The sequence below is a fragment of the Antedon mediterranea genome, chromosome 10 (genome assembly GCF_964355755.1).
Source record: "Antedon mediterranea chromosome 10, ecAntMedi1.1, whole genome shotgun sequence".
Classification (NCBI taxonomy): domain Eukaryota; kingdom Metazoa; phylum Echinodermata; class Crinoidea; order Comatulida; family Antedonidae; genus Antedon; species Antedon mediterranea.
In genome coordinates, this window is record NC_092679.1 from 4,864,956 (window position 1) to 4,925,903 (window position 60,948).

General features: G+C 34.2%; 4 protein-coding genes across 4 annotated transcripts; all 4 read left to right on the forward strand.

Annotated features, from left to right (window-relative positions):
* The first annotated feature begins 2,629 nt into the window (after positions 1-2,629).
* LOC140060673 (adhesion G-protein coupled receptor D1-like) lies at positions 2,630-8,358 on the forward strand. The gene is made up of 10 exons (XM_072106983.1): positions 2,630-2,689; positions 3,244-3,432; positions 3,550-3,664; positions 4,308-4,414; positions 4,778-4,871; positions 5,069-5,298; positions 6,312-6,378; positions 6,498-6,598; positions 7,045-7,213; positions 7,434-8,358. The coding sequence occupies exons 4-10, from the start codon at positions 4,341-4,343 to the stop codon at positions 7,518-7,520; spliced, it is 822 nt and encodes a 273-aa protein (XP_071963084.1). The 5' UTR covers positions 2,630-2,689; positions 3,244-3,432; positions 3,550-3,664; positions 4,308-4,340; the 3' UTR covers positions 7,521-8,358.
* A 4,342-nt stretch (positions 8,359-12,700) lies between these two features.
* On the forward strand, positions 12,701-27,510 carry LOC140061205 (elongation factor 1-gamma-like). The gene is made up of 10 exons (XM_072107716.1): positions 12,701-12,758; positions 12,899-13,057; positions 15,138-15,201; positions 15,390-15,532; positions 20,942-21,085; positions 21,463-21,592; positions 22,119-22,305; positions 22,411-22,580; positions 22,881-23,005; positions 26,531-27,510. Exons 1-10 carry the CDS (start codon positions 12,747-12,749, stop codon positions 26,687-26,689), a joined length of 1,293 nt encoding a protein of 430 aa, XP_071963817.1. The 5' UTR covers positions 12,701-12,746; the 3' UTR covers positions 26,690-27,510.
* A 2,879-nt stretch (positions 27,511-30,389) lies between these two features.
* Positions 30,390-46,260, forward strand: LOC140059873 (uncharacterized). Its single transcript, XM_072105838.1, has 5 exons — positions 30,390-30,785; positions 31,863-31,952; positions 36,248-36,336; positions 36,596-36,800; positions 37,206-46,260. Exons 1-5 carry the CDS (start codon positions 30,749-30,751, stop codon positions 44,717-44,719), a joined length of 7,935 nt encoding a protein of 2,644 aa, XP_071961939.1. The 5' UTR covers positions 30,390-30,748; the 3' UTR covers positions 44,720-46,260.
* A 3,393-nt stretch (positions 46,261-49,653) lies between these two features.
* Positions 49,654-52,883, forward strand: LOC140060393 (uncharacterized). Its single transcript, XM_072106581.1, has 3 exons — positions 49,654-49,718; positions 50,354-50,531; positions 50,989-52,883. Exons 2-3 carry the CDS (start codon positions 50,381-50,383, stop codon positions 51,873-51,875), a joined length of 1,038 nt encoding a protein of 345 aa, XP_071962682.1. The 5' UTR covers positions 49,654-49,718; positions 50,354-50,380; the 3' UTR covers positions 51,876-52,883.
* The last annotated feature ends 8,065 nt before the right edge of the window (positions 52,884-60,948 follow it).

A 60,948-nucleotide genomic window follows, 5' to 3' on the forward strand; every position in this document is an offset into this window, starting at 1 on the left:
TTTAAATGATAAAAAAGATACAAAAATAGGACTGGACAAACTTATTGACACAACAAAATAAGAACCCATTCTTATTTGTGTTGTCCACAAATATGTTATAACCCACGGCAACCATCTTTAAAATGATTTAAAAAAGATACAATAACACATTGTAACATTAATGTAATTTGTTTTAGACATTTGTAAAGGTTCTAAAGAAAGAATTTACAGTAAGTTCCAAGAATTACAATCTTGCTAAATTATGGTTAATTGTAGATATGCTAGTAGTTAAAGATATCGCATCACCGTCGAATTCTCTTCTTGGTGTCACCGCCGGCAGCACAACAAACTCGAATGAACTTTCTACCCAACAAATAACTTTCATCTCAACTTTTGAAGAAGGAACTGTTATAGACAATCACGAACTCAATACTGACATAAAAGTAACCACAATAACAAGAAGTGACTTGACTGAAAACGCCGATGACGTTATGACCATACAAGAGACAATTCTCTCAACTGACGGTAAGTTCTTTTTCAGAAGTCCTACCCTGTCTTGTCGATGATGACATATTCTGATATAATTCATCAAGATCTGGCGCCATTATTATAACATAGTAAATCAACACGAACCTATAGGTTATCACAAATCCTACAGCAATAGCAATTCAAATTATTAGTTTTCTTTCTGTACTGTATAATTTCACATTATATTTCAGTCAATTTTGAAGCTGAATCACCAAATTTTCTTCTATTGCCTGTAGTAGTAATGATTATCTTATAACCAAACTACCTTTAAATGATAAAAAAAGATACAAAAATATGACTGAATAAAATTATTGACATAACAAAATAAGAACCCATTCTTATTTGTGGTGTTGTAGTAAACAGTCCACGAATAATCTTTAATGATTTAAAAAAATACAATAACACATTGCAACATTTATGTAATTTGTTTAGACATTTGTAAAGGTTCTAAAGAAAGAATTTACAGTAAGTTCCAAGAATTACAATCTTCCTAAATTTCGGTAACAAACTCTACGTTGATTGTAGATATGCTAGAAGTTGAAGATACCGCATCACCATCGAATTCACTTCTTGGTGTCACCGGCAGCACATCAAACTCGAATAAACTTTCTACCCAACAAATAATTTCCATCTCAAATGTTGAAGAAAGAAGAACTGTTAAAGACAACCACGAACTCAATACTGACCTAACCGTAACCACAGTAACAAGAAGTGACTCGACTGAAAACGCCGATGACGTTACGACCATACAAGAGACAATTCTCTCAACTGACGGTAAGTTCTTTTTCTGTAGTCCTACTCTGTCTTGTCGATGATGACATATTCTGATATAATTCATCAAGATCTGGCGCCATTATTATAACATAGTAAATCAACACGAACCTATAGGTTATCACAAATCCTACAGCAATAGCAATTCAAATTATTAGTTTACTTTCTGTACTGTATAATTTCACATTATATTTCAGTCAATTTTGAAGCTGAATCACCAATTTTTTCTTCTATTGCCTGTAGTAGTAATAATTATCTTATAACCCAACCACCTTTAAATGATAAAAAAAGATACGAAAATATGACTGAACAAAATTATTGACATAACAAAATAAGAACCCATTCTTATTTGTGGTGTTGTAGTAAATAGTCCACAAATAATGTTATAACCCATGGCAACCATCTTTAAAATGATTTTAAAAAGATACAATAACACATTGCAACATTTATGTAATTTATTTAGACATTTGTAAAGGTTCTAAAGAAAGAATTTACAGTAAGTTCCAAGAATTACAATCTTCCTAAATTTCGGTAACAAACTCTACGTTGATTGTAGATATGCTAGAAGTTGAAGATACCGCATCACCATCGAATTCACTTCTTGGTGTCACCGGCAGCACATCAAACTCGAATAAACTTTCTACCCAACAAATAATTTCCATCTCAAATGTTGAAGAAAGAAGAACTGTTAAAGACAACCACGAACTCAATACTGACCTAACCGTAACCACAGTAACAAGAAGTGACTCGACTGAAAACGCCGATGACGTTACGACCATACAAGAGACAATTCTCTCAACTGACGGTAAGTTCTTTTTCTGTAGTCCTACTCTGTCTTGTCGATGATGACATATTCTGATATAATTCATCAAGATCTGGCGCCATTATTATAACATAGTAAATCAACACGAACCTATAGGTTATCACAAATCCTACAGCAATAGCAATTCAAATTATTAGTTTACTTTCTGTACTGTATAATTTCACATTATATTTCAGTCAATTTTGAAGCTGAATTACCAAATTTTTCTATTATTGTTGTTTCTGAAACAACAATTGTCAAAGTTTCTACTATGGCTAAAGAGAGTGTCACAGGTCAGTAATGAAAAACTAGAAGTAAAAATAAGTACGTACTTAAATTTAACATAATTGTAATATAGGCTGTACTTTCAGTTTTCTTAATTTTCATCTACGTATTAATCAACTGCTCGTTAGACTATGATAATTGAATTGATATAGGTAGATTCACTCCAGTGTCTAGTGTACTCCATATAACCCAACTTTGTGAACCCATAGAGCTCCGAAGAACGTTTTCGAAAATAAAGGCCTAACTAATCAATTTTTTAGATGGACCATACAAACTTATTGCAAGATTGACTGAAGCAGAACAAAAAACTAAACAAAAAACTGTGTAAGTTTAATGGTAAATGATTGAACGTTAAAGGTATTTATATTTGTTCAGACTTAACCGGAAACTGAGGAAATTCGAATTGAGCCTTTCACGGACCCACGGCAGTCAGCCCCCTACTCTTTGCGAATACCAAGTTCTTTAACATACACTATGTACACGGAAACAACGACTTTCCGTCCCATCCGAAGGGCGCGTAAATGAGAGAAAATTATCTTGGTGGATACAGTTATGATGGTACAAATATGCTCGGGCACCCATACCTATCACATGCGTCCGATAGTATCATTACACAATTACTCTAGATCTCCGGTACATACATCACCCGCCGCGAGGCGGTCTCCCATCTTCCAGAATGCAACCCTTGACCTGACGAGAGAACCGGTTCTTCAACGCGGTATTATTGAATTATTATTATATACATTATAATAAAAGACAACCCGTTTTGTTCTTTTACTATCACTACCTAGATCTTCAAGTACTGTCGATATTTTCATAATGTGAACTTACTTAAAAATATTTCTATTATTCTATTATATATAAAATTCTATTTTCAGAGAAGGAGAATTTCTCCCAAGCGCCTCTGACATTGTGGAAGTTATCGTTTACAACAAAAATAACAAGTCTATCAGTACGGAATGCGAGATAGTGTTCAATAATATTACGTTGAAGAATTTAGCTACAGAAAACGAAACGGATATTTTACATTTACCAGTTTGCCATTTTACACATGGAAGACCAAATTCGTATGTAAACTTATTTTTGTTTATTTTATTATAATACGTCATAGTAGGGCAAAACATCTGTTTAGATTAGTACTATATTTCTTTTAAGGTAAAGGTGACGATTATTATTAATTTTAGGACATGGTCAACAGAGGGATGTTTAACGGTGTACCATTACGATTATGTCATCAGTGGTGTGACGTGTATATGCAATCATCTGACGTCATTTGTGGTTCTCTTGAAACCAAACTATGTGAGATTAAAACTTTACTCAGTCAAATATTTGTTTATGTTGCTATACCAATGTAATATTATAACGAATCACAAAAAAACCCCAGAAAAATACATTAAAACACAATTAGTAATAATAGAAAAAGACAAAATAAATACAGTACTACGGTTTCTTGCACAAATAATAAAAAGCGAAAACAGAATGTTAATTTGTATATAATTTATATAAATATTTGTTGGTGGATTCAAACATGTACTACAAATGGAGAGAGGCATTATATACCAATAGATAAAAGATTTGGTTCTCTCTCCTTCATCTTTTTTTTGTAATGTATTAACTATATGGAAAATTGTCTGAAATAAAAGCTGAATTGAATTGAATTGTTAATGATAAATCTTATGTCTTTTGTAAAACCTGGTGAAACAAATAGAATCGTTAGTATATAGTGATATGAATGGTGTAGTATTTTATAATAACAATTAGTAAATTAAACATATGCAAATAGCCATATTTTGTTAAAATTAACAGATGATGTCACTGAGAAAATATTAATAAGCTATTATTCTTTTAGTGGCCTTACTTGACAAAAAACGTCTTTTTTTGCAAAGGTTAGAATACAAATACACTTCATTAGTGCCCTAATCATTTTGTTTTGGTTATTTAGAAAAATTCACAAAATGAGAAGAGAGCAATATCTATGCTTACAAACATCACAATTGGAATGTCCAGTGTTTTTCTCATAATAACGCTTATTACGATAATCAGCATAAGGTAAGCTAATTGGTAATTGCGTCGCTGTTGTTGAAAGTAAAGCGCGGCATTTTTATCCATAGGCCTATAAACCAACAAAAGGTTTATACTAGGTCCCACTTTTCATAAAATTATTTTGAATTCTGTGTCTGTTTATCGTGTTAATATTAATTCTGAATTCAGTCACTACTTCGATTCGATTCCTATAATCAACTTCAACTTAATTTGAATTGTGAACGAGTTTGTTTCCCTTTGCCTGTGTTCGTCGAATAAACAAACTACACACGACAGAGTTAATTCAAATGCATAATGTCATTTAATATTTTAATATTGGTCGTTTTAGTTTGTTTAATACACATACTTTGTTATATGTTTTTATTTCAGAGAACTGAGAAATTCCGACAGATATAGGTTGTTACGTCATCTGGTAATTGCTTTACTTTTGGTGCATTTTTTCTTTCCTTTCTTAAATCTAAAAGTAAGTTCTGCTTTTTTTCTTATTTAAGTCGTTTTGAAATGTTTATAGAAACTCTATGCTGATTCATTTATGATGTTACATTTTTTTATCATTAGAGATTATCATTAACACGATACTCTATAACAAATTTATTTACAGTCTAAAAACTAGTGCACATGCAATGCACAGACAAATAGTGACATTTTGTTTCCTAATAGATTCGTAATCAAGTTGCGTGTACTTTCCTTGCTGGATGTCTTCACTACAGCTTGATGGTAGCGTTCTTTTGGATGTTGATTATGTCAACAGATATATACATAAAGATTAAACACTCATTTATGGATCATGAAAAACGATTTGTTTACTGTCGTTACATCGCTTGGATTGCACCCGGTATTGTTGTTCTCATAACTGCGTGCGCAACAAGAGAAAACTACGCATCTGATGGGTAAATCCTTTTTACACAATTGATCTGAGCGTACACGCGTACCGCGAGTGAACGCGCGCGTACAAAAAATGTACAATTATCAGCATTTTGACGCACGTTTAATTCACCGACCACCATAACCCATCAGCAACAATAATGAAGGAGAATCATTCATTACCTCCGCCAAGGAGGTTATGTTTTCACCCCTGTATGTTTGTGTGTGTGTTTGTGTGTTTGTGTGTTTGTGTGTGTGTCTGTGAACAGCCTGGAGGCCACAGTTTTTATCCGATTCTAACCAAATTTGGACACAATGATCTATGGCCAAAAAGCTCAGACGAGTTCGAATTTGAGGGGGAAAGGTCATAGGTCAAGGTCACAACTAACAAAAAACTATTTTACTGCCTAGAGACCACAGTTTTGATCCGATTCTCACCAAACTTAGCCACAATGATCAATGACACATCATATAATTGTGGTTAAATTTTGAAGGGTCAGGGTCAAAGATCAAGGTCCACAAAAAAAAAAAAAAATAAATAAAAAAAAAAACCCTCAGTGTGACTTGAACCAGCGATCTCAACTGTGAGAGGCTGGACACATAACCATTACACCACACTGTCATCCACAACTTTGCAGTGTGCAGTTAACATATTTACACTTAGAACTAATAAAAAAAAATGTAAAAAAAATATATTCAGGGGGAATTTTATGTAGGGGAATTTTACAGTAGGCGGAGGTTTGTACTCTCGGAGTACCCTCTAGTTTTTAATGTTTCAATTTTTGTAATACAATATTTTCAGACTTTTGTCTGCTTTTTCTAAATTTGTAATACATAAATAAATTAGACCGACAACAATTGACCGGAACCTGGAATGTTCGAATTGTATGACAAGTTTGTTCCATAAACATGAATCGCATTTGTTTAGTTGTAAAACAATTGCATATTCGATGCTTAATGTAATTTATGAGTTTCTAATTGAATGCAACAGTATTTTTTAATTAAATAAACTTTCTATATATTTTTAAAAACTCATTAGATGTTGGTTGGACACTGACTCGGGTGCAATATGGACTTTTATTTCTTGTGTCTGTATTACTATCATGGTAAATATTGTTCAATGTATATTACTCAGTATCGGTGATATGAGAGGTGAAGAATTTGGAAATTACATATTCACCATAACATACGCTATCAATGTGCTGTTTTACATTTTATTTTGTAGATCGTTCTTGTTCAGATGACTGTTGTTGGGGTTTTAATTTACAAGAAGTCCAAGCTACCAAATCAGAGTAAAAATGACATTGACACTCTTAAACGGCTGAGGTAATTTTAAAATACACTCAAAAGATATTCAATTGAGCTACGATATTTTCCTTTTGATTTTACTTTTTGGGACTTTGCCACTTTCAAAACTCAAAAGAAATGTATTACCATTTTAAAGACACATCGTTCTTTTCCAGTTTGTTTTATTCTCATAAAATATTTGTAAATTAAAAAGATGTTCTTTTTTATTGTTGTTTTGAAAGAAATAAATGTTAAATTGAATTGAATTGAATATATGTAGCCTACGCACTTTTGTTGGCGCAGCTTAAATAGAATACCGTTTTATTATAAGAATAACTACATGTCGAGCAGCATTGATTTGACAATTAAATATAATACCGGTAGCCTACGTACTTTTGTTGACGCAGTTTAAGTAGAATACTGTTTTATTATGAGCAGCATTGATTTGACATTTTCTTAATGTACACCTATTTTAAATTAAACAGAACCATGATAGGAGGTTTGCTGACCGTTACTCCAGTCGTTGGAATTCCTTGGATGTTTGGTATAATTATAATTTTTGATGATTCTGAGACAATGCAATACATATTCGTTATTTTGAATAGCACGCAGGGATTCTTTATTTGGCTGACACAGTGCTTTTTTAGCAATGAGGTAATTAACCTGCGCGTACAAACCATGATAATCAGTATTACTAGTTTCACATATGGCGTTCCATACGTATAACAAATGAGCCCAGAACGCTTTATTTTTTTTCCTATCCAATTAAGGCAGAAATCATGAATACTTAATTACCTTTTGTTTTGTGAAACAATTAACACGATTGTCACATGTGTACTATAAGCAAATGTGTTTTATTTCACTTATATTTCAGGTAAGACGTGCAGTGAAGAAGAGTTTGAACAACAAAATAGGACCTATCTTTGATAACACCAGTTCTAATACTATTAACACACGTTAGACGTGGAGCACTGTGGCGCAATGGTTAGACCATTAGACTTGCAATCAAGAGGTTGTCGGTTCAAGCCCCGGCTCGGTGACTGCAGTGTTGAGTCCTTGTTCCTCCCTAACCGGTATGTAAAAAGTACTGGGAAGGTAAATCAGACTCGACTCGTGTGTAGTGGAGTCTGGCCCAAACGCTAAAGAAATGGAGATGGGCACCACGGCCGTTAGCATTAGCTTAGGTTTCGACTTTACCTTACCTAAACGTCCATCGAAATGAAAGAAGTGGAGGACCATATATATTTATTAACTAAGAACTAATTTAATGTTGTATTTTACGTTATAAGCACATACTGTACATTAAATGATACTTTTTAAAGCATTAGGTCTACTTGGTTAGCACTGTTATTTATCAATTTGTAATTGAGATAACTTAACGTATGCCAACAGAAAATAAGTAGAGTATTTATTTATTTTTATTTTTGTATTTAAAAACATATTTATTCATGTATAGATGTAGCACCTGTTTTACATTTTGTCCCCCTGCGTGGTTCAACCAACATGTTTTATTTATTGTTGTTTCTATGGCAGTTTGAATAGTCTCCCGGAGAGGACAAATAGCCACAGTTTGAATAGTCTCCCGGAGAGGACAAATAGCCACATAGCCATTAAGGCTAGTGGCAAATAAAGCAAATACATTTAAAGATATTATTATTGTATGAGATGATTATCGTTGTGGAGAGCCTCTCAAATGTTATTTTTGTTACAACATTTAGGTAATCCTGCCTCATTGATAAATGATATGATAAATATGATATGTATTTAAAGAATATTACCTAAATATTTTACTGAATAAATAGTAGCAATTACAGAAAATCTTTCATTTTTTGTTATTCAGTGTATTGTTTACATATAAGGACATCTTATTCATTTCAAGACATTAAAACAAATATTTGGTAAACGAATTCCAAACAATCGAAAGGTAAATGAAGAGATATCACAAATAAATACATTGAATTCATTCGTTATTAAATCATTACGGCCGTATCAGGGAAACTGAAAATCATTATTTATATGTCTATGTCTTTTCAATGGAGTCAATGGTGACCAATTCAATCTTTAAAGTCATTTAGTAGAGGAAACTCAGATTTACAGGCTTAGGCCAAAGTAGTAATGAAATATGAAGTGTAAAATCTTTTATTACGACCGTACTAAAATTAAACATGGATTAAGGAATAGAAGGATTTACATCGACGGTGACATCAAACGATATCCCAACGCGCTTACATACAAAAGCACTTCTGCGTGCCAATCATGGAGTTATTAATTTTATAACTCCATGTGCCAATTATGGAACTGCTGACTCTTGTAGTTAAAGTAATCGTATTACTTTAGCAGTCCCATGACCAATTTCATATTTTTACATTGTATATTATGTTTTGTTGGTCAAATAAATAAATGAAATTAAATTAAACAAACACGCTCGTTGAACTTCCGTGTCTCTAACCGCGGCCCTTTATAGAACGCTGAGAATCAACTGTTACATTTTTTTTAGAACAAAACGAAGCCATGTAGAAATCGTATGCGCAGTCTGATTGTTCTATTGGCATGTCTGCGTCGATGATTAGTTGACAACAACAATATATTTCTTTTCCAAACGCGAAAGGATTATTTCGTACACGAATTTTTATTCAATAGGCCTACGAATATTCCATTTCGATTAATATATTTAATTTTATAAAAACTTCACTGTGCTTTGACAAGAATATGTGTTGTAATATATGGTCCCAGAGCATATAAAAGAGTTACGACATTGAAGATTAGAAGCCATTAAAAGTCTCTTTTGTATATGGCTTTCTGTGTGTTTTTTTAGAGCCATAATTATATATATGGCTCTGTTTTTTTTACACAAACTGCGCCGCCAACGTTATTAACATTCAGAGACTCGTTCATCATTTCATTTGTAATAATTTGCCTTTATTATTTAAATATTGTTCATACCCTTTTCAGTATATTAACAAATATATCCACAAAACTTTATTATTTTATTTAGTCATCATAGCATGGATTATGAATTGAAAATATTACATAATTGTTATTAATACGACGTAGTTATGGGATGTTTTGTTCCAAAACCAATCAATCGAACTTTATAATGTACTAGCGCACGCGCGCGCAATATTCTTTGCCGCAACTACTTCTGTACGCTGTGCACATCGATATTTCATCGTAAAATGTGCAATTACATTTAGAAAACTACAACCATTTGTCAATAAACATAGGCCTACACATCATACAACGTACATGTCTAGCCTTACAAATTTTTCAAAACTTTCTATTATTTAAAAGTCGAAGATAGCCAGGTCTCGGGTCCATTCTATTGAATTGTCGCCACAGATTGATATCTTCATCAGTACTTCTATGAATGGATGATTAGGTGGGAACACGAACGCTAGTTGATCATACCCAGTACCGTTTGATCATACGATTAATCGGGAAACCACCTCACGACATTTTTTTAAATATAAGAAGTTGAAAGTATTTTGTTGCTCCTATACTTTACATGCATTAAGGGAGACAAGTTGTCTGTGTTATCGGGCGTTCCGCAGGGCTCGATCCTGGGCCCGCTTTTGTTTAATTTATTTATCAACGATCTTCCTTTAAAATTTAATCATTCCGAGTCTCTTTTATTTGCTGACGATCTGAAATTGTTTAAAGTGATTACCACTCCACAGGATGCTTTTTCACTTCAGGAGGATCTGGATGGTCTCGTGGAATGGACGGAGAAGTGGGGGATAAAACTTAATGCTAATAAATGCAAATATTTATCAATAACACTTAAAAAAAGGCCTGTGCTCTTCAATTATAATCTGAGTGGACATGATCTTGAGATGGTTTATGTATGGAAAGATTTAGGTATTTTTATTGATAGTAAATTAAATTTTTGTTCACATATTAATCATGTGTTGTCAAAAGCTAATAGAATGATGGGCTTAATATGGAGAAATTGTAGGTTTATGAACGACGGCAGGGCACTTTTATCTTTATACAAATCTATTATACGTCCTCACCTTGAATATTGTTCCGCAATTTTCAATTCAATTTCTCCATGTCAGGCCCGTCGAATCGACACTGTTCAACGGAAGTTTGTTCGATTCCTGTCTTATAACTGTGTTAATTTTGCCTTTTCCATTGATTCTGTCAGCAATCGTCGAACGATATCTGATATGGTTTTTTTATATCATATTTTAAATTCTAAATATGACTGTTCATTAATTTCACTATTTAGTTTAAATGTTCCTGGTCGTACACGAAATAGACATTTATTGCATATTCCTTTTAGCCGTGTCGACTGTACTAAGAGGGGACTTTTTCATAGACTACCTTATACATTTAATAATCTAAATAGCAATCATATCGATATTTTTAATGATAGACTTGGTTATTTTAAGAGGACGATGATGTGTTCACTTCTTGAACAGTCTGCATAACCTGTTTTAATTGAAATTTTTTATGGCATGCCAATCTATGTTTTATATATATATATATATATTTTATCTGTATTTTATTGTTAACCGTTTTTGATGTTGTATTGTTTTATGTTTCAAACCTGTTAGTGGCGGTATTTATCGCTGTTGGTTTTGATTGAATAAAATAAAATAAATAAAATAAAAGTTTGACACAAATTGATCTGCATATCACGTGACTATAATCCAATTTCGTAACTCTTTATATATATGGCTCTGGGATAGACTAATTGACTGAGCTATAGGCTAGGAATTAACAGTTTTGACTTCCTAGTTTGGAGAGGGCGCTGCTCCATGCTGTGTGAAATGGCGTCGCCCAGTTTGACCTTTTAACCCTGTACTTCCGATACTGTGTTTTGAATGCAAATTGAAGAACAGGAGATTCTTGAGTTATAAGTTCTTTGGCTTAAAGCTTGGTTCCCACTAGAACGTAACGCAAGGACGTAAACGCAACGCAAGCGTTTTAACCAATGACAAGCGAAGTTATAGACAGTTAGCAATCACAAGCGAATAAGCCATCGCTTGTGATTGGTCAATTCACTTGCGTTGCGTTACGTCCTTGCGTTGCGTCGCTAGTGGGAACCACGCTTAACCAGTACATTACGTTAAGCCGGTCTGGGCGCATTACATATCCTCGCTGGAACACTGAACGTCTACGTAGATCCTTTCTCCCATCTGCTATGAGGCATTTTAATGTAATGTGGAAAAGATAAACGCAATAAGTATTTTAGCTGTATTTTTAACTCAATTTGTATTTTTTGTGCCCTTTTTTAACTTTTTATATGACAACTTGTTCTCAGTTTTATGTGATTTTATTCTTTTTTACTATTTAGTGCGACAATGTTTTTAGACTTTCAGCCAAAGTTTCAAGCCATTCATGAGTTTGACAATAAAGTTTATTGAATTGAATTGAATTGAATTGAGACATTACATAGAATTATGATAATCTATTTTGCAATTTTAAACTATTTTATAATACATATTTATTAACAAACTAGTGTAGGCCTACAATCTACATTCACTTTTACAGACAATTATTAATTTACTAACATGCTAAATTAGTTCACAAAAAAGGCCTAACACAGCAACACCAAAAATCAACGAATCGTTACTCAACACGGCCTATTCTTTACCATTGCCGCGTAGGCCTACTACTCTACGCCCGGTAAATTAAGTATTGTTTTTATGATATAGATTAGTATAAAATACATGTTATTAATAGGATAAAATGTTAAATTTCATTAACATTTATTTGTTTTACCAGAAACAAGTTAAATATATGAATATTATAAAACTATCCTTCGTGAAAACGCGCAAACACCAACACGCCCGGTCACGCTATCGTAGCGCCCGGCCGGTTGATAAAGCGAACTGTTTATACGGCAGTTTTTACTAAATAAATTGCCTAAAACGAACAATTAAATATCCAAACAGCATTTAACATGATGTTGGCATGTAGTTTTGATAACATTTTTTATCATGAAAATACTACCGGTGGGTCCAGCCTTTGATTAGTGAAACCGTCACAACAAGTTGTATACATAGATACATCCTCACTTATGGCGGCGCCCTACCACATGGACAATATTACTGTTACATGGAAAATCGCGGATTACTCATTCTTGTGATTATATTCTTTGCTAATTATCATATCCGTTAACTTTACACTTTGACCTGAATCGTGGACCCGGTGTGTTTGACCTCTTTTAACATTAACCATGGCTGCTGGTGTAAGTACCGTTTCTTAATTGATGAAAATCAATGTTTTAAATTTTAATCCGTTGAAATACCTAGATATCATATAGCTGAAAATAAAATATAACATTTAATTAATATATTGTATACTTTATTTTGTATTTATATTTGCCAGACGCTGTACACCTACCCCGAAAACTTCAGGGCTTACAAAATCCAGATTGCTGCAAAATACAGTGGTGCTGACGTAAAGGTTGTGCAAGATCCTCCAGCCTTCAAACTTGGAGAAACTAATAAATCTCCTGACTTTTTAAAAAAATTTCCTCTTGGAAAGGTAAATTGAATGTCTCTGTGTATCTAAATGTAGGATATAAAGTATAATGAATGTGAAAGTATTTTAATATAATATAAATAATATACTCTAGGCTAGGCCTCCTACTTTTTACTAGCTAGGCTAGGCTAGGCCTACTAGACCTAGCTAGTTAGGCCCCTAATAAATTATCACAACTTAAAAAAAAAATGTTTTATTGAACAAAGTGGATTCCAGCAGATTGATCAGAATCAACGCAATTAATTGGTCATGCATGCACATTTTTATAACTTCATGCCATGTACAACTACAAAGTTTCGCGCTAGTTCCATTTCGCACCTGTCATTTATTCAACTCAAAATTTGTTTTTAGTAACTTTATCGTGATTACCACACTTTAGAATTAGGCCTCAAAAATACTTTTACGATGGAGATCACACAAAAAGTAACAAATAAATCCTTTAAATTGATGAATTTATGCACTTGTCAATTGTATGACACACTATACGACCCCCGGGAGAGGTGCGTCATGGGTGCGTCATTTACAAATAATTACTGTCGCAGGGGTGCGTCAAAAAACCTAGATGGTACGTCACATCAATGAACAAGGTGTGTAAATGTCAGTCACTTTACCACCCATCATATCATAAACAACATGGTCACAGTGCGTCAAAATGGGTGCGTCATGGTCACCTAAAGGTAAGTCGCATTTTTGACGCACCGGTGCGTCATGGTATTCAAAGGTATGACGCACATCGGACAAATGACGCACCTCTCCCGGGGGTCGTATAGTGGGTCATACAATTGACAAGTGCATTACAGACGTGTTTCTCGCATATCGGTTTGTGAATTTCACGTTCAATGCTGTTGTTTCTATGGAGCGCCAAAAGAGCAATCATAATAGAGAGCTGAAAACTCAATATAATGCGTATATTTAATGCATTTATTGGTGAAAATTGCGTTCACTTTTAATATATTTTGTCAATGTCGATGCAACAAAACCCTAGGCCTAAATCAGCATCACTACCTAGCCTACTAGGCCTCTAACTAAGACTAAGAGGAATATTATTTAGATCATTGAGGTATAAACCTACAGTACATGTAATATGATGATGAATTTTCATTCTTTAACGAAAACTGCGAAAACCATGTACAGTATTAAGAATAACATTTTGTATTGACATTGACAAAATATATTAAAATTGAACGTAATTTTCACCAATAAATGCATTAAATATACGCATTGAGTTTTCAGCCCTCTATAAGGATTGCTCTTTTGGCGCTCCATAGAAACAACAACATTGAACATGGCGTATTCGAAATTCACGAACCGATGTGCGAGAAACACGTCTGTAAATTCACTGTAAATTCATCAATTTAAAGGATTTATTTGTTACTTTTTGTGTGATCTCCTTCGTAAAAGTATTTTTGAGGCCTAATTCTAAGGTGTGGTACTCACGATAAAGTTACTAAACAAATGTCGAGTCTAAATAAATGACAGGTGCGAATTGGAACTAGCGCTTAAAGTTTAACACCAATTTTTCCGACTGGTTGGCTGACTTGTAGTCTAGTGGTTTTGTATGTTCAATTCTCGATCAATTTTTTCCATTTTTTTGTATTCAAAAAAATGTCTTTTATTCACCATCGTCTTTATACATCATTGTCTTTACCAACCATTGCCTAGAGGGATGTTTTTTTTAGGTTTTAATTCTCAGTGTTAGTTTCTATCGGAATCTATTCAATGGTCAGTTGAGTTCCGGTGCCGGAATCCTAACCACAGCGTTTATTGAAAACCTCATTTTGTACTAGCAGCTGTGTGTTAAAATAAATACATAGGCTAGAGAGGCTAGGTAGTTAGGACTAACTAGCATATAGGCTTTTAGATAGAAAGAGTTTGTCAGCATGCCCAGAGCTATTGTTTTAGCCCCAGCCTTTAACTTATTTCACTATAGGCCTAGCTAGTCTTGATAAACTTGTTGCATCCATCGTTTTGCGCATGTGTATATGTTTTTGAACGTGCGCAGAATGTCAAATGATTTTCCGATGTAACTACAGGCCAACCTAGAAAACTTAATAAAAAGCAAATTTACTTTTGACAAAATTAGGTTCCAGCCTTTGAGGGAAACAATGGCACTCTACTCACAGAAGCCAATGCAATAGCTTTCTATGGTAAGTACAGGCTGGTATAAAGTAACATTTATATAACCTACAGTCGCGTGCGTGCAACGCGACTCGATAGCTCACTATGTCAGTAAATACTCAAATTTGCACAATTGGCCTTGTTGAAATAAAAAAGAATAAGGAAAGTCACAGTAACCTGTTAATTGGTTTGTAACTAAATTTCTCACCTTGTGCAGTTGCTAATGAGACGTTAAGAGGCAGCAATGTACAAGACCAAGCGCAGGTACAGATGTTTGTGAACTTGGCTGACAATGAGATCTTGCCCTCTGCATGTAACTGGGTTTTCCCAACCCTTGGCATCATGCAGTTCAACAAACAGGTTAGTAAATTTCTTTATTTCAAACATTTTTAAAGTGGTCCAACATTTTAACGTTAAATTCTTCCTTTTGTTGTTTTTTTATGCCAATAAATGATGACTTGTTTCGGGACGTAATCCTGATTATTATTGATGAACGAATTACTGATATTGGCATTTCAACTCCTATATTTTTCCGGTAATCCTTGTGTTTCATGATTTGATTGACAGGAGTTCTTTAGGATAGATAGTTCTTTAATCTGGCTGCCGTTAATCCTTCTCATTCATTTTCCATGTCTACTGCCACTTCACAATGTAACAATCCTTTTACAATTTAAATCCATTTAAAGACCCCTTCCCTGCAATTTTGGACGTTTTTTAGAAAATAATACATATATATCACTTTAAAAATATTAAACCATGTCATTCCTTGTCTTAAATGTACGTTTTATGGTAAATTATGATAAAAAGTGAGAAACTATGCACTACCTAAGTAGCTCGCGGCGATCGACCTCTCGTGGACGGTCTTAGGCCTAGCCTAGCTAGGCTTAGTTTTGTAGGCCTAGCTGGTAAACATTGGTAACGTACGAACATCATACGCTAGCTATATACCTAGTCTGACTGTGTATAGTTGCTGCATTAATTGTCTTTCTATTTTTGCCAGACTCAGTTGATACAAATTGGGGAAAACCCGGTATTTTTGCTGAAAAGTTAAGAGTCTTCCATTTGTTTTGGCCTCACGATCGATCGAAAATTGGGCGAATTACAGGTGAAAAACAAAAATATCAATCCGCGCGCAATGCATTTTGGGATTTATAGTGGGCCGCTATAATTATTAGAATCGACTTATTTTTCACATTTTTAACCGTTTAAAGACGAAAAAAGTTATCGCGATAGGACCATATAGTATTATTTTTACATTAAATGTGACCCGATCTCGCAAAACCCTCTCTTTGTCGGCAATTCAAAATTCACGTAATCAGTCAAAATACGTCCAATTCGACTACCCTGGCAGATTACATGTTTTTGCATTTTCGAAATATTTCACTATTTAAGAATACGTATACCTGATTTAAACTCCCGAAATTTATTTAAAATTATGAAAAAAGAAAGTTTTAAAAACATGTATTTTCCTCAAGCCTAACAATTTATTCACGATCTACGCTAAAATTTTGCGTAAATTCAGTTGAAAGTTGCCGAGTTTGACGACATTTTGATCACCAGTTCGCTGCACAATGTTGAAAGGTCACACATCAAAATAAAGCTCATCCATTTGACATTCCAAATATGGAAGTTTTAGGGCGGAGTTTAAAAAAGGAACCAATGAAATCTTTGATTTACTATGACATAATTTCAGAAAATTCGGTTCTTCGAAGTTTCTGGAACAGCGAACTGCGTGTGTTGCTATGGCGCATCATCGCAATAACAAACGTTATTGGTCAACGCGCTAGATGTTATACGCTCTACGCGCGGAAATAAAAAGTTGTTTACATTTTGTGAGGTTATTTTCATTTTACACACAGCATGTCGTAAATTGGAATAAAAACGATTTTAATATTCAAAGTAAAGTGTTCGGCGTGTTCTGCAATAGCTGTAGCCTGTATTTGTTTATTCCATAGTAAAATAGACAAGTCAAAAACAATTCACGTCATAAATTCAATTGTATTTTCTATATTTTTTTGGGCTAGGCCTTAATTTTATTATGGTTGTAGGCCTACTACTACTGGGCCTAGCATTATTGTCAATAATAGTTTTCTTTATACATTTTATATATCCAATCGGCTCTTAATTATTTATTTAATTTATTGTCCAGTCCATTCATATTAAATGTTTTTTTTAATCATTGGATTCAAGTCCAAAGATTACAGCGAATCTTCCACGTTATCAAAAAAATAAATGTATTAAATAGTCAATACAATGTTTGTAGCTAGCAAGTTGTGACTCTGCAAGGCGCCAAACTTGTCTAGGGGTCATTCCATCTCAGTTCACCCAAAAAAAATGGAATTTTAAACCCTACCTCTTCCAATTTTGATGAAATTTGGTATATGGGTGATTCATAGCAATTAAAGCCAACATTTCAAATTTTAACTTTATCGGACCAACGGTTTTCGAGATATCGCAATTTCAATTTTCGGTTTTTACGCAAAAAAGCGCGCGGCCGCCACGTTTCAAAGAGCTGTATCTCGGGAACTATAGGTTCGATTTTAAAAACAAAGGTATTTTTGTAAAGGGGAGACCATAAGGAACCTAAATATACTAATTGTGTTTGTTTTATGTTAATTTTAAGTTGAATAAAACTTTGACATATATTTTGACCTTGAAATTGACCCCGTGGAACACGCCCGATTTGTTGGTGACTATCACGAAAAATGTAGCCCTACGTGTCAACTACAACATATAAAAAAATTGGAGGGGTTTTTTTCTTTGTTTCCATGAAATTACAATTTGAAGTTGACATACCTCTTCCTTTTAGTGTATTTTTGGTGTTGTTATACTTATACACAGTGTGAACACTAACTGTTAAGGTGTCTTATTGTTACGCTTTCTCATCAGGCCCACTTAAACAGTAGATGTATTTTGATATGAGAAATACTGGGTAACTCACATACTTTTCAAATCAATTTTGACACATAGTTTAGTGTCCTTACTATGTTATTATGCACATTAACATATGCATAATAAGTGATTGCAGAGAACATACAACAGTTACTGTATATGCCTTTTTAAAGGTTGTCATCCCCTATATAAAAACAAAACTACCAACCATGAAAAAAGTTCATTATTTCACAGATGGATGTGGCGGCCAATACAAAAACAAATATTACTTTATTAACCTTTGCCACTACCAGGAAGATTTTGGTTTAGACGCCGAGTGGAATTTTTTCGCTACATCACATGGCAAGAGTGCGTGTGATGGCATAGGTGGAACAGTTAAGAGGCTTGTCACTAAGAGAAGCTTACAGCGTTTGACTGAATGTCATATTATCACATCTCTCAGTATGTTCGACTACTGTGTAATTTTTTATTTCTATTTTATGTCTTTAGGCAATGTGGCCAAGGATTATCAATAGTGAATTAGTCACTGTCCTATCAGATAGGTGGTAATCCCCCTGATACAGGGGCTATTGTGTGAACCAGTTCACCGGGGTAACCCCCTACTCTTTTTCGAATAATGAACTGGGTCCTTTAAAGTACACACATGTTATAACTGTGTACACTGGACTATGGTTTATAGTCCTTATCCGAGAAGACTTGAAGAGAGGAGCGAGTCGGCCTCGAACCCTTGCCGATGTTGTTGTCTTTTAGGTACGGTAAACGGCGCCCCTGCCTTAACCGCTCGGCCATATGACTCGCTCATATGGACATTCCAGGCATCAACTTTTTTCATGTGGGAATAGATGAGGTATCTACTGTAGAAAAAGAAATAAAGCCGAGATTCAACCTCGCCCAGACCATCAAGGGTACATTACAATATCATCGCTTTGTTCCCGTTTCTCTGGCACAGATGCAGGTCTACAAACTTAGTACCCAGATAAACCCTCCGGATGTGGTAGTGATTCAAGAATCTTTCAGTGATGAAAATGAAATTGTTGCTGATACACAACCCACCATTATTAGACTTCAGAATTTTGTGTGCTGTAGTTATGATGGTGTCCCATGGATTGGTTTGGTGGTGGATGTCTCACTCTCAGAAGAGTTTGGGGATTTTCAAATTAAATTTATGCATCCTCATGGGTCAGCGAAAACCTTTTATTGGCCGTCCAAAGAAGACTGTTGTTGGATTCCTGAATCAAATGTACATTGTATTATAGCCTCTCCGTTTATAAAATCCTCTCCGTTTATAAAATCCTCTTCGACTAGGAATTACAGTATTTCCCAAAATGATCGTCACAACATTTCTAAATACTGTTTGAATTGTCCAGATGACAAGGAGTAAAGGCCAGACATAGACAATTGTAACATTATAATAATATTTAGTTTGTAAATAAAATTAATTTTGGAATACATCAAATTGACATTGAAGTAATGCATGGACAGACACCAAAAATACACTAAAAGGAAGAGGTATGTCAACTTCAAATTGTAATTTCATGGAAACAAAGAAAAAAACCCCTCCAATTTTTGTATATGTTGTAGTTGACACGTAGGGCTACATTTTTCATGATAGTCACCAACAAAACGGGCGTGTTCCACGGGGTCAATTTCAAGGTCAAAATATATGTCAAAGTTTTATTCAACTTAAAATTAACATAAAACACACACAATTAGTATATTTAGATTCCTTATGGTCTCCCCTTTACAAAAATACCTTTGCTTTTAAAATCGAACCTATAGTTCCCGAGATACAGCTCTTTGAAACGTGGCGGACGCGCCCTTTTTTGCGTAAAAACCGAAAATTGAAATTGCGATATCTTGAAAACCGTTGGTCCGATAAAGTTAAAATTTGAAATTTTGGCTTTAATTGCTATGAATCACCCATATACCAAATTTCATCAAAATTGGAAGAGGTAGGGTTTAACTCATTGGGTGATCTGAGATGGAATGACCCCTAGGCTAGTTTACTACTAACGCCGGCCCAGTGTCGATGCACCGCTGCCATACACGGCAACCCATCAGTAAAGGCGATGAGGCGAAAATCTGAATAGGCCTAGGCCTAGGCCTGCTTGGTTTTTCGCTGTTGATATCGTAAACACCTACGAAACCAGTTAAAATAAGCTTGACGTTATAATGCTGCTTTTCAATAGTGCAAAATAGTTAATTCGAGTGACTAAATAGGTTAAAACGGGGTCTGAAATCAGTCAAATTGACTATGATGTGCACGCTGCTATTATCGCACACACTTCCTGGTATGACGTCATTGTGCCTTAGACCAAAATACCGCGTTGCTACGGAGTGAGTTTTCAGCGCGTATCAAAAAGAATTTCATTGCAAACTTCAAACGCGATTTTCTCGTAAACTAATTGAATGATTTGTAAGTTTTTAAAATGTAATAACTTTTTAAATATTTACTCAATTTTTATGAAATTAACACCACTACAAAGCTTATGATTAAAATAATCCAAATATGTAAAAAAATACAAAATGAATATTTCCGACAAAAGTAAGGTTTTGCCAGATCGGGTCACAAATATAGTTTGTGATCTTAAATTAGATCTAAAAAACGTAGGGAAGGGGGCTTTAATATTAGAGAGCTTTCTATTTGCGATGACCGCTCTGCGTCATGTAATTGCTGTGATATTGTGTCCTCGCTCCCACCTCAACACAATTTTCATAATTTCTAGGTCCCGACGACGAACGACAACTCATCCATTGTCATTGACCTGACCTAGTTGGTCAAATTAAAAACTCACTATTGAACGGAGAATAAAAATTGCAGTACCTAAAAAGTTGTATTTGTTACTAAGATTTTTATAAAATAATTTTTTTTTAAAGAACACAGAGCGTGCCAAAGAGGAGCTTAAGAATGTGATGTTCTACCTTAATGAATACTTGACAACAAGGACATTCCTTGTAGGAGAACGTGTCACATTAGCTGATATTGCTGTTGCCTGCAATCTGTTGATGCTCTACCAGAAAGTAAGACTTAATTCTTATCGCTAGTGAAAAATGTACCAACAAAATACATTGCAAATACATAACTAAAAATATTACATTTTTAAAGAATTCATTCACATTTCTATCTTTTGCCAATAAATGATGACTTACTTCGGGACGTAATCCTGATTATAATTGATGAACGAATTACTGATATTGGCATTTGGATAATTTTCTTGGGTTCTAGACCAAAACAAGCTTTATGTTAGCCCTGATTATAATTCTATAATTCTTTAAAAAGATCATTAAATATTTAAGTAACTTGTTTTATCGAATAAATTCGTAAAATTATCTATTTTGATCAAATAACCAGAAAACTGCAATACAAATATTGTATGAACTTCTTCATATCATGGCAGGTGTTTGATCCCAGTTTCCGTCAGCCATATGGTAATGTTACCCGTTGGTTTGTCACAGTAGTCAACCAACCTGAAATTGTTGCGGTCATCGGCAAAGTAAGCCTTTGTGAAAAAATGGCTCAATTTGACGGTGAGTAATAAATAAGATTTATATGTTAGAAAGAGGAGCCTTCAGACATGATTTTATACAAAAGGTTTTGTTTAAAATAAAAAAAAGAAAGCCAGCAGATGATGACTTGTTTCGGGACGTAATACTGACACATTTTGATGAATGAACGTCTGATGCTGGCATTTTTTTTTAAATATTTCATTTTAATGTAACATATTAGTTATCCACTTTGACAAAAAATTGGATAAGAAAAAATTGTAATTACCAGAAAAAATGTAATTTAAAGCAAAAAATGGTCAAATTGGCTACCAGCTAATGGGTTTTTGGTTGAATTTAACCATATATTTTGTAATTTTATAAGTGAAAACATTATTTTTTTAAATTTTTTCTTCTATGGAAGTATTTTACACTTTTTGTCCATTTTTAATCCTAGTTGGTTTTTTTTTCTGAAAATTATATAGCATGCTACATAAAAATAAACAGGACTAGGGATTTTTTTTTATGTTCAATATTATTTGGTACTAATTATTATGGCATTTGAATACAGCAAAGAAGTTTGCTGAAATATCTGGAGGGGGAAAGAAAGCAGACCAAAAAAAAGAAAGAAAAGACAAGAAGCAAGAGAAGCCACCAAAGGAAAAGAAGGCAAAGAAAGAAGAACCAGAAGATGATGATTCGGACATTGTTCCTCCAAAAGCAGACAAGAAAGATCCTTTTGCACACCTACCTAAAAGGTATCTGTAGCAACCTACCTATTCAGTTGACATGCTTTTGAAAACACACATTCATTTGTATCAAGTATTTAAAAAAATATGTGTATTTATTTTTTTAACTTTTAGCACGCTTGTGTTTGATGAATGGAAAAAAATGTTCAGTAATAATGACGCTTCAGTTTACATGCGATGGTTTTGGGAAAATGCAGAATTTGAAGGCTATTCCATTTGGCATGGTGATTACGATTATAACTCTGAACTTAAAATGACATTTATGGCTTCAAATTTGGTTACAGGTAAGTGACCATGAATGAGGGAAACTTTTAAACATGGAGTCTACTCCCTTGATAAATTCAGCTTAAATTGTTGAGATAAGCTTTTAATCAAATGAAGAAATAGTTCTTGAAAATGTTGTGAAGTTGCATCCTTACCATGCTAGCGTGAAGTGAAGGATGTCTATTTTGCTGGTAAAACAAATCATACATGCCATTTTTAGACGGTGGTTGTACAGTGTACAATGCAGTTAGTGTTCTAATCACGCTTCCCCAATCTTACGGAACTTGTAAATAGATATTGATTATTGTTTATATTTACAGGCATGTTTCAACGAGTTGATAAATTGGCAAAGAATGCTTTTGCTTCTGTTTGTGTAACTGGCGAAAACAATAATTGTCAAATATCGGGTGTCTGGATGTTCAGGGGTCAAGAATTGGCATTCAATGTAAGACCTCTTTTTAATTTTTTTTTTTTTATTTATTCATTTAGCATCCATTTAATACATTTAAAATACATAACAAAGAAAAGACATAAGAAAGACATAATAAAAAATCACATATAAAATGTTACATATTGTTGTTTTAAACCCATTTCATTGTATAATTGACCCAGGAGCTGACTAATTTTAATAGAATGTTGAATTAAATTTAGTTGTACATTACAATGTTTAGATTAGACATGGTCGTCATATGGCAACATTGCCTCTATATCAATTATCAGCATATGCAGCCTGCCTGGAAAAAGTTTTTTATCACAAACAATATAAAATAATAAATAGTTTTCGTTTGTGATTTATATGCTTCTTATTCACTCACGAAAACATTGCAACACACCACAAACGAACTACGTCGGCGGAATGTCCATTCAGCATGTTTGTTATTGTGCGATATTTTCATCTATACACATGCGCAGTTTGTTTGTTCGTAATTACAATTACTGCGCATGTCTATTCATAAAATAAATTCTCCTTTGTCAGCCACGTGTACATTTACAGATAACGCGATTTACAACTACTCGTCTGTACAATAAATAAGCCTCCTAACGGAAAACTCGTTTTAATTTATTCGAGTGACGCTAAATAAATGTCATTGATAGCAAGTAACGCTACATCGCTGTCACTTATTATAGGCTGGCGGCGGCGAAGCCTAACTAAGCGGATGAAACTTGAGTTTTTAAGGGAAAATTATTTTCGCAAGTTTTGTGAATGATATATTTTTTTTTTTCGCAAATTTACAACTCCAATCGCAATTTGCGAAATCGCGAATGGGTAGCGTGAGCATAGACATAGGTCGGTGTATGTCAATATAGGTCGGTGTATGTCAACATAGGTCGGTGTATGTCAACATAGGTCGGTGTATGTCAACATAGGTCGGTGTATGTCAACATAGGTCGGTGTATGTCAACATAGGTCGGTGTATGTCAACATAGGTCGGTGTATGTCAACATAGGTTGGTGATGTCAACATAGGTACCTACCAAAGCACTACAATGCTGTTACGTTTTAAGTACGATGCCATTAAGATGCCACTAAGATCTACCACTGCCACAATTGACCAAAAATTGAATGTGGAAAGTATGGTAGTATGGATATTATACATACTGTATATTGCCTGCTTAGAGGTAAAATATAAAATTTGACATCCCCTAATGAAGAAATAAAATTCTCGAGCATAATATCATTCCCGAGTGGATGTCAAAAATTAATCATATATTTTACCAATATAAAAGGCAATATCTGTTATCGTATACTGTAGCCAACAACAAGTAAAATATTTACTGGGTCGGGTAGCTGGGCCTCCTTTATGTAATAAGCCTCCTGCCTATAGTTAGGCGTTGCATTTACCCTACCATGCGAAGAATAATATATAGATAATTAATGATTCCTTGGCAATAAAATATTCACTTAGGCCTAGGTTGTTTAAATAATAACAGAAGAATTTCCATCAATAAGCTTAAATTAATAATAATATTATTATCAGGTAGGCCGAATCTATATATAAATTTACGTAAGGGCAAAATTCGGTAAATCGCGCGTTACTTCTAGAATGTTTACTCGATGGTATATAAAGTTGGTTCGTACTGTCGGTACTGATTTTAACCACCTGATATAACCCTGTTTACTAATTAAATTGAGTTAGATCATTAGTTATTGACAATTAAAACAAATTTAGGTTCAACGATTTGCCCCAAATAGGGGTGTTTTCCGATCGTGGTATACACTGTCTAATGAAACTTTCTTGAAAAATACCCGCACACAATAATACGAGGATGCTTCGCATTTTCCTATCTCTTCCTACGTTGTTGTTAATAGCTGAAAACCGGTTGAACAGCTCGAGTACAGCATCATAATGTTGAAGACAGACCGATTTTCTTTAAAAAATACTATTTTGATATGTTTAATATACAGTATATACTGTAAATGTGTATACAAATGTATTGATTTGTGATGAATGGAACATTCAAAATTATTTGGTTTAACCATAGAGGTATATGCTTACCTCCATGGTTTAACACAAGTAGGTAAATTTATGGGCCCTTGGAGAATAAACATAGAATAGTACTGCAATGCTGTACAATACTGTAAATAGGTATGAACCACTTTTGATCCTCATTTGAATCGAAAATTTCTACTGTGAGGGTTGATACTGTTAGATATAATATAAACAAATGTACAAATAAACTTTATTACTGTGAGTGTGGGTAGGCCCTACTTTTTGATTATAAACACATAATATACAAATAAATAAACTTAATTACTGACAGTTGCTTTTCAACGTTTGTATTAATTAATAATTAAAATATATATAAACGTTGTAGTGGTGTATCGTTACATGTACTTTTCTATTTCAATCTACTATGACAGTGAGAGTTTTAACAAAGTATTAAATCGCAAATGTTTTACTGTATAGTGGTATATTATTATTAACAAAATATTACATTACTGATGGATAATAAGAATATATTTTAAAATTGTTCTTCTTTGTGCCTATCCTCTTCACCATCCCTCAACCCTAATGTTGCATATAAAATACAAATTGGATTTGTTTAAATGAGTCCAAATAATAAAATTGGACTCATTTTGTGACAAGTTTCTCTCTCGGAAGTAATTCCCAGGGTGCTAATTTTGGTTGAGTACAAAAATCATTGTGTCTATTTATTTGTTTCTGTAAACGACAATGTATTATAGTCCTGCGGTACGTACAATGTGAAATCTCCATTTTTTCCTCGGTGGAATTACTGTGTATTCGAGAACCATCTGTGGGCACGACCTAGATCTAGTAAATAATAATTTGTCTTCTTTGAGCGGAATCACCAGATGTTCAGTGCGCCACGCATACCAGGTTATATATACTGTGAGTATTGACCAATCACAAATGGACTTTTGTCACATCTATAGAGGGTGAATAACAAATGAGGGCGCTATGTATGCATATTTTAAACAGTTTTAGTTGATTAATTTCTTCAAGCAAAGTTATATGGCGCAGCGGGTAAAACGTATTGTGATGATGTGGAAAAATCGTAGCGACTTCAAGTCTCTGTAGATGACTTGTTTATTTATCGCCAAACGCGAGTGTTGCCACACGAAAATTACGCAGTTAATATCATCGTACTTGAGAATTACTGGATTTTATTTGTTTGACAGGGACACCATAATCGCGTGAAAATTACTCTTGTCAATTTTATTGTACTCGAAGAAATATACGATTTACGATCCTTGCAACAGTAGTTATGTGATGCAGTTTCAACCAATCGCGTTCACATATTTACATAGGCTATGTAATATATATATATATATATATATTTTGAACATTAGTATTTAATGAAGAGTTTTATATAATTAATAAAAAAATAAAAACATGGTAATAAATCTATAGATAGTAGTTCAATAAAAGTGTAGTAGAATTAATTTGAAAGTTATTTAGATAAACAACAATAAAGAAATAGTTATAAGATTTTCTGTTAACTTGCAGTTAAATGACAACTGGAATATAGACTCTCCTTCATACACATGGAAGAAACTGGATATGACTCAGCAAGCCAACAAGGATATGGTTACTGAATATTTCTCAAGTGATAGAGGTGATATGGTTGGTGGCAAAATTATAAAAGACATAAAAATCTTAAAGTAAATTGAGCAAATGTTGCTAAATTCAAAAACTAATATTTAAATAATATCAATTATTTCTAAACAGAACCCAAAGTTAAAATGTGTTTCTCCACTTCAAGCATACACCAAAACAAAAATACTGAAAATGTTTTTTTCTGAAATATCAGTCTCAATTAATGACCACCTAGAAAAACTCGCCATAAAGCTCTGCCCATACTATCAAACTTTATGTGGCAAAAAATGTGATGTGCCCATATATGGACACGATGATGTCATATCACTACCATATTTGGGCACAACACACTTGCCAAATTAGTTTAATAGTTTAGAAAGAGCTTAAAGCTCTGTGTACACTATCAAACTAGTTTGACGAAAAAAGTGTGATGTGGCCAAATATAGTAGTGATATGCCCAAATATGGTAGTGATATGACATCATCATGGCCATATATGGGCACATCACATGTTTTTGTCACATTAGGTTTGATGGTGTAGACAGAGCTTAAGAAGATGTTATTGTTCTATACGTATTTAACTTCAAACATCACATTCTGGCATAATATCAGTACTATCCATTGTGATGTGCACATATATCAACCAAGTCATTTATGCATGATAACAAGACTATACTCTGGCATGGTTGACCATTATTACCAAATATGGTTGCATCATTATGGATATGAATGTCTGTATTTTGGATTATTAGCCATACAGTACATAGTGAGATCAACGTCTTGACGTCCTCCATTTTATATTTGCTACAGACCAATGACCCCATTTTTTTGGGCAGAAACAATGTCAGCATAATTATTGAGTGGATAATAAATATCTGCACATAATATGAATTGTTGAGTTTTTGTATTATTGAATATATTATATATCCAAAGGTAAATAACTGAAAAATATGACAATGCTGTGGGTATCAGTGGCTGGATCTCAATGAAGAGACAAAATAAAATAAGCACTGAAAAAAAGTGACAATGCTGTGGGTATCAGTGGCTGGATCTCAATGGAGATACAAAATAAAATAAGCACTGAAAAATGACAATGCTGTAGGTATCCGTGGCTGGATCTCAATGAAGATACAAGATAAAATAACTGAAAAATGACAATGCTGTGGGTATCAGTGGCTGGATCTCAATGAAGATACAAAAAAAAAGCTAAAAGCTAAATCAAAACGATAAAGTAAAACAGCCAGAAAAGTTAGCAGAGCTTTCGGGCAACACTACTGTAGCCCTTCATCAGTGCAAGTGTAGTTAATATATATATATATTTTTTTGTTATTACACCTTATTTATAGAGGGTGACCCTAAACAGCAGATGCTGACAATAAAGGGGCTCTCTTGATGAGTGACAGTGGCTGTGTGTATACTAGTACACCGGAGTAACCCCCTACTAGGTTCTTTAAAGTGCACATGCGGCAGATATGTACACTAGACCTACGGTTTATAGTCCTTGCCGAGAAGACTTGTTCTACCATACTATAGTTCCATGGTTCTACCACCAGAACCATGGAGCGAGTTAAACTCGAACCCTTGCCGATGTTTATATGGCAAGGTATTACAGTTCCACTGTCCTAACCGCTTAATTGCATTGGGTAACCTTTTAAATTTGGTGTTTAGCTTGACCGGTGTGATTGGATATGGGGTGCCCTTTTGTTTGTTTGCATTAACACTTACAGTACAGTAAACCGCGAGAGGATACCCTACTTATTTGTTTATCTGCGCTCTTTAAACGCCAGGTGCGGGCATAACATTTCTATTGATCATACATTCCAATAATTATCGATATATAGTTTCCCCTATGTTTCATAATTGTTGAGATTTTATTTGTCTTACACGAGCTTGTTGAAAATAAGCACTTTTTTATCAGTGGGGGATAGTTCAAATTACACAGTTAAATCTCTATTCTTTTGTAAATAGAGAGGCATTTTAAAAAGCTATGAAAAATAAACGGTGTGGTAAAAAATGTTATCAGATGACTAAATATAGGTAATATAACTTGAATTTTACATTTCTGGTATTTTTATTCAACTTTAGATTTTTATTTTCATGCTATAGCAAAAATTATCCACCTTATATCCACCATCTTTTTTCACCTTCTATGGAGTCGCCAGACATGTTATTACATTAGGTTAAACTACCTAACTACTGAAAAAGTGTCTTTCTGGTTTTTATGGCAGAATTTTGCCAATTTTGTATTTGACTATATTAAGGAAAATTCATGTTTTTTCGTCTTGATTTCTGTTACAAATATTTGATTTATGTACAATTAACCAGATATTATATTTAAAATTCATGCCTGTACCAGAGCTTTAACGTGCACACAAGCCATGTTGCCAACACGTGGCCAACGGCTTAACATCTAATAGACGGATGCTATGCGCTATTCAACCCACCAGTGCGAACACACCGAGAGCGACGATGGGATTTGAACCGTGGACCAAAAGAAACCTACTTGGCACAGTTTTTCCAACTGCACGCTATATGCTGGTCTCGGCCATGATTTAACCATGTTTGGGCCAACTTACGAGTCGCGCTAAACTGTTTCAAGTCGACTTTACCTGACCGACACTGTTAATCTACTTATTCGGGATTGACCAATAACAATGCCAGAATTAAGTAAAACAATTTACTGTTTGTAATTGTATAATGTATGTTGTCCACTTTAGTGCTTGAAACGTATCAACAATATAATTATTGTCCCCCGTGAAAAAAAAAAAGTTTCAAATTTTCTTGTTGAATATGCCATTTTGATGTTCCATCTGCCATTTTGATGTTCCATCTAAATTATAATAGTTATTATAGTATTCACTTTGACCAAAATCGAAAAAAAAATTGTTGGAAAACTGTAATTAAAGCAAAAAATAGTCAAATATGGCTGCCATATGGATATTTGGTTGAATTTTACCGTTTCTTTTGTATTTTTGTTGAGTGAAAACATTTTTTTTTCTGCGGAAATGAACTTTATTAAACTATTCAAGATCGGATTTGATTAATCTTCGTGTTTTTGGGGACATTTCATCTTTAAAGATATATTGTTCACCTAACAATAATTTTTTTAAATGTTGTTGAATATGCCATTTTAATGTCACATAATTGTCATCCACTTTGATCAAAAACTGGACCGAAATTATTTTCAAAAATGTAATTTAAAGCAAAAAATACCATTGAAAGAATTATTTTGTTTATTTTTGTCTACAGTGAATAACATTATTAAAACTACAAATAAACTATTCAAAGTCTGATTTTATTAATCTTTATTTTGTATGTTTTTGGGGACACAATACATCTTTAATGACTAAAAAACTGTTCTGATGAGCCGGGAACTATTACAGTATCATATTAAAATTATTAAATTATATAAATCTGAACGACTGCAATAGGTCGGGATCAGAGAGGTCAAAATGCGTAATTAACTTTTTTCAATTAAGATTTTATAGTTGTTGATTATAGGGTAATGAATATTTGATGAATACAAGTCGTTTATATTTCTCGTGTTTTTATTACTGTAGCTCAACCACCATTGTGATCACCTTGTTAGGAGCCTTTTGTGTTACATTGTCAAACTTGTTACTCATATACAATAAAAACACAACTCAACTCGGTGAACTCCAAACCTGAATGAAGGGATGTTCTCTTGAAAAGGTTCAATGGACCGAATTCCATATCTCCTTTGATTTGTGTTTAGAAACCAATGCTCCATTCAGCAAAAGCGGCCATGTAAATCGACACCCTATTTTTATGTAAATTTTCACAAGAATAACTAAGAATGAGGGAAACTGAATAGGTGCGATTATTTGGACTTTCAAAAATTATAACTGATGTTCAGCAGCACGGCTTCGTGACAAAGTATGCACGGCTTCGTGACAAGTGTCATATTGTATGTCACATTTTAAAAGGCAGAAAACAATGAGTTAGATCTACTGATGTTCGATGGAATATTTAAAAAATCCATTTGATTTTGCATTAAATATGCGTACAATATTAATACCGGGTTGAGATGAAACGCTTTCAAAAGTGATCATTCTGCGACAATCTCAGATTTTTATCAGATAGTCAACAAATCAGTTTTTTAGTCAATATGGGAAATTCGTGCTGTGTTGGACACCAACGGAAAGGTAAGAATTCATTTTTATAATTATAAAAAACAATAGTAAATATTTAGGATTCATTTAATCATATGTTTTGTTGTCGTTCTTTTAAATAACATAATATATAAGTTAATAAATTAGTACGTGTTTCTTTGCACGTCTACCAGGACGGAAGTTCTTTAATTACAATGAAATTCATATTTACACGTTTATGTAATTTTAAAAAAATCGATTGTCGATATTTTAGGTAATGCCATATTATGTGTACACGCGCACAACCTTGGGTAAACCATAGGTATTCACTATAATATCTGAATGGGTAAATCAGGTAGGCGTAAAACCCACGTTTTTAGAATCCAAATTCCCTTCGTTGCCTTTTTTTATGCAACAGTATTGTATTTATTTAGTCACTCCTTTTTAGTTATTTTTTACCAGGATTTCCTCTTTCGGTATGTTGTTTTTTTTTCTGTGATGTGTGGCACTTTCATGCAAGCAATGTGAACGTGGATTATACATTTTTTTTTGCGCAATATAGGCCTAAACAACTTTCGTTAACCTGTTCTCTAGTAAGTTGCCAACACTTTCACATAACATCACAAATTTGTTTTAGCACAATTCTTTAAGCATGGAGTTAGCTTAAAGCTAAGGTTATGACTAATGTGTTCTTTGATGGTCTATGAGAGACGCTTTTGTTCCGGTTCTATAAAGGGTGTACCTGTCAAGGGTGTAAACGTTTCCGATTGTTACAAAGACAATACGGTACCTTTATGATGATGGCATAACTAATGTCGGAATAGTAATTAGAATCACTTGTATTAGTAAAATATATTAGGGACGTCTATTTAGCCGATTGAAGACGTCGTGGTTGACGACACTCCTTGGGTGTGGGTCATGGAGGACGTCGTGGTTGACATCACTCCTTGGGTGGGTCATGGAGGACGTCGTCGTTGACGTCACTCCTATGGGGTGGAACATGGAGGACGTCGCGTGGTTGACGTTACTCCTGGGGTGGATCATGGCGGAGTTAATTTGGTGGATGGCAAAAACAAAATCTTTCCTTCGATTGGACCATCTTTCACTGATGTTTTTTGTTTACTTTTCTAGAGCATCAAAAGAAGCTTTTAGAAGCTGGTAAGAATGACAAGGACATCGGGAAAGGAGGAGGCAGTGATAACCCTGTTTACTTTGAAGATGGTAGGTATCTTTAATACACTTCAGTTGCTCGATCATGAGAGTAAAATGTATCCGCATGCGTGTCACCGTTTGTATTTCTTGATGATGGCGTTGCTGATTGTTGCTTGACAACATTTATTTTATTAGATTTATTATATAGATGGTTAACTTACGGTTTCCACTTCGACATCCCTAATAGGGTTTGATATGTGAAACAAAAAATTAAAAGAAATTTATTTCACTTGGGTATGGGGGTGTCAACATTTACCTACCCCATCCCCTAAGTGAGCTCGCGTGAGGGGTGGGGAACGGTTATTTTTTGGGGGTCAATGGTCAGTGACCTCAAATATCGTGTTTGGTCTCAAATGAAAGTAAATTTAGTTTCAAATACAAGAGTGGCATTTATTTGGTCTTGCTTCTGTAAAATGTTAATTTATACTGAGAGACAGCAGCACTGTTTATGCGACTTAAATCTATTCATCTTTATAATGGGCCTACTGTATGTTATGTAGAAACATGTTATCATTATGAATTATACTACAATACTGTCCTCGGAAATGTTACAAAAGTGCTAGTACATTAGTGCATGTACAAATAGCAGATGGTCTAGTGGTCATCAGATTCTACCTGTTCCATAAGATAATCAAATATATAATTGATGAATACAAATCTTGCAAGAGGCAACCCATCCATGCCCTAGATGTTTTTGAAGTTGAAGTAGACACCACTACCTACCAGAATCAAGTGACATTTTTTCACAGATTGGCATACTATTTGGCGTAAGTCAAGTGAACACACTGCAGTTCGCGATTGGTCAAATCACTTGCGTGCGCTTACGCCCTTGAGTGCGTCCGAGTGTGAACCAAGCTTTACTGTGACATAAGCTTTCAATCGTGACAACAATAATCTAATTTCGAAGAATGCACATTTTTTCGGAATGACGTATTGCGACGTATTGATATGTTATTTGTAGGCCTACTTTTATTTTAAAAGTACAGTTACTAGAATGATATAGGCCTACAATAATACAAAGCCTATAAAATGCTTGCCATTTTTTTGATATTTGTACTTTTAGATCTCGAATATTTGAACAAGCGGTAACTGTCACTATTTCTAGATTTACAATACATAACCAAACAATTGTATAAGTTTGATGACGCACTTGCGGTATATATTGTACATTCTTTAACGCGCCATTTATTATTTGTCCTATTCAATTTTTTAACTGATGTTGAGTTTTACAGCAGTAATTATCCACTATATCGTGCATTCTATTTTTTATTGATGAGTTTCTTTTAGTAAAACTTATTTCATAGCCTACGTAGTGCCAAATCGTATTTTGAACTATAGGACAAACAACCGGGCTAAACAAACATACCAATACACAACATAGTACAGTGTATTTCATAACCATTGTATCCCAATGCAAGCATAGCTTGCAATTAGTAGTCGCACTTACCGGACGTGAGGTACCGCTAGACCAACATAGGTTAACCCTAAAATTGACAAATGCAAACCATATAGATTATCAGTACTTTATCATTAAACACTCACACAAAGTCAAAGTGCAACCGATTTATATGTGTTTATAGTTGGTGTAAGTGTATTGAAAGACTAGTTGTGTCATGTTCAGACATAAGAAAACTTTAATATCTCCAAAAATTCCAAAATTACAAAACTTGTATAGATTCGCATAGAGCAGTAACGAGATATTGGACGGAGGGTAAGTTTAGTTTGTGCTATCAGCAGTATTAATATAAATTATATAATTATATTAATTTTGTAAAGTTTATATTATTCACTAAATCTGGTAAGTTACTGAACATTGGTGGTTAAATTTAAACCAGTGACATGAGCTTTGACAGTAAATTCACATCCAAACATACAGTGTTAGGCCTATTATACTTACTTGACACTTATACTAGAGACAAGTTTAGTTTGTGCTATCAACAGTAATAATATACATTATATAATTATATTATTTTTGTAAAGTTTATATCTTTCACTAAATCTGGTAAGTTACTGAACATTGGTGGTTAAAATTTAAACCAGTGACACGAGCTTTGACAGTAAATTCACATCCAAACATACAGTGTTAGGCCTATTATACTTACTTGACACTTATACTAGAGACAAGTTTAGTTTGTGCTATCAACAGTAATAATATACATTATATAATTATATTATGTTTGTAAAGTTTATATCATTCACTAAATCTGGTAAGTTACTGAACATTGGTGGTTAAAATTTAAACCAGTGACATGAGCTTTGACAGTAAATTCACATCCAAACATACAGTGTTAGGCCTATTATACTTACTTGACACTTTATACTAGAGACTAGTATACATTTGAAGTTATATAGTCCAGATAAAGTGGTATAACGCCTGCGATATGATTTGACATTTGCATTAACTGCATGAGTGATAACGTATTAGCTTATTTTGAATAGTGCTACCTGTTATGAAAAGTGTATAGAATAGTTGACAATTTGACATAACACCAGGATTTAATATTATTATTATTGTATAGATTAACCTTCAATAATATTAGGTTAGGTGAGTTTAGAAAGTGACATGCAACAAACCTCTCCCGAACGGTGGCAAAGTATGGAACAAATGTTTAGTAATGTTTGTAAACAGTTAATTATTCTTGTAATAAACTGTAACATTTATTCTTATTCTTGTTATTTAGAAAGGTTCTTTAAACTATGGAATGTTCACATCTGAAGAAACCCACATCTCTTCCTAACTTTTTGTCAAACTCACAAAATGTTTTGAAATACGGTCTATCAAAAATAAGTGTCTTTGTCATTACAGTGTTGCATTAGTCAGAAATTTCATTAAGAACAGTTAAATCATTACCAACAAAACAATTGTGTGTTATATTGTTGATTTTAACGGTCCATTAAGGATTTAGGCCCGTCGATAAGTTATGAAGGTGTGGTTACATGGCTGAACTAATTTGGTAGAAGTTCAGTTCGGTTGCTTAACCATAATCGTCATAACCATGATACCATAGGCTATACTGATTTGAGACCAATTATATCGATTATCGATCCACCAAATCGATCAACAAGAGATATTGGATTGATAATCTCATCTCTTAAAATTCTCCCATCTTTCCACGGTTCATGTTTCTACGTACACCTACACCATTTATTTATTGTTTGTCGTCAGATTTTCCTACATTCTTTCTTGCTTGTCCAGGTCGCCCGTTAAGCGCTATATTAGGCCTTTACACTGTAATTTACCAAATGCACTGCTAATTTTTTATTTTAACAACCAGAATTTTTTTCCCCAGAATGTTCTTTTGGTTCTAACTTACTCGGTGGTTAGGAAAACTTTGTACTCACAATAAGAAATGTTACGTTTCTTTTCTGTTAAAGTTTCGGTTTGTTCCTAAAATAATTTTATTGTGGGCTTTTATAAATTATATATTAAATAAAAAAGTACTACAGTATCATTAAATCGATGCAATTATATATGCCTATAAATCCTTATATCTAATAAAAAGACAAATACAACACTATTTTGTTATATATCAACATGTTCAGTCAGAGAACGTCTCGAAAGATTAGGCATTAGTTCTGTATAACACCATTATTAAACACGTACTTTTAATAATACTCTATTGTAACGATCAAGACAAGGATTTCAAGATAATTTCTGTAATACGATAATCATATTCTGTCTCGATACACGCCGAAGGGCATATCGGTTGAGTTAATAATTTCAATTACTTTCGAAAAACGAAACAAGGATTTGTGCCTTATAATCGTTCACCTGGAAATATTCAATTCATCTGTATATTTTTGCATTATTGTTGGTCTTTTAGGTAAACTCCTTTCTTCTTTCATAAATATTTACTCGCATACCGATTCGTTCAAACACCGTTGTTATCAATGCCTCAAACGGCTTTATTACTGTATTTATTATACTTGACCTCTAAAGAATCAAATGGTTGTAATCTATTTTTGATACCACTGAATTGTAACTAAACAGTACACGACAGATTACGTCGTAGAAAATGTTAACATTAATGTTATATTATTGATGAATGAAGAATATTTAATATTTTATATTCAACAAGGTATATTTATTATATATCAAAGAAATTATACAACCAACGAAAGGCTGAAATGAGTACAATTTACAGATATAAACACAATTATTGTACATTATATAAACATTAAAACAAACATGTAGCATGGTTGTTCTCATAGTTAATATATAACTTCAATTGTATTATATAAATGGGGACATGAAGTGACTGCTCGATATTGAATTAAAGAACTTGTCAATGTTTATTTTACAGAAAATGAGGCATATGCTTGGTTTTTAAGACGCTCACATCCCGGTAACAACGCAGAATTATTGAAAAACGCAATAACTATTAAGAAAAGGGTAAGTATACACCACAACTGTTCTTATTTTTTCTTCTGCATGCCTACCTCTCTTTACCGGTTGATTCCCAGAAAGATGCACAATTACGTAAGGACGTACGCGCAACGCAAGTCATTTTACCAATCACAAATGGTCTAATGCGAACTAAGCTTAAGTTAAAATGATAAATTCTTATAACGAAGTTACATTTGTATAGGCCTAGTCATGGAGAAAGATATAGTTATACATTCAAATTAAAGTCTTTGTTTTTACTTCACAGGATTCTTCGGCTGTTTTAACAAATGTTTCAAATCGTGGTACAACTAGCCACGAAGACGAACTCGTAGAAAAACATGTACTTTTAAATGAAGATCGAAGAAATTCGTCGCTTGGAGTACACATTGCAGGCAGCATAGAAAAAGGAATATTCGTCAAGCACGTTGTAGAGGGCAGTATTGCTGAAAATTCTCAAGTTATATTCCAAGGCAAGTATGAGGTTTCTGTGATAAAATAAAACTTAAGAAATAACACGATTGCGCTTCTGTATTCCAAAGTATGATGTACATTTCATGTACTTTTTTAGAGACATTGTTTTATAACAATTCATTATGATGTTCAGTTTATTGAACACTTTCCAGGCAATTCGTTTGGAAATTGCTGTCGAAAAGCTAATGGTTCCCACCAGGTCACGACGCAACGCAAATTATTTGACCAATCACTATGATAATTGTCAAGTTGCGCGCGCGTACATCCTTGTGTTGCGTCCTTTAGTGGAAACCAAGTACTGTAACAGATCATCCGAACTGTCCCAATGTTATTGATTAAATTATAGGGCCTACAAGCTTTAATATTACAGACAGTTATTAAATAACATTTTTTTGTTTTTATAGGTGATCAAATATTGAGTGCTACAATACATTTTGAGGAAATATCCTACCCAGATGCCCTCAGTATTCTACAACTATCGGCAAAATACAAATTTGAACTTCATCTACAAGGTTCACCAACACCACCAGCAACTGAATTCAATCAGCCACAAGCGTTTGAAACTATCCCAGAGCGTCCACTGGAGACGCCTATGATACCAGAACTGTTTGTAAATGCTGAAAGCCCATCAGAGTTACCTGAAGGAAATACGCTAAGACAGGCTAGCTCTTTACCGACTATCTATGAGCCTCAGTCTAAATTGAATAAACTTGTGCCTTTTGAAAGGACAACTTCATTACCAAAGTCTGTGGCAATAACTCACCATAAGCCTGCCAGTTCAATAGATAGTGGTGCTGTTTTTAATGACAATGACGCAGAAATTCAACTCGTGACATCTTCAATAAACTCAATAGTAGATTCTGATTCAGATGACGTCATTGACTTTTCAGAGCCAATAAATGCACTTAACCCTGACCTCACGCATTCACGTAACGAGTCCGATACACCAGGATCTATACAAAGCCTTTCAATTTTTGATTACAGAACTCCGTCGGTGTTAAGTAACGAATCAAGTGAAATAATATTACCTACAGAAAGTACATCTTCACTTGGATCAAATACTGAAATTAATTCTTTAACACCGACTGATCATTCAGCTACAGAAGAAGATATTGATACAATTGACGAATTACCTTTTGAACTCAGAGAACGAATATCTATTCCACGTAGCCAGAGAAGCTCAATCAATTCGTATATACCCGCTGATCTTGGTGATTTTGTTAGCGAATTCGAATTGGAAATGAGTTTGATTAGTTCAAATAACAGTGAAAATGAAGTGTTTTTTTCCAAATATAATGAAAGTCGTGAAGAAGTCGACGAAGATGCTGCAACCTTAAATTCTATAAAACTTGTTGATGAACAAAGCATTGATAAGAAAACAAACAATAGTGAAGATATAGGAGATCTTGCAGCTGCCATCCTCGATTGTAAATCCACTAATAATACAGATAAAGAAGACAAGAAACGTTACTCTTCCACTCCTATTTCGAAAGATACAGGAGTGAACAACGATAATGTTGTAAATAGTGGAAATGTATTATCAAATACTTCGAATAGCAATAAAGAAAAATATGCTTCCGACGATATGTTAGCTGATACAAACATAAGATCTTCTTTATTTGATGAAGTTAATGGTAATAACAAAGACAACATTGGACATGACAGTTCTGAAATCAAACACCCGGTGGACAAACCAAAAGCAAGGGTAACGTTTTCTCTAGACAGAAATACAGAGAAACATTATCCGAAAAAGAAATCTGGATTTGGATTTCATTTACCAAAGCTTGGTCGAAAACATTCGCCAAAGGATAAAATTAGAAAACAGACAGAAGAAACTGCAATGGCGGATAAAGCGACAGAGAATGTGGCGAGTGTAAGTGATGTCTTTGATGTTAAGACTTCTGGACTTGAGAATTTCAGTGAGGGCGTTGATACGCCAGATACAATTGTAACAAGTACAGTACAAACGGAGGCCAATGCGCCAACCACCGTTGTCAATACTGCAGAAGGAGAGGTTGTTGTAACTTTGCGTTCAAAAAAGAAAGATAGTTCTCTCACCAGAAAAGTAAGCAGTCTTCTTCGGAATTCGTTTGGAAGTCGACTCTCAAAAGCAGAGATTAATTCAGATAGCAGCTCTGACGAAGATGTCAATCCAGATGTTAAAATTGAAAATGAACCTGTTGAAGTAAAGAAAACTCATTCCTTAAACTTTTTAAAAAGAATGTCTAAAAATCTGGACGTGGAAGCTAGTGAAAGTATTCCTGTAAATAATAAGCAAGCGAAAGAAAGAAAGAAAGTAACTGTTGATAAACTTGACAGCAATATTCAAGAAAAAGATGTGGCAAGTGAACCCCATGGTGCGCATGTACTGGGGATGTCAGTTGACGACAACGAAGAAATGCAACAAAAGCTCGAATCTTTAAAAATAACAAAGTCTGGTAGTCTTGGTAGAGCACTGAATGTTTTTAAACCAAAACGTCAGACACGATTTGCTGCCGATATGTTTGATACTGACGAGGATTCTAAATCGTTACCTGGAACTCTACGAAAAAGCACAGGTGAGTTCCAAGCATTAGAAGCTGCCATATTGTCTGGTTCCATTGACGATATTCTATCACCGATTACAAATTTAGAAACCTATGAAGAAAATGAAAAGGCTGCCGTTGACGAAAACGTGGAATTAGACTTTAAAGAGAAACACGAACCAAGCGAACAGAATAAGTTTATTGACACAAATGAAACTGCGACGAGTGAACAAATATCATCTGAAAACACGTCTAATAGTAACATTGATACAGCCTTAGAAAATGATTTCGTACTTGCCATAGAAGACTCACAGGATTATAATACGGTCAACAAAACTGAGGATGAAATTGTTCATGATCTGGCCGTACACGCCATTGAATCAGCTATTGCTGAAACTAAAATTGATCATAAGAATAGAAGTTTTGAGTTAGGAGCGAAGGAAGAAATTACGGCTATGAAAGAACAGCACAGTATGTCAAGGATGGATTTCTTTGGAGTATCATACAGTGACCCTTCAAATGACCCAGTATCACCAAAGTCGGATGTCAATTCGAATGATCTGGAAGTTACAAGTGACTTTGAATTCGGTATACAAGCTGCAGGTGACAGTAAAGTTAAGCACAAAGAGGAAAGTAGGAATGATAACAGTAACACTAACAATAGTAATGACGGTTCTAGCAATAGCAGTAACGATGGTAACAGTGGTAGCAATAACGATAATAACCATGGTAGCAGTAACCATGGTAGCAGTAACGATAGTAACAGTGGTAGCAGTAACGATAGTAACAGTGGTAGCAGTAACGATGGAAACAGTAATAATAATAATAACAACAACAACAATAACAGCAAAGAAAAAGCGTCCAATGAAAACACGAACGACGAAGAGAAAGAAGAAGTCAAACCTCACAAAATTAAAAATAAGGATACCAACGTATTTAATTTAAATAATAATGCAAATGAGAATGAAAATACAACAGATGATACCAATGCTAGTGGTGCAACAAAACAGTCAAAGGGTAAAGACAAACAAAAGAAAGCGAAAAACAAACGAAAACCTGACGAAGGGAAATTGCCAATTCCAAGTAATCTTACATCTTCTAGTCCAGTTGATGATCAACCAGCAATTGTTTTGAAACAAGATGTAAAAAAACAGAAGAGAGGTGGATTTGGAAAGTTATTTGGAAGAAAAAAAAATAAACGCCCTCCTCCAATAGGCGAGAATGAAGAAGTACATCAGTTTACGTCTGAAGAAGCTGTTAGTTCATTTGAGGACACGGCAACCGGTGATGCATCTTCATCGGCGAGTGGCACTGATAGCATAGATTCTAGTTCAACTAAAATAGATGGGCAAAACAACGGTGGTAAATCAAATGGTAAAAAGAGAAGAGCTCCGAAACCACCAATAACGGAAGAAACACCGACTCCAACAACACCGGAGAAAAATGAAGATTCGCCATCTAAAGACAGACATATCTATTATAAACAACGATCATTGGATATGCCTGATAATGGCCAGCAAACACCAACAAAAACCTGCACCAAAACGTATACGCCACCAATACAGAAGAAAATATTAATGAAGAAATCATCAGCACCATTGCCACATGAAAGTGACATGACCAACTCGCATTCATTACCAAATCTAAGCAATATAAGCTGTTCTTCAGATCAGGGTGTATTTGATATGTCAGCTTCGATCCACAGTAATGAGGATAGATCTCTATCTGGCAGTGGATCGAATCTGTCGCAGCTTTCGGTTGAGGTAAAGAAACTTCCGCTTCCAAAAGGAGCGGCACCACCAAAACCAAAACGCCGCCAATCTTCAGATATTCATGACGATAATACAGCGGATGTGAGTGAAACTGATGTTATTACAACACCAATGTCGGACGTTTTCAGTGACAATGATTCGCTACTTTCGGAGATATCACGGTCACTTAGCTCGCCTGAAATGATGAGGTCTGACGTATTTGATAATGATGATACCAAAACAAATGACACAACATATCAAAAGGATAAGGAAACACCAAAAATAGATAAGAAAAGTGATGTTCCACCTGAGAAGAAGGATAACGATGGAGATACACGCGTTGAAGAAAGGAAGAAACAGACGATAAAACATGAAAACGACAAAACCGTTAAGTTAAATACCCCTCAAGTTAATACAAAGATAATTTCTCCAACTATAGAAGAGGAAAGTCAACCCGGACTTCAGACGTTTTTGCGTACAGGCCAGGCAACTAACGATGCCTTGAAATTTAAACAATCTACTGAAGTGAAAACATTGATGCAGAAGCTGTTAACGAGAGAGGATAAAGAATTAACTGAAAAGAAATCTGAAACCACTGAAAGCAAGTCCGTGAAAAAGAAGAAAGAAATAAAGTTGCAAAGAACATATGCCTTGGACAATGTAACCACACCATCGCCTTCAGAAACTGAGAAGAAATTAACGTTGGACAAGGACACGCCGCCTTCAAAAATACTTGGTACTTTACGGAGTTCTAGTCAGGAGATTGATATTGAAACTGATGCAGAACCTATTGAAGACAGCAAGCCTATAGTTAGTCCGACTGGTTCGAGGCTGAAGAAAAGGCTTTCTGCATCTCAACTTATATCTTTAGATGGAGATAGTAAACAACCTCGATCTAAGCCAAAAAGTCGTACGGTATCATTTGATGACACAACGGAAGTAATCCCGGATAACGGCTATATAGAAGAGCCTGAACGACCCGGAGAGCAAACAGATGAGAAAGTAGAAACAGTTACCAATACTAAAGCACAAGTTACATCTCATGAGCCCATGCAATTTCAAGAAACTCAGAAACCGAAAACAGATACAAAAGAGGATGATGCCAAACAAAACACTACAACAACTTTCAGATCGAAGAGGCCCGTAAGTCTGTATGATAAATATGCAGCAACACCACGAATAAAGAAATCAAATAGCAGTGTCGGTGCAGAAATTGTCTCACAAACGACGCAGGAAGAGTCGAAAGAAGAACTTAGTGAACTAGCATCGTTAAGTGTAGTGAAGTCATACGCCAGTATGTTTGGTCAATCGAAAGCAACATCGAAGTGGAAAAAAACTGCTGGTGTCGGATATTACAAAGATGTACAAAGCAAACCAGAATCTGAAGATCATGGTTTGAAGCACACTGATGAACTGGCACATGTTAAACTTAAATCTACAAATGTTTTACAGGCATTGATCAAAGAAGATATTCCTGACACTAAACCGACTGAAGTCACCTTACCATTATTGAAGCTGGACAAACAAAAACTTGAAACTCTTGAACCAAAGAAAACTCAAGCGACAGCAGTGAAAAAGACGGAAGTTAAAGAACCAGCCAAGACTACGACACAGCCATCATGGATGGATGCAGTGAAAGCAGCAAAGGCTGCACGTAAAGAAAAGGAGAAAGAAGGAAGACCTCAACCAGTTAAATGGAGCGACAGTGACATTCCAGACTTTTCCAGTCTTATCAATATTAGAAAGAACAAAGTACGATCAACCTATGGCGTACCAGATGAGGAGAATAACACAACAGTTTTCGACTCCACTGTCGACAAAAATACTACTGTACCAGTATCTAATGCAGAGAACGTTGATGTTATGGGACTGTTGGCTAGTAGAAAGAAAACCCGCCTTTCTACTTATGAAGAAACAGATGATGTTAAAAATCCGGAACAATTTATAAAACCAAAAAAGTCGTCGATAACTGAAGCAAGTCCGTCAAAGATAGATGTCAAAAATGATCATAGCAAAGAAGATAAATCAGAACCTATCGAAGAGGTATGTATTAAGGAAATCGATCAGAAAATAGAAAGCATAGCCAGTGCATCTAGTAGTGATACCGATAAGGACACTAACAATTGTTCTGATATCGCCTCTAGTCCCGTTTCGGACGACAGTTGTCCACAAACAAGACCAACACGCAGCTTGACAAACAGTACTATTTTAACAACAAGTGAAAAGAAAACTATAGATAATGTCAAACAAGAACTCACAGACTCAGCGAAACCGATGAGAAAACGATCAGATACAACTGGTGATGAAACCCCGTCTGTTTTTGCTGTAATTAAAAACAGACTGAATGAAATAAGCCTTAGTAATAGTGATGACAGGGAGGAAAAACTTAGGAAGATTCGTGAACGAACACAATTAATATTAGCTGGATTCAATTCGAAAAAAGATAAAGACCAACAAGAGAAGTCGTCAGCAGACGACTCCGTCATTAAGAGAGAAACGCTTTCACAAGAACAGAAACAACGGAGAAAGACTATACAATCAGTACCTATGTCTATACAATCTGAACTGCAGATGAGAGATATAAATGTCAGTAGTACAGCCAGTGAAGATACACTGGAACCTGACAGTGAATCGCAGCAAGAATTTCAATTAAAAGAAATTACTCCGGAAAAGAAGGTGAATCGTAAGAAAATGTTGAAATCGTATGCTCAGCAAAAAATACTACAAATCGAGACTTCAGGAAATGACGCTTCAGATGAGGATGACTCTGTTGTTGAAGTTGAAAGGTCAACTAAATCCTCAACACCACAACGATCATCGTCAATTAAGGCGCGCGATAGAAACAGCGCGCGCAGTATAACTTCAAACGATTATTATAGAGTTGCTGAATCAAGAAGTAGTGGGTATAACTCTTTCTCTGATATCGGAAGCCCAACTTATACTAGTAGTTCGATAGAATACGAAGAAGAAAAACGCGATAGTACAATACGAAGAATAAAATCAATGACACACGATGAGCTTCAAAACTTTGTGTTGAAACAACAAAGAGAAATGCAAGAACTGCGAAGAGAAATTAAAGAATCGGCAAAAAAGAAACCAGAACCGGAAATTTCAAATTCGATTGAAGCATCAAGTTCTAAATCTGAAACGAGGTCTAGGGAATCATCTGTATCACAGCAACCTCAAATGCCTATGATGTTTATTCCACCGGGAATGTTTATGATGCCGGGAATGTTTCAACAACCAGGAATAGCAAATCAAATGACGCAACAACAACCAATCATGCCACAACCGCATTCAACCATGATGCATCAACCAACTACCATAACACAACCACACGCAATGCCTACAGGTTCTATGCAACCAGCAACTGGAATGCCATCGCAACCAGGTCTTGGTATGATGCCGCAGATGGTATCAGGGATGGTACAGCAACCACAGCTTCAGGGAATGGCAGATCCTGCGATGATGCCTCTTCTATACCAACAGCAGCAAATGATGCAGTATCTTTTGCAGACCAATCAAACTGGTGGTGTTCCAGCTGCTACTAGTAAACAGACGATTCAGGGAGTAGGCGGCTATTTACAGAATGAACAGACTGCTACTGAACCCGTTCCTAATACTACATTTAAACACGTTTAGAAAATGTCGATGTGTCTAACTACACTGTGTGTTTAACACTTTAATGTGAAGCAAATAATGTTGAAATATCTTATATTTCCATGGAGTTTGTGATCGAAGTAAAGAACTTGTGTATTTGTAATACCGAATGTTTATAGGATTATAAATCCTTCATTATTTCAGTAAAATTACCCCGGCGTCAAATATTGGTTTATGCTTTACACAGGGTAAAATAGTCTACCTCATTAAGCAATAATTATTTAAACTTTTGATTTTGACGATTTTATTTACTAAAGGCCTGTTCACACCAGACGTGTGCGCCACCGGTAAAACTATTATGATGCCCGTATGTTTCTCATCTAAACGTGCGAGTAAGGTTTTTTTCTGTAATATTCAGATATGAAATCTTTTATAAAAGTTGGAAGCTGTATTTTTGTATTAAATATGTGATTTAACCAAATATTATTAATAATCAGATTATTTTTTTGTAATGAATAATGCTGAAATAGGCATAGATGTATGGACATCAATAGAGGTATATTATAATCAGTTTTCAAAATGATAAAGGAATAATTTCGAATGAGTCAAATTATTCTACTACCGTATATATTCGATTGAACTCAGATGACCTTTAGTTATATCTATATATTTTCACGTTATAGAAAACGTTTTTTTTTTACGTTTATGAAAAATCATAGTTATCAATATAATATCTATGGTATTTACGTATTGGCAACGTTTTGGAAACCGGATATTTTTTATATTATTATTATTATTAGGCTAAGCTTGTCATTGAAAAAAAAACCCATGAGAATTTAAATTATATATTTGTTTTATATATGTATATTATTTGAATATTATTTAATTGTCTGAACTGACACAGTAATTCAAGTCAAGAAAAGTCTTTCTATGCCGCTTAATACCGTAGTCTCACGCGTAACATCAACAGAAAGATAAATTATTCATTATTTTCGTTAGGAGACAGTACAGTCCGTAATAACCCCTTTCAGCATTATAATTACCCTTTGAAATAAATAGTGTAGCATTATATAATAATAATACAGGAAACTATGTATATTTTGTATAGAATGTAAATGCTTTTTATGCATTTATTTTTAGATAGTAAAAATAATATACAGTACGTTAAATTTCAAACCAATATCGATAAAGTACATAATTATATTGATATATATTTTTGGTAATTGCTTTTGCTAGCAAGGTTGTATTTTCATAATGTAATAATGTATAATTAAAAAGCCATGAATTATACCACTCTTCGCTGAATATTGAATTAGTTCGGGTGCATTGAAAGGCTGAATTTATTTTAGTATTTATTTATTTATTTTGTTTATATTTTATTCTACAGCTCACTATGTTGGTTGGTCGGTTGGTCGGTCGGTAAACACTAACTCAGATTTGAGCACGCGACTATGGTCTTAAATCTTTGTTCTTCACTCATATCACATTGTGATATTTATTTATCACCTTTTGAAACTTAAAATTAGGCCTACCTTAATTTCTGAGGAATAATGTCAGAGTATCCATTTTGTTGGAGACATCTGATAGGTAGGAAAGATAATGTAAATTCTCGTTATTAAATTTAAAAACAATGTTCGCTTTTAATTGAGGGTTTGAACGTGTTCAGTGTAAGTGTCGCGTTTGGTCTGATTGGTTGAACGCGGTTTGTCTGAGTGTTTCAACGTGTTCGGTGTGAGTGTTTGAACGCGTTCTGTCCGAGTGTTTAACGCGTTTGGTCTGAATGTTTTAACGCGTTTCTTCCGAGTGTTTAACGCGTTTGGTCTGTTTGTTTGAACGCGTTTGGTCTGAGTGTTTAACGTGTTTTATCTGAGTGTCTGAACGCGTTTGGTCTGAGTGTTTTAACGCATTTGGTCCGAGTTTTCAACGTGTTTGGTCTGATTGTTTGAACGCGTTTGGTCTGAGTGTTTAACGCGTTTGGGTTGTGTGTTTAAACACGTGCGTTATGTCATTGACATTTTGTTCTCGTTTTTCGTCCTTGATAGATCAATATTAGTTTTTTAATATCATCCATAAAATGATAATGGATATTAAAATTGTAACTAGATTATACACATCACATTTTATAGTCCTACTAGTTATAATGAAATCTTGTTTTATAATGGTTTTAGAGTAATTATAAGTGCGCATTCTTGCGTTTTGTCTGAATATTTAAACGCATACGTCGTGTCATCATCATAATTTTCCAGTATAAAGCGATAATATATTTTGAAATGACAACGATACTAAATACTGTATTACTGGTTTGCATATTACAGTTTACCCTTAGACACAATAGCAGAATTAATTAATTTCACAGTAGACCTACCTGCGTCTGTGCAGGTGTACAGGGACCTTTTTGTGACGAGCGAAGAAGCATCAAATGATGCGAACATGTTATGTTCATATAGGCCTAGAACATAACGATAAACATGCATTTGAGAAGTAAGTTAATATACTCCGTCTCTGAATGACACAACATACGTTCAATGCTATGTCTGCTGCTGACAGACGGTATGTAAGAATTTAATGACTTTTTGGAACATAGGCCAAATATTTCAGTTGTTTGATATAATGTAAACGAACGTTAAAACATAAATTGAATATATCACATACATATGTATGTTTCACATTCAAGACGTATTTTCTTCCTACATCAACTAAATTATAAAAAAAAACACTCATATTTTGTCACTGATAAAATATACTTTGAATTTGTTCACTGAGCGGCGACAAAAATATGACGTATAATAACCTAATGCATTTTGAATTTTAAAATGTCATTCTAAAGTGTAACCTATTAAGATTTTTGAAATGCTATAGCAGTATTATTCATAATTGCACATTAGGAATTCGCTGTTTCTGGTTGCACACATAAAACACCTTCGATCCTCCTTAGAGCATTAATCTTTTCGTATTGATGGAGGAAGCGTAAAAGATTATACATCTTGCCTAATGCAATTTCACCATTTAAGCATCGTAATTTTAAAACACATTTGTTGGGTTTTTCACCTTGGAATTTTTAAAAAAACATTGCCAGTACTGTATTGTTACTTCATAATCGATTCTTTACTGTACCGTATTCTCTATCGTTAAACATCTTCAATTTCGTAGAGATATGAATAGGCCTATGCAAATTTATTTTCTCCATAGTAACACTCTACCTTAGTAATTATATTATTATATATACATGATGATTTTAATTTCATATTGTCATATATTACTCTTTGGAGGTCATACGGTCATGTTTGTATGGCTCTTCAATTTAAATTTAATTAATTATTTATTCATACAATTTGTTCTTACTGGTTATAGGCCTAATAACCAGACTATAATTACTATATGCAATAATCTTTAGAAATTGATTATTCAATCAAGCAAATAGACATGTTACGCGTCTCCTCTTAATTAACACGTCTAGATATAAACACGTACGTATTTTACTAACATATAATGTTACGCGTGTTCCCTTAATTAACGCGTCTAGATATAAACACGTACGTATTTTACTAACATGTCATGTTACCCGTGTCCCCTTAATTAACGCATCTAGATATAAACACGTACGTATTTTACTAAGATATAATGTTACGCGTGTCCCCTTAATTAACGCGTATAGATATAAACACGTACGTATTTTACTAACATGTCATGTTACGCGTGTCCCCTTAATTAACGCGTCTAGATATAAACACGTACGTATTTTACTAACATATAATGTTACGCGTGTCCCCTTAATTAACGCGTCTAGATATAAACACGTACGTATTTTACTAACATGTCATGTTACTCGTGTCCCCTCAATTAACGCGTGTAGATATAAACACGTACGTATTTTACTAGCATGTCATGTTACGCGTGTCACCTTAAATAACGCGTCTAGATATAAACACGTACATATTTTACTAACATGTCATGTTACTCGTGTCCCCTCAATTAACGCGTGTAGATATAAAAACGTACGTATTTTACTAGCATGTCATGTTACGCGTGTCCCCTTAATTAACGCGTCTAGATATAAACACGTACGTATTTTACTAACATAATGTTACGCGTGTCCCCTTAATTAACGCGTCTAGATATAAACACGTACGTATTTTACTAACATGTCATGTTACTCGTGTCCCCTCAATTAACGCGTGTAGATATAAACATGTACGTATTTTACTAGCATGTCATGTTACGCGTGTGACCTTAAATAACGCGTCTAGATATAAACACGTACATATTTTACTAACATGTCATGTTACCCGTGTCCCCTTAATTAACGCGTCTAGATATAAACACGTACGTGTTTTACTAGCATGTCATGTTACGCGTGTCACCTTAAATAACGCGTCTAGATATAATAAACACGTACGTATTTTACTAAAATGTAATGTTACGCGTGTCTCCTTAATTAACGCGTCTAGATATAAAAACGTACGTATTTTATTAACATTTCACATGTTACGCGTGGCCCTATAATTAACGCGTCTATAGATATAAACAAATACGTATTTACTAACATGACATGTTACGCGTGTCCCCTTAATTAACGCGTCTATAGATATAAACAAATACGTATTTTACTAACATTTCACGTGTTACGCGTTTCCCTATAATTTTAACAAAAATACGTACGCATTTTTCTAACATGTTACATATTACGCGTGTACCCTTAAACGAGTCTAAATGTAACCGCGTAGGCCTACATATTTTATAACGTGTCACATGGTGTGTGTGTGTGTGTCTCTCTTTGATTTACACGTCTAGTTATATAATGAGTGCGTTCGTTTATCAAGATTTTATAAGCATTATACGTCGTTTGAATTTGTTTTAGTCGTTCAATTTATAAAATTGCCTCTTTAAATGTTTATTGCACTGCAAGTCATTCTCCGTAGAAACATTGATGATCACGTGGGGGAAATTATGCATTAATAAGTGTAAGCCGTTATGCATAACGTCATTTTAAGACAAGTACTCCACAAACACGATGCGGAGAGAGACGTCGCATAGTTGATTGGTGAGTTAGATGGTTATAGCTGTTTCTGTTTTATATTTTAATTTTTTATATATGAACAAATTGTACATACGCGTATTGTATATTTTTGCTATTTATGTACATCATATTCTTATGAATAAGTAAATGTTGATGTTATTATTGGTGTCCAGAAAATAAATTTCTCTATGAGATCAATATCATTTTTACTGATAGTAATATTTTATTACTTAATTATAATAAAAAACTTTATATCGAAAGTTGTTAAACGTTGATATTTTAATATTTATTCGTGTAAATTTAGTGTTATTCAACGTTTTTAATTGTATTGAATAAGCAGTAAGTGAAATATATTATTCAACGGATTAACTTCTCACCTGATGTAGAATGTAGAATAATAACCTATGCTCTGCATTGTCCGTCTTACTACCCTATGCCATTTTATAGCAAACATTATCTTGAAATGTTTACCAATATCCGAATATGTATGCATAAAGTCGTGGATGTATAATATGCGGGCATTCCAGTTATCAATCAATCATCATCCTAATCAAGGAAGACCTATGGACTGTAACAAATGTGTATAGTCAATATTAAATTGTGAATGTATATTGATATTTATCAAATGTTTACTTCAAGTGATATTTATTTAATGTTAGGTCTAGCTGTTAGAAAAAGTGAAGACGATGGCAGCCGCACTCGGTGCAGTCAAATCGTTGTCATCAATCACACCAGATGAGGGCAACCAGCTGTTAGAGTTCGACTCAGCGATTGTCATGATACAGTCACGGCTGCCTGTGCTACTAGCATTACTTGCTATACTACGAGATACGTTTGGTAAATATTAAATCGAGAATATACAATACTGACACTATACCACTACCTTGGTGCATCCTGGTCACTTAGTTAGCAAAACTAGGCTATAATGGAAAGTGGACTTAGTTTAGGAACTTTGTAATCTGTGAGATTGAGCGTTGTCTAAAGCTCTGTCTACAGGCTATCAAACTGTATGTGACAACAAAATGTGATGTGGCCATATGGACATGATGTCATATCACTACCATATTTGGGCATATCACTATACCATATTTAGGCACACTTTAAAAAAAAAAGAGTTTACAAGCGAGAGAATTCGGATGATTTATCGCGTACTCATATTACACGTCCTTGCGTTGCGCCAAATCGCGTCGTATTAGTTTAGTTTAGTTTAAATGGGTAATGATAACGTCATTGCGTTGCGCAATGGGAACCAAGCTTTTATGAAAGAGTGACTGTATTTCTTTGTTTTTCATAGGTGACTCTGGTACCAAATGCTACCCACCCGAATACGTCAGTAACACAGAGAGTGTGAAGTATATCAACGCATACTGTACTTACAGAGAGAACGACGATCTCATCGGCTATCACGAATTCGTACCCTTCTCGTTCACTTTACAGGCTGTTTTAATACAGATTCCTATACTTATATGGATCGCTTGTGGCGGTAGAAAAATATCAATGGTGGCTATGTGGTTTGCTAAATGTTGTAGAGAGATTTGTTCAGAAGCCGAATTCCCGATCAAGTCTGACACCGTCGCCGATGAAGACGACGGCGGGGCAAATAGCAATGATCGTAGAAACTGGCCTAAAGTACATTCAATCATGCAATGTTACATAAACGAATGGTCCGTGTCTCGTACATATGTTTTAGCGTATTTTTTATGTAAGGTCCTACTTTGCTGCGCGACGTGCGCGTCTCTGACTTACCACTACCTGTTACTACGAGTCACCATTGAGCCTTATTTTCTTAACAACGAATTTTCTTGTGACGTAGAAGACTTGAATACAACTATAAACTGTATCAAACCGTACGAAATATTCAACCAGATTTTGATTATCATTGATCTTGTTCTGTGCCTTGCCCTACCACTGGCCGTGATCATTTTAAGAGAATCTCGGTTGCTTTTAACCATGTTCTGCGGATGGCAAAAGAGCATCTCAGATTTTATACCTTTCTTAGAGATTCCAAAAGGAGCATTAAGATTTAATAATACAAATATACTGGCAATGTACTACAAAGAAAATATTGGCTTAGACGAGAAATACGTTCAGAAGATATTAGTACCGTGGAAAACGTCAGTGGCAAAGACTAATGAAGTTTGTTTGAACGAACTTTGTACTACTGAGAAAACGTGTTTTTGATAATCACCATGCCATTGGCTGGTCCCGGCTCAAGTTTTAACAACTGGTCAACTGTACCTCAATAGTACTTTAAGTAAAACGCAATAATATTCCACCTGACGTGCATTACCGCAATCACATAAAATGAAAAAGAAGCACTATAATAACATATGACGTCCATTGGCGGTTTAAATATCGACATGACCGCGCTGAGCATAATATTTACGGATGAATTTTGATAGTTGTGTATGTTAAAGATGTATTGTCCCTTGAAACACAAAAAACGAAGGTCAAGATATTCTAAATTTAAATTGGCCATATCAAAGTAATACTAAAGTTATTCACTTTAAGTCGAAAATTCGAGCCAAAAAACAAACATTTTACGTAATTAACAGCTAAATTAATTTGATTACACTGTCTGGAAAATCGTCGCAAGCGAAAGTAAACAAAGATTTCAAACCATGAGTATACATTATGCATGATGCTAATTAGGATTGTTTACAACTCGTCACGGTTGAGAAGGTGTTTTCACACAGATCGCGAGGAAGTTTTATGATTATGCATACAGAGTAGCTAAATAAGCGCGTTGCATTATGAGATACGTTTTGACTGGAAGTCAAATTATTTTTTGAACCAAAAAACGTCTGTATTTTAGTTAGATGATTTTTTTTTCGACTAATTTTTGGTGAAAGTTAATAACTATTATGATACTTCAAAATGACCCACTTTTTTTTCGATTTTTTTTTTTTAATTTGACAAAGGGACAATACATCTTTAATATAACCTCATCTAATAATGTGTGGTATTTGTATATAGTATTTCGATTAAGCAACACATGTATTCGATACCTATTTAATGAAGACATGTTTTGCAAATACATTTTCATTCTAATAAACCAGTATATGTGAATATTTATTGGGTTGAGACTGCCTCAGGTTAGTCCAGTGTGATCTAGACGTATTTACAGGGCCTTTATATCAAGTTCTAGTTGTATTAAGTAATCCGAATAAATATAAAGCACAAAATTAATCAGATGACGTTTTAATGTGTTATCATTCAGTGTGAAATTGGTTTAAATAGTACTGTTATCTCGGCCATCCAGGGTAGGCCTGGAGTACAACAATTGATGTGCGACACAATACACAATACGGTAGTAATAAATACAATACTTTAAAAATAACAGATTCGTTCGTTTCAATTACGATCATGAATACATTTGGCATAATATTGTAGCGTCTCACATTCTGTGCGCGCTAGGGCTTAACTTAAAAATAATTATATATTCTAATAGAAATCCAAAGAAATACCACTGAATATATGTAACAATTAAATTGATATAAATAGATCTATACATTTTGTTTAGATACCGTATCGGCATTTTTGACTGTAAAATAGAAAAATATCATGAAATGCACTTTTTCAATATGTTCACACGGTGGACTGTTTTGAGGAAGTAAAATAAATGCTTATTCTGCCACCGTATTTAGCAGTTGCTGCGACTAAAAATTGTTTCGTGACATTTTACAACAGAAAATAATATAATATTGTATTTCACGGTCTCCTCTCAAAGTTAATTGAGTGTTTTACGGTAAGTTTTAAGCCATCTATACAGGATAGTGTATTGTGCCTATTTATATATATTTTGTTAGAGGTTCGAAAGAAAGCTCTATTGATCAAGAACTCATTTTGTTAGTATAGGCAAACACTTTGTATAGTTTTTAAAATTGATATTTGTTATTATTATATTTTATAATCTTTAATTAGTATAGGCAAACACTTTGTATAGTTTTTAGTATAGGCAAACACTTTGTATAGTTTTTAGTATAGGCAAACACTTTGTATAGTTTTTAGTATAGGCAAACACTTTGTATAGTTTTTAGTATAGGCAAACACTTTGTATAGTTTTTAGTATAGGCAAACACTTTGTATAGTTTTTAGTATAGGCAAACACTTTGTATAGTTTTTAGTATAGGCAAACACTTTGTATAGTTTTTAGTATAGGCAAACACTTTGTATAGTTTTTAGTATAGGCAAACACTTTGTATAGTTTTTAGTATAGGCAAACACTTTGTATAGTTTTTAGTATAGGCAAACACTTTGTATAGTTTTTAGTATAGGCAAACACTTTGTATAGCTTTTAGTATAGGCAAACACTTTGTATAGTTTTTAGTATAGGCAAACACTTTGTATAGTTTTTAGTATAGGCAAACACTTTGTATAGTTTTTAGTATAGGCAAACACTTTGTATAGTTTTTAGTATAGGCAAACACTTTGTATAGTTTTTAGTATAGGCAAACACTTTGTATAGTTTTTAGTATAGGCAAACACTTTGTATAGTTTTTAAAATTGATTTTTTTTATATCTTTACTTTGTAACCTATATTAATACTTTTTTAAAAATCCAATTGAAAATGTTTAGTAACTGAATCAAATATATTATTTGTTTATTATTATGTTGCTAATTATGGATTTTTTTTTACAAACTTAGACCTAATTGCATTTCAAATACGGACGATGTCAGACACAATTGCTGAAATCACATCGTTGTCTTCGCTTATTGCATATGAAGGACACCGACTTCTACGGTTTGACTCGGTGATTCTTATGTTACAAACACGGCTGCCTTTACTACTGGCTGCATTGGCTTTGATACGTGACACGTTTGGTAAATATAACTAAATATCTATAACATTCTCGCACTACCGTATACTGCATGCTTATTGTTTTTCAGTTCTTCGTGTACATAATTCTATGAAAATGATTTTATTTGTGTCCCTTTCTTTTCTTAGGTGAAATGTCGATTACGAATTGTTACGCACCCGATTTCACTGGAACAGAGAATAAAGCCTTTGTTAACGCATATTGCAAGTACAGGGAAAACCTAGGGCTACTCGGATACCACGAATTCATACCGTTCACCTTCACCCTCCAAACTGTTTTGATACAGGTTCCCGTACTTACCTGGATTTTTCTTGGTGGTAGAAAAATGTCAATGGTGGCTGAGTGGTTTTCCAAATGCTGTAAAGAAGTTTGCTCAAAAGAAAAAAAATGCCCAGCATCGACAAGTAAAAATGACAAGCCTACTCGAGAACCTCATTCAATAATGCAAAGTTACATAAAAAGATGGTCTAAATCATGCACGTATGTTATAACTTATTTCGTCTATAAGTTTTTCCTTTGCATTGTAACAGGTTTGTCTCTGTATTATCATTGTCATATGGTCAAAGTCACAATTGAGCCAAATTTCTTCAACCACGAATTTGAATGTTACGTAGAAACCGTAAATAAGACGGTTACCTGCGTCAAACCGTACGAAATATTCAACCAGATATTAATTATCATTAACATTGTGATATGCCTTGCAATACCACTTTTTCTAATAATTGTTCATGAATGTAATGTGCTTTTTAAAATGTCCCGTGAAAATCAGAACATTTCGAATTTCTTACCTTGCCTTGCCTTGCCAAATAAACCAAAATTGTTTAATAATACGAAAATACTCTTAATGTACTACGAAAGAAATATCGATCTGGATGAGAAATACGTTCAGAAGATAATAGGGTATAAACAAATTAATGGGCAGGAAGAAACTAATGGGCAGGAAGGAACTACTGGGCAGGACGAAACGAAAGGGCAGGACGAAACGAAAGGGCAGGACGAAACGAAAGGACAGGACGAAACTAAAGGACAGGACGAAACTAATGGACAGGACGAAACGAAAGGGCAGGACGAAACTAATGGGCAGGACGAAATGACAGGGCAGGACGGAACTAATGGGCAGAAAGAAAATGAACGTCTACTTTCTTTTTGTTGTACGATCAATACATAACCCAACTACCTTGTGGTTTCCGCTGGTCAAACACTATTTTTTGTTGTATAATCTTACTCATTTTAACTTGGATCTTGATTGTAATTGACAAAACTCCAGCATAATCATGAAGCTAAGTTTACTGTAAAACATGGGTAGTTGCTAAAAGCAAGCGACATCCGTCTTGTAATTAGTGTTGAATGTTAGAATGATTTCTATTACCGTATTTATCCTGATTCATTATAAGTATAAGCAGTTGTAGTGATTATTTACACACGTCATTCGGTTTTAGAATTAGATTAAGTGTATTACATAGAATTAGACAAATATATAAACTTTTCAAACAGGACAGGCGTGAATAAGAACATTTTTACTTGACGTCTCTGAGGCAGAAATCATGAATAATTCATGAGATTAATTAGGCAAAAGTTAGAAAATGATAGAGGCACTATAATAATAATAATAATAACAATAATAATAATAACACTAACAATAATAATAATAATAATAATAATAATAATAATAATAATAATAATAATAATAATAAGATTTTTATAGCGCACATACCACTCCAGAGTGCTCAAGGCGCATTTAAAAATAAAAAGAAATAAATCATACAAATTCCTGACAAATAAAATGCAATTTCTTTGGAGGGTCCCCATCCGTTGTCGTTCTGTCGCGGTCCCGGACCCCTACCTAGGTGACCAAACAAAGGAGCAGGATACACATTTGCCTTGCCACAGACGACCGGGTGCTCAGAGACAACAACCAAGACAGAGGCACCCCAAAGATAATGCTGGCCAGGAAAAGGTATACAAAACAATTCTAAGCCTAAAAAACTTTAAGAAACCTCATGATTTCCATATGCCTTAATGAATAAATGTGTTTTTAATAATTGTTTAAAAGTATCAGTTTTGCAAAATCTTATAGAGCTCGGTAGAGCATTCCACAGACGAGGAGCAGTAACGGAGAATGCTCTGTCACCCCATGAGTGGTGAGACTTAGGCTGATGTAGAAGCAGCGAGTCACTAGAACGCAGATTACGTCCGGGAACATACAGCCTAAGCATGTCAGAAATATATTCAGGAGCCATGCCATTTATAGACTTAAAAACAAAGAGTAATATTTTAAAAACAATGCGGTACCTAACAGGGAGCCAATGAAATATTTCCAAAGTATTTGATATGTGTCCATAGCTGTATTTTGAATCAGTTGGAGCCTGTGGAGTTGTTTTTGTGGTAGCCCGTATAGCAAAGAGTTTCCCATATCCAGTCGTGAAGTGACAAAAGCATGAACAAGTTGTTAGCTGCTGTCTCATTTATAAACTTGCGGATCCTTCGAATGTTTCGCAAGTGAAAAGACGACGCAGAAATAGTTTTTGAGATATGAGAAATCATAGTCATACCCACATCCATTTCAACCCCAACCCCCTATTATAATAAATAGCTTCCCGTTTATTTTAGAACTGTAGTAGGTGTGTTATAAAACAAATAATGAATATGTTGTATTCGTTGAATGGAGAGAATAATTTAACTCGGCTCAAATGACATATTCTCACCATTTAAGTCATAAACATTCATTGTTTGTATAATAAGTTTAAATATTGCCGTGAATCAAATATATATTTCTTTGAATTATTCATTGCTGACATTATGTTATATTATTGACGATGTCACACAATGTAATCATTTTTCCATTTTATACTACTATTTTAAGCCAAGAGGTTGGATCAGATATAGATCTGCTTGTATAGCCTAGAGAATATTGGTGAAGGGTGTTTAAGGATGAGATGGTTTTGATTTGGATTATTGTAAGGGATTAACGGAGATTTCTTGATTGTAGGCTGTTATTAAATTGTTGCAAAAAATACCGTAATGGTTTAATTTGTTTGGTTTTTATTGCACGTGTTACGTTTAAGCCTATACATCATTAGAATGTTTTCACCGTGCATATTGTGTGGAGCCACCTTGAAATACCTTGAATAAATCCCTTTTATGCCTAAACATGGCACGCTGCACAGTTGATGCCAATAGTAATAACCGCCACTTTCGGTTAAAAAAATCGTACTGAAAATGACGGGCGCACGATGAAGATACGATTAAGATAACTTTACGAATTATTGCGACAGGTAAGACGTTTGCTACGATATATTACGACTGTACTTTGATTTCATTACGGCTTCAATACGATTTTGTCAAGAAGCTTGATCATCTGTGAATGTTAACAACCATTGCCAAATCGTTTCTGGACCGAATTGTTCAAAAACTTTTTCGAAAACATTGACGTAAACAAACTTTAATTGGAAATAATGTGAATTCAATAGGTGTGCGTTTTCCCCATGGCCTTATATGTACTTATTCATCGACAGCATTATGACTTGCCGTAGTGATTATCAACATTGTAATATTTCAAAACCAGCTTCCAATGTTTGAACAATTGAGTAATGCATACGGATTAGGTATAAAGACCATGGAGTATTTTAGGTTTAGTAATAATTCACCCGATAATTCACATACATTGTTGATCTTTCCGAATTCATTTACATTTGTTATTTGGGATTCTCGTCGTCATAGGACTGTGATTGTGCTCGTTAGGCTACTCTCTGTTATACATAATTCATTTATAGAATGATGGAATGAATAACGATATAAAAACGTTTATTGCTGGTGATTTCAATCATTTTGTTATAATAAAGTGGCAAGATCTAAATGTATGGAAATAAATTAGACCCTAATGGGTGGTCATATAGATTCACTAGACATGTTACAACTAACTGGGGAGAGGGGGAGAAAGAGAAAATAATAATCTTCTTCTATTTGGACCAATGACCCTGCAGGGATTGGTATCTAATCTTTTTTCACCAAGCTAATTAACTTCTCTCCACTTGTTGATATGATATCGAAAGCTACGTAAAATTCCAGTGTTGTATAATTCAACATAACACGTAGGCCAGTAACGTTATCTCGATCGGAGACATTCAAGTGGAATTTGTTTGCGATGAACTAGTCTGTTTCCACAAAATACAGAGAATTCCCTGATTAAAAAGACCTGGATGATATTCAAAGTTTAATAATTAATTTTATGCATTATAATTGTCCTTGTGTTATCTATGTCTATGTTTATATCTATGTTTAGTTCGACATAAACGACATTCTTTCCAATACTCTAGTTTATAGTGGTTCCTAAGGAAAGTGAGAGCAGACATTTGTTATAGTCTTTAGGCCTACTAGTTACTAGCACGATGGTCAGCGGCGCATTTGAAACAATTACCGCATTCTCATCAATTACTCCAGTTTCAGGAGAGCATCTTTTAGAGTTTGATTCAGCCATTCTTAGGCTGCAGACACGACTGCCTCTACTTCTAGCGTTATTGGCTTTACTACGGACTACATTTGGTAAATATGACAATTACATTATATCAGGGCTATAATTATGCTATGTTACCTGTTACATACGTTTTTAGTTCATTGTTTTTAAAATGGAGAAATGTTTTTCCTGACCAAATGCAGACCTCCAGACTCTCCCGATTTCATGTCATCTGCTGCTCTATCCCGCTAAAATACAATTTCTTCCGATATTTTGGTTAAACAGAGAAAATATCTCAATAATGTATAAACATTAATTTATAATTTTGCTCATTTTTCGAAAAAAAAATGCCTGTACTATCCTCTAGATAGATAAGAGATTTGAAAAAAATACTATAGGTGGTCTACCGGTCCATAAGATGGTTATAATAAAATTCATGCGTTGATTACGAAATACAGAGATTTTTCGCATTTTGGCACGCCATGACATACCTATGTTTATAGATGCAAATATCTAACATGAGGAGTCGTGATTAATTCTGAGTGTTTGATATACATACATCATAAGTAGGGTTAAACAGTTTACATTCTTCACTGGATTTCATGACAAAAGTTCATAAAAAAGTTATCCGTTATTTTTCCAGTACTCTTTTAAGCTTGGTTCACACTATATGACGCAATGTAAGGAGGGAGACGCACCGTATCGGCGCCGCGCGCAACAGTGATAATTAAACTTCTCGTAAGATGAGAATGCGAAATTGACAGAAGATAATTCTATTACGCTCTGCGTCGTCCAGGCGTTAAACGTTTTGCTGCGCCATTTTGGATGTTTTTTAAGTGAGTGACATTAATAAAAGGCACAATAAACATTGCGAATTCAGCCCGGAGATTGAGATTTCATACATAACTTCAGATTTTTTATTATTTTTTTTTTATTATTGATCATCATACGTGTATAGTTATAATACATAATATAATACTCTAACCAAATAGATATTGATGTGAACCAAATAGATATTGATGTGAACCAAATAGATATTGATGTGAACCAAATAGATATTGATGTGAACCAACTAGATATTGATGTGAACCAAATAGATATTGATATGAACCAAATAGATATTGATATGAACCATATAGATATTGTTGTGACCAAATAGATATTGATGTGACCAAATAGATATTGATGTGATGCAAATATCTAACATGAGGAGTCGTGATTAATTCTGAGTGTTTGATATACATACGTCATAAGTAGGGTTAAACAGTTTACATTCTTCACTGGATTTCATGACGTACAAAAAACAACAAACATCATATTATTACAAGACTTCCTTTATATCACTTAGGTGGCACGGGCATATCATGTTACGCACCTGATCTTAACGCCGAGAGTGTAAACTTTATCAATGGATATTGCCGGTACAACGAAAACCAAGGTGCATTAGCTGGATTTCACGAATTCATACCATTTACATTCATCCTTCAAACTATTTTACTGCAAGTCCCCGCACATGTCTGGATTTCCATTGGTGGCAAAAAAGTGTCAATGGTGGCTAAGTGTTTCGTCAAATGCTGTAAAGATAGCTGCTCAGAAGCTAAATGCCTCCCAAATCCTGACAGAAATTGGAATGGAGATAGTTGCTCTTTAAAAGATCTATCACACCCTACCACCAGCGCTGAAGTACAAGATTGTAGTAACTGGCCTAAATTCCATGAGGTAATGCAATATTATATAGACCAGTGGTCTAAATCGTCGAAATATTTAAACCGTTATCGCAACTGTAAATTAGGACTTTATGCTGTGACAATAATTATAATGGTTTGTTATTTTACTGTTACATTTGTGACAGTCGGATCAGATTTTTTTAACTACGAATTCGAATGCTATGTAGAAGCGTTAAATTTTACGTCTATCTGCGTTAAACCTTATGAAATATTTAACGAGATTTTACTTATTACTAATATAGGAATATGTCTTT

Bases quoted from the DNA above. Each gene is read 5' to 3' on its own strand.
- LOC140060673 (XM_072106983.1), top strand. From the start codon at position 4,341: ATGCTTACAAACATCACAATTGGAATGTCCAGTGTTTTTCTCATAATA. The intron at 4,872-5,068 runs GTAAGTTCTGCT...GTTTCCTAATAG, and splicing joins TTCCTTTCTTAAATCTAAAA to ATTCGTAATCAAGTTGCGTG. The intron at 6,379-6,497 runs GTAAATATTGTT...TTTATTTTGTAG, and splicing joins GTGTCTGTATTACTATCATG to ATCGTTCTTGTTCAGATGAC.
- LOC140061205 (XM_072107716.1), top strand. The intron at 13,058-15,137 runs GTAAATTGAATG...TGACAAAATTAG, and splicing joins AAAAATTTCCTCTTGGAAAG to GTTCCAGCCTTTGAGGGAAA. The intron at 21,593-22,118 runs GTGAGTAATAAA...ATTTGAATACAG, and splicing joins AAAAATGGCTCAATTTGACG to CAAAGAAGTTTGCTGAAATA.
- LOC140059873 (XM_072105838.1), top strand. From the start codon at position 30,749: ATGGGAAATTCGTGCTGTGTTGGACACCAACGGAAAG. The intron at 31,953-36,247 runs GTAGGTATCTTT...TTTATTTTACAG, and splicing joins CCCTGTTTACTTTGAAGATG to AAAATGAGGCATATGCTTGG. The intron at 36,801-37,205 runs GCAAGTATGAGG...TTGTTTTTATAG, and splicing joins TTCTCAAGTTATATTCCAAG to GTGATCAAATATTGAGTGCT.
- LOC140060393 (XM_072106581.1), top strand. From the start codon at position 50,381: ATGGCAGCCGCACTCGGTGCAGTCAAATCGTTGTCATCAATCACACCA. The intron at 50,532-50,988 runs GTAAATATTAAA...TGTTTTTCATAG, and splicing joins TATACTACGAGATACGTTTG to GTGACTCTGGTACCAAATGC.